Raw genomic sequence first — 72,089 nt, 5'->3', positions numbered from 1 at the left:
TAGCCAATACTTCTTCCTTTAATAGGTTCGGTTTTGGCAGCTTTGAATTCTCGGGTGCTTGTCTCACTTTCCGTTCATCTCCTTGTGCTTTGGGTGTATTTAAGGCTGCCTCCTCTATTGGAGCTATCATATCTAAGTATGGAATCTGCTTTATGGTTGTGGTGAAGTTGAGACCTTTGCTTAGCACTGATTCCTCAGAGGGAGTTAGCTGACATTTACTTTGGTTGACAATAGCTCTTATTGGTGAATGGTGGACCTGGTGTTTTACGTCCTTAGATTTTAGATTTTCCAATTTCTTTATTTGGCGAGACTTAACCTCCTTAAATTATTTCTTATAGGATATGTCTAGGTATTATTGGATGCGGATTTTGTCATCAATCTAAGATATACTCTCCAGAAATGGGGTAAGATTGTTTGAGTTCGGTCTGTAATTGATGTTTTTTCAACCGACTGTGTAGATTCTGTCTCAGACGAGTTCAAGCCCTACTCATTTTGCAATCTTTTGCAATTCCCGAGTTCGACATTCTCGGGTTCAACAAGATACACCTGAAAAAGGTCGGAGGTTATATCAACCGAAACGTTGTGAAAATTACAGTCAAGATGAGAACAATAGTCCGATAAATAATAATAAAAAAGGAGATATGTTTTTAAATGTTAGACATTTTGTCAAATATTGTATGTTGTTATTAATGCACGCAGGTAATGGCAGTCAGGCTTGTTTTTCTTGCCTATTTTTTTATATTGAACCAGTTGCCTGAGAGACAGACAGACATACAGAGGGGGTAGTCAAATAGTTGAAATAAGTAGACAGAGTGAGGAGATATGTTTTAAAATAACGATGTTACACACTGTGTCAAATATTCTATCTTGTTATTAATGCACCCGGGTAACGCCGGATTGTCCAGCTAATTGTCTATAAAATCCCAATACACTGTCTTGTTTACTTTAGAAAGAATATTTATATAAAAAGAAAAGTGTCTGCTTTAAATTCAAATCGCAATGTTTTAAAAAAATTCTTTGAAAAGTCGAAAACATTCAAGCATGTTGACATCTTTTTGAATCTACTCTGACAACCGTGTAAAATGGCGACTGAATTTCATGCCAACCGAAACGTTGATCGATCGTGGAAACATTTCCTTTTTTGTACGAACTTTGCGTCTTCCGTTGTTTAAGAACGAAAAATGAAATAAAAGAATAAATCCCGCCCCCCGCACACAAAATTGAATATATATATATATATATATATATATATATATATATATATATATATATACTACTACTACTACTACTACTTTCCGGTCTTTGTGTTCTGCACACTGAATTAGTAAAAGGAATAAAGTTAAAGTCAGAACTTTTGTCTAAAAACAAATGAATCAAAAATAAAAGCGAGGGTGAAAAAAAAATTGATATTTTCCGTTTTTCTACTTTTCTAACCTTATTTAATCATTTTTAATTATTTTCTTATTTATTAAATAAATTGATGTTTTTAGTTTCGTATAATCAATTGTATTCTTGATTTGCTTGACTCGTTTGGTGATCAAATGAAATGAAGTTGATTAAAATTTATTTCAGGAGATACAACACAAGTTGAAATAGCAAAAGAAGAAGAAGACAGCGAAGAAGAAGAAGAAGAAGAAGAAGAAGAAGACGACCGAGAAGAAGAAGAAGAAGAAGAAGACGAAGAAGACGACGACGACCGAGAAGAAGAAGAAGAAGAAGAAGAAGAAGAAGAAGAACTGAACATTTGGGAGTGCTTGAGTATAAGATATGCCTGAGCGATTAGATTGGGTTGACCTTCTTCTAAAGGGTTGAGGGTACCGGATTGACAGTTCCTGGCTGCTGTTCCCGACTGGTAGTACAGGAGCCCTAACTCTTTGGTAGCGCTTAGAGCGGCTGCTCCATCAACAGTTGAATAATATCGGGTTGTTTGCAGTGCCATGACGCGCATGGAAAGGGACCCTGCACTCATCCCCGGTGGGCTTTCCTGAGGCCACAATCCTAATTGGAGAAAGGTCAGCTGATGGTCTACTTGTGATGCATGTCTGAAGCTCCGCATAACCTCTTGTTTAGCTCCCCCTTACCGAAACTCTTAAAAAAAAATATGACGACAGTACAATCTAAAAATAAGCTTAAATCAGGATTAGGGACAAACAAATTCAACTTGCCTCATCCCTTGAGGCTCTCATTCACAAATATCCGTGGGCTTAGAACTAACTTAGCTGATGTTGAAGCATTTCTCTTAACAAATACCCCGGATATCTTAGCACTAAGTGAGACTAACCTACACTCCTCCATTCCCTCTAACCACTTTAACATGCCTGGATATCTCCCACTCTGCCGTAAGGACTCTGACAGACATATGCACGGACTTGGAGTTTACATTTGTAATACCCTTCCCTTGACTAGAGAAACAAACCTAGAAACAGATGATCAAGCCTTTATGTGCTTTAGACTAAACGTGCAACACAGTATTAGCTACTATTATTTTCTCTACCGCTCTCCCTCGACTCAGGACTGCTCCATAATAAACAAAGTGTCTGACAGCATAGACACGGCACTGTCCCTCGACACTAGCGCACAAATACATGTGTTTGGTGACTTTAATGTCCACCACAAAAACTGGCTTGGATTCTCTACTCACACAGATGCAGCGGGCAGCACAACCCATAGCTTCGCTATATCTCACTCCCTATCACAAATTGTTACGTTTCCAACCCGTTTCCCTGACCAGGAAGAACAACACGCATCACTTCTAGATCTGTTTTTGACCACAGTTCCCGATGACTGCATAACGAAGGCCCACAGCCCACTCGGGAACGCTGATCATGCAGTGATAATGGTTGAAATCGCCCTAAACTTTAGACCCAAAACTGAAGAGCCAGTGCTCAAAACAACGAGATATTATAATAAGGCTGACTGGGAAGCCATCAGGGAACTAATTAGAGATGCTCCATGGAAAAATATTTTCTCTCTCCCTGCTGAACAATGTGCAAACGAGATCACTGACTGGTTCAAAACTGCAATCGAAGCGCATGTTCCCATGCGGAAATTTTATAGTAAGCCCCACTCTCCCCAATGGTTTACGTCGACTTGTGCAACTGCCATTACTCAAAAGCAGCATGCATACCGTAGGTTTAACCGACATAAGTCCAGTTCAAACAGACTGAAGTATATAGAAGCTAGAAATAACGTTAAGAAAGAAATAGCGACAGCTAAGAGAGAATTTACGGAAACCACTAAAAAGCGCATCGAAGCACAAAAACTAGGAACTCGAGACTTCTGGAAAATCTACAACAGTGTAGTAAATAATGGGCAATCAACAATTCCCCCACTAACCAACAATCACGAGGTTGTCTCCTCAGCAACCGACAAGGCTAACATGCTTGCCAGTCGGTTTGCCTCAAACTCCACACTGGACCCTTCCAACCACCCCCTACCTGACTTTCCTATGCGGACAGACGCCACACTAGACGATCTGAAAACCACCCCTGCTCAGGTGCATGCTATTATGAAAAACCTTGACACCTCAAAAGCATGTGGACCCGATCTTATCCCAGCTGTGCTATTAAAAAAGTGCTCAGCCGAAGTAGCTCCAGTTCTCTCCAATCTCTACAACAAATGTCTTAATGAATCTTGCTTTCCGGGCTGTTGGAAAACTGCTTCTGTTGTACCAGTATTCAAGAATTCTGGCGAAAGGACAGACCCATAGATTATCGCCCCATTAGCCTCCTCCCACTTTTTGCCAAAATATTTGAGACCATAATTAACCATGCTCTAGTCCATCATCTTACAGATGCTAAACTACTGACTGACAAACAATATGGATTTAGACAAGCCCGTTCCACAGCATACATCCTCACTGTGATCTCTGAACGTATATACCATTCACTGGACAAAGCGGGGGAAGGCAGAGCGGTAGCTCTAGATATATCTAAGGCTTTTGACAGGGTATGGCATCAGGGTATCCTCAGTAAAATCAGATCATACGGTATCACTGGTAGAATACTTAACATAATTAAATCCTTCTTAGATAAGAGAAAAATCCAGGTAGTCCTCGACGGTGGCACATCTAAACAATATGATATAAATGCAGGAGTGCCCCAGGGTTCTATCCTTGGACCTCTATTGTTCCTGATATTCATAAATGACCTCCCCGACAACATTGCCTCTGAGATGGGTATATATGCTGATGACACTACACTCTATGGCAGAAACGACAGGAAGACGAATGAACACATTTCTAAAGAAATGGCAGAAACACTAGAGGAAGACCTTCAATCTGTAGTGGAATGGGGACAAAAGTGGTTGGTCGCGTTCAATGCTGCCAAGACTAAACTAGTTTCATTCAATAATTACAAGAAACCCTCTCTACCACCCATAGCAATGGCCAACGACTCTTTATCTGAGAGTCCATCTTTCAAACTCCTTGGCCTAACGTTCACAGGAAACATGAGTTGGAACAATTACATTGAAGGCATTGCCAGGGCTGCTGCAAGAAAGGTAGGCTCTCTCTACCGTGCTAGAAAACTACTAACACCCGAAAGTATCCTGTATCAATAATTTCCTCCAATCTGTATCTGTGCCTAACCCTAAATGTAGATTCCATGAACAAAGCTTCTTTCTTAGAAATGCCTGCCTGTGGAACTCTCTTCCGTTTTCTTGCTTTCCAGCTGACTACATTTTGATCGTTTTCAAGTCCAACGTAAACAAGTTCTTGATGAACCGTTCCACTTAAGTTAAAATATTTACCAAATTTCGACTACTACCGATTACTATATTGTCCGATTGATTATTGTACACTCTTAACCCTTATCCTCGAGTGGTCTCTGGGCCTTGATAGATGGTGATGCTTATGTAAAAAAAAATCCGATGGTATTCAATATGAGTAGTTGTACGCGTTGTGCATTACTAGTATACCTGCTGATTCTACGGTATTACGATACTGTCTCCTGAGATTGTTATCTCGCATCGTAAAAGACTTGTGGACAATTCTAGTATGCATTTTAGGAGTTTTTAACTGAATAGTATTTAAAATTTCACTCTCACCAACCACATCATGTATAAAAAAAGAATCAATTGTTGTCTGCAACACCAAAAAACAATATGTAGTAACAGAAACACATATCAAGAGATCTATCTAATCGTTTGAATTACAATCGTTTTAAAATAAGTGTATCTTCTTTTCAGAGCTTTGAATACAAGATGGAAAGAAAAGTAAATCCGCACAATTTTTTTTATTTCAATTCAAGCTAGACCGAAAAGCCGCTGAAACAGCTCGCGACATCAAGCGTTTGGCTAAGGCACAACTACTGAACGCACATCGCAGTGGTGGATTCAGAAATTTTGTGGCGGCGACAAGATTCTTGAAGATGAGGATGAAAGTGATCGGTCATCAGATGTGGACAATGATCAATTAAGAGCTTTAATTGATGATTATAAATACCAATGCATGCGCTACTGCTCGAGAACATGATTCTGAATTAGACGTAACGTATACGACGATTTCCAACCACTTGAGAGTGATTGAAAAGACAAAAAAAACTTGATAAATGGATGCCTCACAAATTGAACGATAACCAAAAGAAACGCCGTTATGAAGTGTCGTCTTCCCCTTTTTTATGCAAACCGGCGACGGTCAGCTAAGTAGTTAGAAGCCGACTAAGCTCCACGACACTTTCCGAAGCCCAAGTTGCACCAAAAAAAGAGAGAATTTACTGAAACCACGAAAAAACGAATCAAAGCACAGAAATTAGGAACCCGTAACTTCTGGAAAATCTACAACAGTGTAGTAAATAATGGGCAATCAACAATCCCCCTACTATTCAACAATCACGAGGTTGTTTGCTCAGCAACCGAGAAGGCTAACATGCTTGCCAGTCGGTTTGCCTCCAACTCCACACTGGACCCTGCGAATCACCCCCTCCCTGACTTTCCTTTGCGGACAGACGCCACACTAAACGATCTGAAAATCACCCCTTCTCAGGTGTATGCTATTATAAAAAATCTTGACATTTCAAAAGCCTGTGGACCTGATCTCATCCTGTCTGTGCTATTAAAAAAGTGCTCCGCCAAAGTAGCTCCAGTTCTCTCCAAACTTTACAACAGATGCCTTAATGAATCTCGCTTTCCTGGCTGCTGGAAAACTGCTTCTGTAGTACTAGTTTTCAAGAATTCTGGCAAAACAACTGACCCAGTTAATTATCGCCACATTAGCCTCTTCCCACTTTTCGCCAAAATATTTGAGTCCAGAATTAACCAAGCTTTAGTCCAACATCTTATAGACGCTAAACTTCTGACCGACCAACAATATGGATTTAGGCAAGCCGGTTCAACAGCAGACATCTTTACTGTAATCTGACTACAACTTGGATGTCTTCAAGTCCAACATAAACAAATTCTTGATGAACCGCCCACTTAAGTAATGACACTTTATCAAATCTCTAATACTAACCAAATACTACAACACTACCTCATTGATTACTGTACACACAATAACCATTATCCCCCAGTGGATAAGTGATGACCTCATGTAAAAAAAAAATCTCTGAGCGTATATACCATTCACTTGACAAAGTGGAGGGTAGAGCGGTAACTCTAGATATATCTAAGACTTTTGACAGGATATGGCATGAAGGTCTTCTAATGAAAATCAGATCATACAGTATCACTGGAAGAATACTAAACATAATTATATCCTTCTTAGATAAGAGAAAAATCCAGGTTGTCTTCGACGGTCGTACATCTAAACAATATGATGAAAAAGGCGGGAGTGCCTCAGGGGTCTATCCTTGGACCTCTATTATTCCTGACATTCATAAATGACCTCCCTGATAAAATTGTCTATGAGATGTCTGTAGTGGAATGGGGACAAAAATGGATGGTCACATTCAATGCTGCCAAGATTAAACTTGTTTCCTTCAATAACTACAAGAAACCTTCTCTACCACCTATAGCAATGGCTAAAGACTCTTTATCTGAAAGTACATCTTTTAAACGTTCACAGGAAATATGAGTTGGAATAATTACATTTAGAGCATTGCCACGACGGCTGCAAAAAAGGAAAGTTCTTTCTACCGTGCTAGAAAGCTACTAACGCCCGAAAGTAACCTATACCTCTATAAGGCCACCATTCGCCCATGTATGGAGTATTGTTGTCATATTTGGGCTGGTGCATCTGCTACTGGTTTCTCACTCCTAGACAAGGTTCAAAAGAGAGTCGCCAACCTAATAGGTCCTGAACTGTCATCTAAGCTTCAGCCTCTGTCCCATCGACGAAATGTAGCATCCCTCTGCTTGTTCTACAAGTATTTTAACGGTGAATGCTCTGACGAAATGCAAGCACTTGTATCCCCTCGACGTAAATATCCCCGACAAACCCGACAAGCAGTAAAATCACACCCCTCACAGTTGAGATCCCTAGATGTAAGAGAGCCTTCTACTCCAATAGTTTCTTCCCCAGAACCGCTAGACTTTGGAATTCCCTTCCGGGTTCCTAATTCCCCAACTGTACTGACATGCAAAAGTTCAAGTGTAACGTGAACTGACATCTTGCTGTCCAACTCCCCACATAGTACCCCTGTAGCTTATGTCCCTGATAGTAGCCCCCTACATCAAAGTAGCAAAGTACCTTGTTTGGGGTGAAAATATAATTTAAAAGATGTTTTTATTTTATTCGAGACGGCGTAATAACAGGTATGTCGGAATAAATCATGATAACTAGCAAGATCTTATATCAACAGAACAAAATATAAGGATTCAAAAATTCATACTAGAATTGTCGTGGCATACTGGATGAAGTAGTTGGTAAAATTCAGTTATAAAGTTTCACTATTCTGTAGGTTGAAGGGTCAACCTTTAGTGCTGACGGCACTAAAGATACAAGTGCAAATTATTTAGGATTTCTATTCCGGTCACATGGATGAAATAAAGAGTTTCGTTCGAAATTTCCTATAGATTCCCAAGTTTTGCGGAAATATTTCAGAGTTCGACCGAGACGTTTTTAATAAGACCCAAGAACAGTAGTCCGAATAATCTAAATCATACGAAAAATGAATACTCATCTCAAAAATATTATTTGATCTTTCGTACAGAATCAGTAGTAAAACTACATTCATTGCCGAAAAAATGTGAATAAACGTTTTTTTTTATTTAAATAAAAAAGCCAAAAGATAGAGAATATAAAAAACTACAAAACAGAAACGTTTATTTAAAAATGACTAAAAATCTAGAAATCATAAGATTTTACTGAAATCAGCGTTTGTAATTCTTTATTAAATCGGTTTTTTAATTTATTTATTGTTTTGACATTTTTAATCGATAGTGAAATCGATTGCAAAGTTTAAGAGTCAATTGATGAAGAAGAAAATGGTGAATAGGGAATGTGTTGTGAATGATGACGTGAAATTATGTTTGGAGTGATAAGTGCACGCGGCAAAAAGAAAACGAAATGAAAAAAGCAAAAAAAAACATCGGAAGCTGCTTTCCCCCAAAATGATGTAAAGCATCGCGGTTTGCAGCATTTATTCTCAGTGGTCGATTTCATTGACTAGCAGCCATCTTGTCAGCTTTATCTTTTTTTTTTTTTTTTTTTTTTTTTTTTGGCACGAAACTAGCTTGATTTCCGTTCCGGTAAAGAAGAATCACTCTTTTATACGCGACAATTCAGTGAGAAAAAAAATTGTAAAAGCGGACAATTCCATCACTGAACAACGAACCAATTTGAAAAGACCATTTGACACCGTCTCCTCTTCGAACACAATTCGACAACTTTTATGAATCCAACCAATTGAACGAATTTGCAATGCTGATACGGACATTGATTGTCCGGTTTGATTTGTTCGTTAGGCCAAGTTTGACACTAGCCAAAACAGAGGAAACACACGCGCGCTCGCACGCACGCACGCGCGCACACACACAAAAACGAGCAAAAAAGCTGATAAATAAGTAAAAATCTTAATATTTATTTGCGTCTTATTCTTAGCTTTTTATTTTAAAATTTAAAACTTAGTAGATGCTCCGAAAGAACTGTTTCCATTTTAATAATAAATATAAATGTGTATACACCTACTAGTTGCACTTTAAGATTGAAGTTCAATAGATGGTATTTATTTTAAATTTAGAGCAACAGGAAGTTTGATTACAGTAATTATGTTATCATTCGTTTGTAAAAAGATTCACTTTGAATGAAATATTCAGATTAAACAGGATCTTATGTTTCTAATTGAACCTACACTCACAAATCCTTATGTAATAATGAATTTTTGATATTCTTTGTGTTATATTGGTATCATTCGTGATCATAATAAGTTTGACAACATCCTGATTATGTGTGTGTGTGTGTGTGTGTGTGTGTGTGTGTGTGTGTGTGTGTGTGTGATCTTTACATCGCCGAAGAAGACGACTATCTCATATGCCCTTCGAAATCACGGTATGGGACAACCAAATATTCTGGATATATCGGATTACTCCATTACCTCTTATTTTTCCCTTCGATCACTACTCGTCCGACCTGAAACCATTGAACTCATTCTGATATTGGAATGTCCAGGTTGTATTATATCCTTTTTCTATGACTTTAGAGCACCATTTAAATAACTTTTAAATAACATTTTTAATATATGTGCTGAAAAGCAAAATATGTTTATTCATAGCTGAACATTTTGCTGATTGCATTTCATTTCCTCTGATGATATGAGCCATTATTGAAAATCCATGGATTAGGGTAATAAATATAACTTTTCTCCATATATTTCTTGTTTCGAATAATAAATTCTTAATTTAATTATATTTGTATATGTTTTAATCTACAGAATGTAACTTGAATCATTAAACTTATATATTGCTCTATTTTTATATACTGAGCTTTACCTTTGTGGCTAGGATCGTCCTGAATGTATTACCTCATAGTAATATCTGACAGGACAATTCATTTGATTTCTTATCTGTGACTTATCGTATATATATATATATATATATATATATATATATATATATATATATATATATATATATATGCATATATATATGCATATATATTAATATATATAAGTAAAGATTAAGATTCAGAATTTAAAAAAATAAAATATATATATATATATTTGATTCATATATATAATATATATATAAATAGATATATGTACGTATATATATATGCACGTACATATATCTATTTATATATACATTATATTTATATGTATATATGTATATATATATATATATATATATATAGATAGATAGATAGATAGATAGATAGATAGATAGATAGATATAAATCGAAGAGGGTGTAAATATCACAAAAACAATTGCAACTATTCTTCCGATTTTTTTCGGATTTATGTAATCATGCCGATATTGTTTTTAATTTATTTTAAAGTAAATGAGTTCTTATTCTTCCGATGAGTCAGCGTGGAATAAATTAAAAACTTATATTTAAATGATTGTTGCTGCCTTACGAAACAGGTTCTGTCAAGAATTGAATATGTTAACATATTTAAGGAAATAACAGTAAGATAGATAACATCTTGGAATGTGGAATGTAGACAATTTATCATTTATTTGTATATGCTCTGAGTTACATCGAGCTTCATCCATTAACGAATTAGAATAAATAAAGAGTAAACTATAATTGAATAAGCATATGTCCCCATAAATGTGTGTAAATATATATATATATATATATATATATATATATATATATATATATATAAAGAGAGAGAGAGGAGGGGAGAGAGACAGACAGAGACAGAGCGAGATGAGGAGAGAGAAAAAGAGAGTAAAAGAGATGTCTCCTGAAGTGTTTTCAGTCATAGCGGGTAATTTAGGAAGTAGGTTGTCATGATTACAAAAAGTTGGAATCAGTTTAGCCACACCGGATTGCAAGGATTATGGTTGTATAAGAAATTTTGTTCCTGATCATGTTTGTTATTTGCCAAAACCTGTCTTTTTTCGGTCGACCTAATTAAGTAAATTTTGCAGTGGTTGTGGTCATTATTAAAGGTGTTTTCGGTTTGGGGTATCCTTGTCGTTAAAAGCAATTGAAATACTAGTTCCTTTGGACGTATTCTGATTATACGATGTTTGTTTTGTATATGTTGATATGTTTAAAGAGTAGAAACCGCTCAATACCAGCGACAAATTACTCGCCCATTTCAGATGCGATGCAGGATACATTATTTTTTAAAATAGATTTAAGATGGATTTCAGACATAAAATCACGTCCAGTCCAATGATGATAGTTCCTATTTACAATGCCTCTTCACGAGACAGAGTTAGACAACAGGGTCGTTTTTTTAATGTGGAGAAAAGAAACAAAAATAAAATTGTCTCAGTCGTGAAGGATTTCTCCTCCACTGACAGAGAACAAGAAATTGAAGTGCAGCATCTGAAGAGCAGATACTACATTTTGATCTTGACCCGAAGGCCAGTTAGATTATATGTCGTACATCTGTTCATGACCTTGTTTGTTATTTGCATAAACTTTTAGGAAACAAACTTCTGTTCGGTCGATTAAGTTATGTGGACTTTGGTTGTGTTCGGTATTAAAGGTGGTTTTGATTTGGAATATCCGTTTAGTTGAACCCAATTGAATTATTGGTTTCTATGGGCAATAGCGGCAACGTATTGTGATGTATATACGATAGTTGGCTGTTCAGTCTATGGTGATATGTTTAAAGGGTATAGTTTTTGGTGGAAAGAAAGATTGGAAGTCTTGCTGAGCTTTGTTTTGATGCTGAGGCAAAGAATAAAGAGTCCGTTGAAAATGGATTTAAGAGAGATTTCGGATATGAAATTTGTTTAATCAATTATTGAAAACAAAAATTCAATAGTGTAAAATACTAAAACCGACTTTAATTAAGAAATAAATGAAGTTTGTTCCAATATGTCGTTGAATATCGATAAAGTCTGTGATAGGAAAGAACATTACGGAATTTGTTTTGATGTTGAGGCAAAGATAAGGCCGTCCATTAAATCAGATGCGATACAGAACATATTATTTTGGAAAATTAATTTAACAGAAATTTCGGATATGAAGGATCTTAAGTAGTCCTAATTCACTCTTCATTAAGTTTTGATAAATTTTGTCATACAAAGGGATATCGAATTATTTATGAACTTGTTAATAGTTTTAAGCATCAGTTTAGTCACTCTAAACTTAACTGATTGGAAATAGGATTCTCTAACGTTTTCAGTATCCTTTCTGCAGTGGTTACAGGCAGTATTAAAAATGGTATTCGTTTAAGGGTATCAAGTTAAGGTATTTCATTGAAAGCAATTAAAACGATGGTTTCTGTGGGAAATAGCAACTGTATATTTAGTGGTATATAATGGCTTGCTGTTCAGTATATGTGTTTTGGAGAATATAAACCTCTCAATACTATCGACAAACTACTCAGGTATGTCAGATACGTTGCAGGATATATTATTTTTGAAAAGAGGATTCAGAGGAATTTCAGATATGAAAGATTTGAACATGTCCTAATATGCCGTTGAATATTGACAAAGTTTTTGGTGGAAAGGAACATTATGGAACTTGCTGAGCTTTGTTTTGATGATGAGACAAGGATGCGATATAGAACATATAATTTTTGAAAATTGAATACATAGGAATTAAGAAAAATATAAAGGTATCTCAACCAAAGAGTATAGATATACTCTGTGATGGAAAGGGACATCATCGATCATACTTTGCTTTGATGTTAATATAAAAACTGAATGTTCGAAATATGTGGAGACAGAAGAGTGGATGAACATTGTGAAGAAGAAATTGTCGGGAAAAGATATAAAAAAAGACTTACAAAATGTCCATCAGCATCGGATACGCAATAAAATGAGATAGATCCTAAGCAATAGGTATAATAAAAATTTAGACAAGCCCGTTCCACAGCAGACATCCTCACTGTAATCTCTGAACGTACATACCATTCACTTGACAAAGCAGGGGAGGGTAGAGCAGTAGCTCTAAATATATCTAAGGCTTTTGACAGGGTATGGCATGAGAGTCTCCTCAGGAACATCAGATCATACGGTATCACTGGTAGAATATTTAACATAATTAAATCCTTCTTAGATAAGAGAAAATTCTAGGTTGTCCTCGACGGTCGTACATCTAAACAACATGATATAAATGCGAGAGTGCCTTAGGGGTCTATCCTTGGACCTCTGTTATTCCTAATATTCATAAATAACCTCCCTGACAAAAATTGCCTCTGAGATGCGTATATATGTTGATGACACAACACTCTATAACAGGCACGGCAGGAAAACAAATGAAAACATGTCTAAAGAAATGCTAAAAACATTAGAGGATGACCTCCAATCTGTAATGGAATGGGGATAAAAATGGATGGTCACATTAAATGCTGGTTTCCTTCAATAATTACAAGAAACCTTCTCTGCCACCAATAGCAATGGCCAGTGACTCTTTATCTGAGAGTACATCTTTCAGAATGTTTGGCCTAACGTTCGCAGGAAACATGAGTTGAAACAATTATATTGAAAGCATTGCCAGGGCCGCTGCGCAGAAGGTAGGCTCTCTCTACCGTGCTAGAAAACTACTAGCACGTGAAAGTATCCAGTACCTCTATAAGGCCACCATTCGTCCATGTATGGAGTATTGCTGTCACATTTGGGCTGGTGCATCTGCTACTAGTCTCTCGCTCCTTGACAAGGTTCAAAAGAGAGTCGTCAATCGGATATGCCCTGAACTGGCATCTAAGTTTCAGCCTCTGTCTCATCGACGAAATGTTGCATCCCTCTGCCTGTTCTACAAGTATTAATGGTGAATGCTCTGGCGAACCGCAGACACTTGTGCCCCCACGACGTAGCCCCCCTCGACAAACCCGACAGACAGCTAAATCCCACCCCCACGCAGTAGAGATCCCTAGATGTAAAAGATCTTTCTACTCCAGTAGTTTCTTCCCCAGAACCGCTAGACTCTGGAATTCCAACTGTACTGACATGCAAAAGTTCAAGTGTAACGTGCACCGAAATCTTGCTGCCCAAATCTCAACATAGTGCCCCAGTAGTTGTTGCCCCTGATAGTAGCCCCCTACACCAAAGTGGCAATGTGCCTTGTTTGGGGTAAAAATTTAATTTTAAAAATCCTTCCTCATCATTTCTTTAAAAATGTTAAATAAAAAGGAGTTTACATGGCGTTGAAACAGCAAATCAGTATTTTTACAGTTAGAAAAGTAGTAAGAACGGCAGCACAGTAATCAACTATTTGGGAAAAAATTTCGATTTTATTCCCCATGGCGTTTTTAAGGGTCGAAGATTAGCACTTTATTTTTATTTAATGATTTATGATTTTTATTTTTGTTTTGTTTAGGATTTAAATGTTATGTAATAAACATATTGTATATAATAGCTTATAAATAATTAAAAAAATATATTTCTCGTGTTGAGAAACATTATTATTTCATGAATAGAATAGCTTATGACACTAAATATTTTTCTCGTGTCAAGAAACATTATTATTTCATGAATAGAATAGCTTATGACAATAAATATTTTTCTCGTGTCCAAAAACACTATTATTTCATGAATATAATAACTTATGACAATAAATATTTTTCTCATGTCGAGAAACATTATTATTTCATGAATATAATAGCTATGACAATAAATATTTTTCTTGTGTCGGGAAACATTATTATTTGCATGAATATAATAGCTTATGAAAATAAATATGTTTCTAATGTCGAGAAACATTATTATTTCAGGAATATAATAGCTTATGAAAATAAATATGTTTCTAATGTCGAGAAACATTATTATTTGCATGAATATAATAGATTATGACAATAAATATTTTTTTCATGTCGAAAAACAATCTTATGGCAATTAATATTTTTCTCGTATCGAGAAAGATTATTAGTTAATGAATATAATATCTTATAAAAATAAATATTTTCTTTCCTCGCAAAATATTATATCATGAATATAAAAGCTTACGAAAATAAATATTTTTCTCGTATCGAGAAACATTATTATCTCATGAATATAATAGCTTATAACAATAAATATCTTTGTCGCGTCGAGAAACATTATTATGTAATGAATATAATAGATTATGACAATAAATATTTTTCTCATGTCGAGAAAAAGCTTATGAAAATAAATATTTTTCTCCTGTCGGTAAACATTATTGTTTCATATATATAATAGCTTATGACAATGAATATTTTTCTCGTGTAGAGAAACAAGTTAACGGATTCAGTCATGTCTGCTCTCTGTGATGAGGTCTACACAAAAGAAGATTTTTGTCTTGCAATTATTAGATGGCAGGCTGCTTTTCATGATAGAGAAGTCGTCACAAAAGGGAGATAAAATGCAATGTAAGTGTTGTGGTGACAACCACTTATTTGCATATGCGAATAACATAACACTAAAATGGCAAGCCTAGGTTGGCCTTGGTGTGTCTTACTCAAATGCCACCGGAAGTGACGCCGAAGAGCGTACATGTCCTCCCACCAAGACTCTCTGACTCGACACCGTCATTTGTACATATTGTAAATATACCTTTTCTTTAATACACTTATTATTGCGTTATCTTGTTGTTTGCGTCTTCATTGTATTTCCTTACTAATTATTGTTCAACCTTGCAACCACAACAATTGGCGACGAGATATGAAGCGTCAAATATAACAGTTTGACGAAGAACTATTTAAAAAAAAAAAAAAGTTTTTAAGGAATGCAAAGTGTTGACGAGCAAACGGATTTTACGCTAAAGAGAAGTTTCAACTCAAGTGAAAAAAAAACTCTAACGTCGCAAAAGCGACAATTTACGCCGTTTTCTGGGAATCCGACTTGCAAACGAATGTAAAAGTGAATTTTTGTTTTGTCGCTACACGACAAATCTTACTAAAGGACCAACTTGCAAACGAAAAGCGAACTTTGTTCTGTCGCAAAAACGACAGGTCAGACCCGTATTACGAAAAGCAAGGAAGTAACCTACGAAAAAAGTTCACCAGTGGATTCTAATTACTGTTCTCCGTAAACAAAACTACAACTAAAGGATTTTTTAATTAATGTTTTGGTTGACGTCGGTACTAAAAGGAAATACCACAGCTTAAACTAAAATTCAAGGAAAGGATTTTTTTTTCTTGAAGTTGTCATTGAATAACGGATAATACAGTAAAACGTCACGAAAAAAAAAGGTAATCTCAATTTAAGAGGTATTTTAATTACTAAAATACTAGAGAAAAAAAACTCAAAGAACTAAATGTACTGCATACATTTATTAAATTGTGACTCGATTAAAAAAAAACCAAAAAAACCCAAACTTTTATTTTGTGGAAAGAGTTACTTATTAGTAAGTGCCTAAAAACGGAAAGTCAATTCCATTTTGTGATTCCAGATAAACCTGTTTTTTTTTTTTTTTTGCAGCGTGACTCGCAAAAAGAATATATTATTGCAAGCAGCGATATTATTATTGAAAACAGGAGCTTACAGCAATTTGCTTTTTTGGTGTAACCCAAACCGGTGTATATTGTACATGGTACAATTTTTTTTTAACTACACACTAAAAAAACAAAAAAAACATGGAAGACTTATCAAAAATGTTCATGCAATTTTTACAAGCACAGGCTGAGCGAGATGAACGCAGACAAGATACACAAAACGAGCTTTTGCAAACACAAATACAGGCACAGGCTGACCGCGAGGAAAAGAGAGAGGACAGATTATTTAAATGGCAGCAGGAACAAGAAGAAAAGCAGAAAATGGCACAATTAAAGCAGAAAAAACTGCAATTGGAACAGGAAGAAAGGCATAAGAAACTACAATTGGAATATAAGAAAGACAAGATGAACGTTTTGCTAAAACACTGGAACTACTAAAGAGTAATCGAGAAAATGTCGATAGTGTTAATTTCTCCCATACAACTATTTTTAATAGCATGGACACATTTCATTATGTGCCTGAGGAAGAGAAGAATTTTGAAGCATACTACTCAAGATACGAGGATGTTTTTCAACTAGACTGTAAAAATTGGCCAAATAGTCAGAAAGTGAGACTCTTACTCAGAGAATTGGGTACATCAGAACACAGCAAATTCGTAGATTACATATTACCTAAAAAACTGCGGAATTAGAGTTCATGGAAGCTGTAAAATTACTAAAAGAATTATTTAATCCAAATATATCTCTTTTTCATAAAAGATGGCTGTGCATGAATCTAAGAAAGATGGACAACCAAGATTATTTGACATACGCATCAGTTGTCAATAAAAACTGCGATAATTTTAAGCTTGCAGAACTAACGGTAGAAGATTTTAAATGTCTAATCTTCGCTCAAGGGTTAGTTTCCACGAAAAATGCAGAAATACGCAGACGAGTGTTGTCTAAGCTGGAATCTGAGCAAGATTTAACCCTCCAGAAACTAGCAGAGGACTGTGAAAGGGCCATTACACTAAAAAAAGGATTTAAAAAAATATAGAAGAATCCGGAGTGGCATATGTAAGAAAAGTTAGAAAACCATACGCACCAACCAAGAACTTTACAAAGAAAAGCAATGGAACGGGATATTCCAAAGATAATAACCATAAATATAGTACAAGCCTCTTCCTAGATATAACTGTAAGAGATGTGCAGAAAAGCATTGGGAATCAGATTGCCCTTATAAGAAGAAAAAAATGCTACATTTGTAAGAAGGTGGGACACAAAAGCGATTGCTGCAGATATAAAGATTACACCAGAAAGAGAGTATAGCAAACAAAATCAAATACAAAATTAGACAAAGATCGGCGAAAATACGTAAAAGTGGAAATATTTAAAACATCAATAAAGTTACAACTCGACTCCGGCTCCGATGTTTCTATAATAAACCTGAATACGTGGAAAAAGTTGGGAAAACCGGCCATGATGAAAACTAGTAAAGCAGCCCGGACGGTAACTGGTGGTGGTATAAAATTTGAAGGAGAAGTTGTCCTCCCGATAAAATTGAAAGGGATTTCGAAGAAATTAAAAATATTCGTACTAAAAAATAGTGAAAATCTGTTTGGAATAGATTTAATTGAGAAATTCGGACTATGGGATAAGCCAATCAATACATTCTGTAAAAAATTAGAATGTTCTTCTCCAACAACAGTAAATATAAAAGACGCTTTAAAAGAATTATTTCCTGAGGCATTCACGACTAACTTAGGTCGCTGCAATAAATTCAAGGCCTCGTTTGAACTTAAAGAAAACGCCAGCCCAATTTTTAGAAAAAAGCGAAATGTTCCGTTCGCTGGGTTGGAAAAGATTGATAAAGAATTAAATAGATTGGAACAGACGGGAATTCTATTAAAAATAGAACACAACGAGTGGGCAGCCCCCACCGTATACGTAAAGAAAAAGAATGACGAAGCTAGAGTGTGCGCAGACTTTTCGACCGGGGTCAACTCCCTATTAAAAGATCACCATTACCCCCTACCAAGCCCAGAGGAAATATTCACGAAGTTGAATGGGGGTAATATCTTCTCCAAGATAGACTTGAGCGACGCGTATTTGCAAATACCGGTCGAGGAGAATTGCTCAAAAATACTATGCATCAATACGCATAAGGGATTATACAAATACAACCGATTGCCTTTTGGCACCAAAGTAGCGCCTGACATCTTTCAGCAAGCGATGTACACCATGCTAAGTGGTATTGAGTGCGCATGTGCATACCTGGACGACATTGTTGTCAGGAGCAAATCCCTAGAAGAACATAAGGAACATTTGAAACAAGTATTTACTCGAATACAAGAATTCGGCTTTAAAGTAAAAGAAAGTAAATGTGACTTTTGTATGAGCGAGATTAAGTATCTTGGACACATAATAAACAAACATGGACGACGTCCAGACCCAGACAGATCTGCGGCAATAAAAAAATATGCCAGCACCCGATAATGTAACAACCTTGCAGAGTTTCTTAGGACTCGCAAATTATTACCAATCTTTTATTGAAGGAATGCATAACTTGCGAGCCCCCTTAAATAATCTGCTTAAAAAGGATACACCGTGGAACTGGATGCAAGAATGTCAAACCGCTTTTGACAAAATAAAGAGCGCACTAACATCCGAATTATTCTTAACGCACTTTGACACAAACTTAAAAATAGTCGTCGCTAGTGACGCTAGCTCCTACGGCTTAGGAGCATGCATTCAACATATTATGCCGGATGGGTCTAGAAAACCAATAGCGCACGCTTCGAGAACGCTGATACCAGCCGAAAGGGCATATTCACAAATCGAAAAAGAAGCGTTGAGCATAATCTTTGCCGTGACTAAATTTCACCGATATTTATATGGTAGACAATTCATACTTGAAACCGACCATAAACAGTTAGTCACGATCTATGGATCAAAAAAAGGATTGCCGGTATACACCGCAAATAGATTGCTGCGCTGGGGTACAATACTACTTACTTACGATTTCCAACTACAACATCTAGCATCAAAAAAGATTTGCCATGCGGATGGACTGTCAAGACTGATACCACAGAAACACAATCTGGAAGAATCAGTCATTGCAGCAATTCGGACAAATGTTGAAGTAAAAAATATGGTAGCAAACATCATTAAGGAATACCCGTAACTTTGTCGGACATTAAAAGGGGAGCCGAGAAAGACGAATATATAAAGGACATAAAAGAGAAAATTATAACGGACACAAAGGTGCAGGAAGTTTTCTCCATATGTGACGATGTGTTACTGTACAGCGAGAGAGTGGTAATACCCAAAACATTGCAGAATAGGATGTTAAGAGATTTCCACACAGGACATCCGGGGATAAATCGAATGAAGTCGTTAATGAGAAGCTACGTGTACTAGCGTAACATGGACACTGACATAGCAACAACAATTGATAAATGTAAAGGATGCCAGTTAGCGGCAAAATCTCCACCTATAGTACACAAACCTTGGCCGAAAACCGACCAACCATGGTCGAGAATCCACATGGACTTCGCTGGTCCAGTAGGTGAAAACTATTATTTAATTGTAGTGGATAGTTTCACAAAATGGCCGGAGGTAATGCGTTGCAGGAATCCAACAACGAACAACTCAATAGGGTTCCTACACGAGTTGTTTGCAAGATTCGGTGTACCCGACACACTGGTCACTGACAACGGAACGCAGTTCACATCCGCAGAGTTTAAGGAATTTTGCGACACGTTCCGAGTGAAGCACATCACGACTCCGCCGTATCATCCAAGGTCGAACGGCCTCGCGGAAAGGTTCGTGGACACGCTAAAACGAGCGTTAAAGAAATCCATTGGAACACCAACAGAAAAAGCTTTGCAACAATTCTTGCAAGTATATAGGATTACACCACATCCTAGTACACCATCAAACATATCACCAGCTGATCTAATGTTTGCTAGAAAGGTAAAATCAGCGTTTGACAAACTATTGCCAAGGCAGGCAATTATCCGAAACACTACACACACGAGAAGAAAGAAATATAACTCGGGAGATCGAGTATATTTTAAGTGCTACAGAAATAACACATCTTACTGGGAATGTGGAGTAGTGGATAAACGCATTGGTGATTGTACATACATGATTAAAGGTCCACAGAATATACATAAAAGGCACCTAAATAAGATAAAAAAACGTCATATCCAAGATGATGATGATACGACAACAGTCGAAGAGGAGGACACCATAGATATCATATACGAATCTTTTAATTTGTAACCGCCTCAAAATGCACCTGAACCCCGAAGATCAGGAAGGAAAAGAAAAGTGAATGAACCATTAATGGTAACCCCAAAAAGAAAAAGATATTGAAATCTGTGTGACTTCAAATCTTGGGAGGGGAGTGTTGTGGTGGCAACCACTTATTTGCATATGCGAATAACAACACACTATAAATGGCAAGCCTAGGTTGGCCTTGGCGTGTCTTACTCAAATGCCACCGGAAGTGACGCCGAAGAGCGTACATGTCCTCCCACCAAGACTCTCTGACTCGACACCGTCATTTGTACATATTGTAAATATACATTTTCTTTAATACACTTATTATTGCGTTATATTGTTGTTTGCGTCTTCATTGTATTTCCTTACTAATTATTGTTCAACCTTGCGACCACAACAATTTCATGAATATAATAGCTTATGAAAATAAATATTTTTCTCGTGCCGGGAAAAATTATTATATCATTAATATAATAGCTTATTACAATAAATATTTTTCTTTTGTTGAGAAACATTATTATTTCATGAATATAATAGCTTATGACAACAAATATTTTTCTCGTGTCGAGGAACGTTATCATTTCATTAATATAATAGCTTATAACAATAAATATCTTTCTCCCGTCGAGAAACATAATTATTTCATGAATATAATAGTTTATGACAATAAATATTTTTCTCGTGTCGAGAAAAAATATTATTTCATGAATATAATAGTTTATGACAATAAATATTTTTCTCATCTCGAGAAACAAGCTGATTAAAATAAATATTTGTCTCCTGTCGAGAAACAATATTATTTCATGAATATAATAGCTTATGACAATAAACATTTTTCTCTTGTCGTGAAACAAGCTTATGACAATAAATATTTTTCTCGTGTCGGGAAAAATTATTATTTCATAAATATAATACCTTATGAAAATAAATATTTTTCTTGTGTCGAGAGACATTATTATTTCATGAATATAATAGCTTGTGGCTGAAAATATTTTCTCTTGTAAAGAAACATTATTATTTCATGAATATACTATCTTATAACAATAAATACTTGTCTTGTGTTGAGAAACATTATTATTTCAGGAATATAATAGCTTACACCAATAACTATTTTTCTCATGTGAAGAAATATTATTATTTCATGAGTATAATTGTTTATGAAAATAAATATTGTTCTCATGTCGAGAAACATTATTATTTCATTAATATAATAGCTTATGACAATAAATATTTTTCTTTTTTTGAGAAACATTATTATTTCATGAATATAATAGCTAAGGGAAATAAATATGTTCCCGTGTCGAGAAACATTATTATTTCATCAATTTAGTAGCTCATGAGAATAAATATTTTTCTCATGTCGAGAAACAATCTTATGACAATAAATATTTTTCTCGTGTCGAGGAACATTATTATTTCATTAATATAATAGCTTATGACAATAAATATTTTTCCCGTGGAGAAAAATTATTATTTCATGAATATAATAGCTTATGACTATAAATATTTTTCTCATCTCGAGAAACAAGCTGATGACAATAAGTATATTTCTCGTGTCGAGAAACATTATTATTTGACGAATATAATAGCTTATGACAAAATCTGTTGAGAAATATTATTATTTCATGAGTATAGTAGCTTATGGTAATAAATATATTACTCATATCGAGAAACATTATTATTTCATGAATATAATAGCTAAGGAAAATAAATATTTTTCTCGTATCGAGAAAAACTATTATTTAATGAATATAATAGCTTATGAGGATAAATATTTTTCTCGTGTCGGGAAACATTATTATTTTATGAACATAATATCTTATAACAATAAATATTTTTCTCGTGTTGGAAAACATTATTATTTCATGAATCTAAAAGCTTATGGCAATAAATATTTTTCTCATGTCGAGAAACATTATTATTTCAATAATATAATAGCTTATGACAATAAATATTTTTCTCGTGTCGAGAAACAAGCTTATGACAATTAATATTTTTCTCGTGTCGGGAAATATTATTTTATGAATATAATAGCTTATTACAATAAATATTTTTCGTGTCGAGAAATATTATTTTATGAATATAATAGCTTATTACAATAAATATTTTTCTCCTGTCGAGAAACATTCTAATTTTATGAATATAATAGCTTATTTGTCTCGTGTCGAGAAACATTATTATTTCATGAATATAATAGCTCATGACAATAAATATTTGTGTTACATGATAAGGGCTGTCCCCTGTTCATGTAAGTATAAAAATAGAGAGATTAGTTAAAATGAAAATAAGAGAAAGCAGAAATCGAACCCTGGACATAAGTTTTAAAGAACAATAGGTTTAAATGGAATGTCCAGTAAATTGTTAATTCGGATGAAATAAAAAAGAAATAAACTATTCAATTGTTAAAAGAATGTGGATAATAAAATATGAGTTAAATAAATTAGATATGTAGGTTAAATTCCTTTGTGGAAACAACACAAGGAAAATAGGTTATTGGGAAATCAATGTCGAAAACGTGCAAAGTCGCGCATGTTGAGACACGTGAATTTTACTCACGTGGCCGGGATGCATGGAGTTCTCAATATAGCAGGTGGGAGTTAGTTGGTCGTGGAGAGAGTCAGAGAGAGTCAGAGAGAGTCAGAGAGACAGTCAGGAGAGACAGTCAGGGGAGACAGACAGGCGGACGTCTGAAGCGAGACGTCACTTCAGAAACTAAGATGTGAAACTTTGAGTTCTTAATGAGGAAATCCCGACCGGTCGTATTAAATAAATTCACCATGTGTTTTGGATAAAGCTCATCTTTGTGTTGTGATTTCTACAAAAAGGTAAATTGTATCGTTATTATATGTCTGTGTTATAAAATGTCATTACAACAACATCTCTCTCTCTAAGATACAACATCATATGTAATAAGACAAGAACTCTCACTAAGACACATATCATTACTAATAAGAACTCACGTAACATACGCGCACAAGTAGTATAGTCTAATAATAATAATAATAATAATAATAACTATATAACATTTGTATGGTGTCGGGAAACATTATTATTTCATGAATATAATATCTTATGACTGAATATTTTTCTCGTGTTGAGAAACATGATAATTTATGAATATAATAGCTTAATGAAATAAATATTTTTCTCATGTCGAGAAACATTATTATTTCATGAATATAATAGCTTATGACAATAACTATTTTTCTCGTGTCGAGAAATATTATTATTTCATGAATATAATTACGACAATAAATATTGTTCTTTTGTTCAGAAACATTATTATTTCATGAATAAAATAGCTTAATGAAATAAATATTTTTCTCATGTCGAGGAACATTATTATTTCATCAATTGAATAGCTTATGAGAATAAATATATTTCTCCATTCGAGAAACATTCTTATTTCATGAATATAATAGCTTATGACAATAAATATTTTTCTCGTGTCGGGAAACATTATTATTTCATGATTATAATAGCTTATGACAATAAATATTTTTCTCGTGTCGGGAAACATTATTATTTTATGAATATAATAGCTTATGACAATAAATATTTTTCTCGTGTCGGGAAACATTATTATTTCATGATTATAATAGCTTATGACAATAAATATTTTTCTCGTGTCGGGAAACATTATTATTTTATGAATATAATAGCTTATGAAAATAAATATTTTTCTTGTGTCGAGAGACATTATTATTTCATGAATATAACAGCTTATGACAATATAAATTCTTTTTTCATAAAAAATAATTTGCTTTGTGCTAATACTGATTATTTTTTATTCGCGGATTATCTATAAAGTTTCGATCTAATAACTGTTCCTTCCAGTTTTTGTTATTGTGCCATGTACTGTTAAATATAATTGATAAGTTTCACTATAAAATTTAAAAATAAATGCTTAGATGAGATTCGAACTCGTCTATTGGCATGTTCAATACTACTGCCTTAGTAAAGTGTATTCTGTCTATTTATATTTTGTCTACTTATAAAAATGTTTATTATTGTGTACCAAAAGAAGATTTCCCCAGATCTGAGAGTTTGTAAACAGTATATACATGAAATAATATTTGTAAACAGTATATACATGAATAATATTTGGTAAAAAGTATAAAAATGAAATAATATTTTGAAACAGTATATAACTGAAATAATATTTTTAAACAGTATGTATAAGAAATAATATTTTTAACAGTATATACATGAAATAATATTTTAAAACAGTATATACATGAAATCATATTTTTAAACAGCATATATATATATGAAAAGATATTTCAAAACAGTATATACATGAAATAATATTTAAAGCAGTATATACATGAAATAATATTTTTCAACTGTATATACATGAAATAATATTCTTAAACAATATAGACATGAAATAATATTTGTAAACAGTATATACATGAAATAATATTTTTAAAATGTATATACATGAAATAATGTTTTTAAACAGTATCTACATGAAATAATATTTGTAAACAGTATATACATGAAAAAATATTTTTAGATAGTACATACATGAAATAATAATTATAGACAGTATATGCCTTAAATAATATTTTTAGACAGTATAAGCCTTAAATAATATTTTAAACAGTATCCACATGAAATAATATTTGAAAGCAGTATATGCATGAAATAATATTTTTAAACAGTATATATATATGAAACGATATTTTTAGGCAGTATATACATGAAATAATATTTCAAGCAGTATATAAATGACAAAAACTTTTTAAACAGTATATATATATGAAATAATATTTTTAAACAGTATATACATGAAATAATATTTTTAAACAGTATATATATGTGAAAAGATATTTTTAAACAGTATATACATGAAATAATATTTAAAGCGGTATATCCATGAAATAATATTTGTTAAACAGTATATACATGAAATAATATTTTTAAACTGTATATACATGAAATAATATTTTTAAACAGTATCTACATGAAATAATATTTGTAAACAGTATATGCATGAAATAATATTTTAAACATTATATATATATATATGAAAGGGTATTTTTAAACAGTATATACATGAAATAATATTTGTAAACAGTATATGCATACATAATATTTTTAAACTATATATATATGAAATAATATTTTTAAATAGTGTATACATGAAATAATATTTTTAAGCAGTATAGACATGAAATTATATTTTAAAACAGTATATGAATGAAATAATATTTTTAAATAGTATATACATTAAATAATATTTTAAACTGTTTATACATGAAATAATATTTGTAAACAGTACATGCATGAAATAATATTATTAAACAGTATATACATGAAATAATATTTTTAAACAGTATATACATGAAATAATATTTTTAAACAGTATATAACTGAAATAATATTTTTAAACAGTATATCCATCAGATAATATTTGTTAAACAGTAAATACATGAAATAATACTTGTAAACAGTATATACATGAAATAATACTTTTTAAACAGTATTGACATGAAATAATATTTGTAAACAGTACATAGATGAAATAATATTTGTAAACAGTATATACATGAAATAATATTTTTAAACAGTATAGACATGAAATAATATTTGTAAACAGTACATACATGAAATAATATTTGTAAACAGTACATACATGAAATAATATTTGTAAACAGTATATACATGAAATAATATTTTTAAACAGTATATACATGAAATAATATTTGTAAACAGTACATAGATGAAATAATATTTGTAAACAGTAAAGACATGAAATAATATTTTTAAACAGTATATACATGAAATAATATTTGTAAACAGTAAATACATGAAATAATATTTTTAAACAGTATATACATGCAATAATATTTTTAAACAGTATATACATGAAATAATATTTGTAAACAGTATATACATTAAATAATATTTGTAAACACTATATACATTAAATAATATTTGTAAACAGTACATAGATGAAATAGTATTTGTAAACAGTAAAGACATGAAATAATATTTTTAAACAGTATATACATGACATAATATCTTTAAACAGTATATACCTAACATAATATTTGTAGACAGTATACAAATAAAATAATATTTGTAAACAGTAAATACATGAAATAATATTTTGAAACAGTATATAAGTGAAATAATATTTGTAAACAGTACATGCATGAAATAATATTTGTTAAACAGTATAGACATGAAATAATATTTTTAAACAGTATATACATGAAATAATATTTGTATACAGTATATACATGAAATCATATTTTAAACAGTATATTCATGAAATAATATGTTTAAACAGTATATACATGAAATTATATTTTTAAACAGTATATACATGAAATAATATTTGTAAACAGTTTATATATAAAATAATATTTAAAGCAGTATATACATGAAATAATATTTGTAAACAGCATAAACATGAAATAATATTTGTAAACAGTACATACATGAAATAATATTTGTAAACAGTACATACATGAAATAATATTTTTAAACAGTATATACATGAAATCATATTTGTAAACAGTATATATATGAAAGGATATTTTTAAACAGTATATACATTAAATAAATTTAAAGCAGTATATACATGAAATAATATTTTTAAACTGTATATACATTAAATGATTTTTTTAAACAGTATATACATGAAATAATATTTTAAAACAGTATATACAACAAACATTACTTGTTAAACAGTATAGACATGAAATAATATTTGTAAACAGTACATACATGAAATAATATTTTTAAACAGTACATACATGAAATAATATTTGTAAACAGTATATACATGAAATAATATTTGTAAACAGTATATGCATGAAATAATATTTTAAATAGTATATATATATGAAAGGGTATTTTTAAACAGTATATACATGAATAATATTTGTAAACAGTATATGCAAAAATAATATTTTTAAACTATATATACATGAAATAATATTTTTAAATAGTGTATACATGAAATAATATTTTTAAGCAGTATAGACATGAAATTATATTTTTAAACAGTATATGAATGAAATAATATTTTTAAATAGTATATACATTAAATAATATTTTAAACTGTTTATACATGAAATAATATTTGTAAACAGTAAATGCATGAAATAATATTATTAAACAGTATATGAATGAAATAATATTTTTAAGCAGTATATAAATGAAATAATATTTTTAAACAGTATATAACTGAAATTATATTTTTAAACAGTATATACATGAAATAATATTTGTAAACCGTATATACATGAAATAATATTTGTGAAACAGTACATACATGAAATAATACTTGTTAAACAGTATATACATGTAATGATATTTTTTAACAGTATATAGATGAAATAATACTTTTTAAACAGTATATACATGAGATAATATTTGTCTAACAGTAAATACGTGAACTAATACTTGTAAACAGTATATACATGAAATAATTCTTTTTAAACAGTATTGACATGAAATAATATTTGTAAACAGTAAATACATGAAATAATATTTGTAAACAGTATATACATGAAATAATATTTTTAAACAGTATATACATGAAATAATATATTTAAACCGTATATACCTAACATAATGTTTGTAGACAGTATACAAATGAAATAATATGTTTAAACAGTATATACATGAAATCCTATTTTTAAACAGTACATGCATGAAAAAATATTTGTTAAACAGTATATACATCAAATCATATTTTTAAACAGTACATACATGAAATAATATTTTTAAACAGTATATACCTTAAATAATATTTGTAGACAGTATATACATGTAATCATATTTTAAACAGTATATTCATGAAATAATATTTTTAAACAGTATATACATGAAATTATATTCTTAAACAGTATATACATGAAATAATATTTGTAAACAGTTTATATATGAAATAATATTTAAAGTAGTATATACATGAAATAATATTTTTAAACAGCATAGACATGAAATAATATTTGTAAACAGGACATACATGAAATGATATTTTTAAACAGTACATACATGAAATAATATTTGTAAACAGTATACACATGAAATTATATTTGTAAACAGTACATACATGAAATAATATTTTTTAAACAGTATATACATGAAATAATATTTGTAAACAGTACATACATGAAATAATATTTTTAAACAGTATATACATGAAATCACATTTTTAAACAGTATATATATGAAAGGATATTTTTAAACAGTATATACATTAAATAATATTTAAAGCAGTATATACATGAAATAATATTTTTAAACTGTATATACATGAAATGATATTTTTAAACAGTATATACATGAAATAATATTTTAAAACAGTATATACAACAAATAATACTTGTTAAACAGTATAGACATGAAATAATATTTGTAAACAGTACATACATGAAATAATATTTTTAAACAGTACATACATGAAATAATATTTGTAAACAGTATATACATGAAATAATATTTGTAAACAGTATATGCATGAAATAATATTTTAAATAGTATATATATATGAAAGGGTATTTTTAAACAGTATATACATGTAATAATATTTTTAAACAGTATATGCAAAAATAATATTTTTAAACTATATATACATGAAATAATATTTTTAAATAGTGTATACATGAAATAATATTTTTAAGCAGTATAGACATGAAATTATATTTTTAAACAGTATATGAATGAAATAATATTTTTAAATAGTATATACATAAAATAATATTTTAAACTGTTTATACATGAAATAATATTTGTAAACCGTAAATGCATGAAATAATATTATTAAACAGTATATGAATGAAATATTATTTTCAAGCAGTATATAAATGAAATAATATTTTTAAACAGTATATAACTGAAATTATATTTTTAAACAGTATATACATTAAATAATTTTAGTTAAACTGTAAATACATGAAATAATACTTGTAAAGAGTATATACATGAAAAAAGATTTTTAAACAGTATAGACATGAAATAATATTTGTAAACAGTACATACGTGAAAAAACATTTGTAAACAGTACATACAGGAAATAATATTTGTAAACAGTATATACATGAAATGATATTTTTAAACAGTATATACATGAAATAATATTTGTAAACCGTATATACATGAAATAATATTTGTGAAACAGTACATACATGAAATAATACTTGTTAAACAGTATATACATGTAATGATATTTTTAAACAGTATATAGATGAAATAATACTTTTTAAACAGTATATACATGAGATAATATTTGTCTAACAGTAAATACATGAAATAATACTTGTAAACAGTATATACATGAAATAATACTTTTTAAACAGTATTGACATGAAATAATATTTGTAAACAGTACATACATGAAATAATATTAGTAAACAGTATATACATGAAATAATATTTTTAACAGTATATACATGAAATAATATATTTAAACCGTATATACCTAACATAATGTTTGTAGACAGTATACAAATAAAATAATATTTTTAAACAGTATATACATGAAATAATATTTGTAAACAGTACATGCATGAAAAATATTTGTTAAACAGTATATACATCAAATCATATTTTTAAACAGTACGTACATAAAATAATATTTTTAAACAGTATATACCTTAAATAATATTTGTAGACAGTATATACATGTAATCATATTTAAAACAGTATATTCATGAAATAATATTTTTAAACAGTATATACATGGAATTATATTTTTAAACAGTATATACATGAAATAATATTTGTAAACAGTTTATATATGAAATAATATTTAAAGTAGTATATACATTAAATAATATTTTTAAACAGCATAGACATGAAATAATATTTTTAAACAGTACATACATGAAATGATATTTTTAAACAGTACATACATGAAATTATATCTGTAAACAGTACATGCATGAAATTATATTTGTAAACAGTACATACATGAAATGATATTTTAAAACAGTATATAATGAAATAATATTTGTAAACAGTACATACATGAAAAAATATTTTAAACAGTATATACATGAAATCATATTTTTAAACAGTATATATATGAAAGGATATTTTTAAACAGTATATACATTAAATAATATTTAAAGCAGTATATACATGAAATAATATTTTTAAACTCTATATACATGAAATAATATTTTTAAACAGTATATACATGAAATAATATTTTAAAACAGTATATACAACAAATAATACTTGTTAAACAGTATAGACATGAAATAATATTTTTAAACAGTACATACATGAAATAATATTTGTAAACAGTATATACATGAAATAATATTTGTAAACAGTATATGCATGAAATAATATTTTAAATAGTATATATATATGAAAGGGTATTTGTAAACAGTATATACATGAAATAATATTTGTAAACAGTATATGCAAAAATAATATTTTTAAACAGTATATACATGAAATAATATTTTTAAATAGTGTATACATGAAATATAATTATTAAGCAGTATAGACATGAAATTATATTTTTAAACAGTATATGAATGAAATAATATTTTTAAATAGTATATACATTAAATAATATTTTAAACTGTTTATACATGAAATGATATTTGTAAACAGTAAATGCATGAAATAATATTATTAAACAGTATATGAATGAAATAATATTTTTAAGCAGTATATAAATTAAATAATATTTTTAAACAGTATATAACTGAAATTATATTTTTAAACAGTATATACATTAAATAATATTAGTTAAACTGTAAATACATGAAATAATACTTGTAAAGAGTATATACATGAAATAAGATTTTTAAACAGAATAGACATGAAATAATATTTGTAAACAGTATATACATGAAATGATATTTTTAAACAGTATATAGATGAAATAATACTTTTTAAACAGTATATACATGAGATAAAATTTGTCTAACAGTAAATACAGGAAATAATACTTGTAAACAGTATATACATGAAATAATACTTTTTAAACAGTATTGACATGAAATAATATTTGTAAACAGTAAATACATGAAATAATATTAGTAAACAGTATATACATGAAATAATATTTTTAACAGTATATACATGAAATAATATATTTAAACCGTATATACCTAACATAATGTTTGTAGACAGTATACAAATAAAATAATATTTTTTAAACAGTATATACATGAAATAATATTTTTAAACAGTATATACATGAAATAATATTTGTAAACAGTACATGCATGAAAAATATTTGTTAAACAGTATATACATCAAATCATATTTTAAAACAGTACGTACATGAAACAATATTTTTAAACAGTATATACCTTAAATAATATTTGTAGACAGTATATACATGTAAACATATTTAAAACAGTATATTCATGAAATAATATCTTTAAACAGTATATACATGGAATTATATTTTTAAACAGTATATACATGAAATAATATTTGTAAACAGTTTATATATGAAATAATATTTAAAGTAGTATATACATGAAATAATATTTTTAAACAGCATAGACATGAAATAATATTTGTAAACAGGACATACATGAAATGATATTTTTAAACAGTACATACATGAAATAATATTTGTAAACAGTATATACATGAAATAATATTTGTAAACAGTATATGCATGAAATAATATTTTAAATAGTATATATATATGAAAGGGTATTTTTAAACAGTATATACATGAAATAATATTTGTAAACAGTATATGAAAAAATAATATTTTTAAACTATATATACATGAAATAATATTTTTAAATAGTGTATACATGAAATAATATTTTTAAGCAGTATAGACATGAAATTATATTTTTAAACAGTATATAAATGAAATAATATTTTTAAATAGTATATACATTAAATAATATTTTTAACTGTTTATACATGAAATAATATTTGTAAACAGTAAATGCATGAAATAATATTATTAAACAGTATATGAATGAAATAATATTTTTAAGCATTACATAAATGAAATAATATTTTTAAACAGTATATAACTGAAATTATATTTTTAAACAGTATATACATTAAATAATATTTGTTAAACTGTAAATACATAAATAATACTTGTAAACAGTATATACATGAAATAAGATTTTTAAACAGTATAGACATGAAATAATATTTGTAAACAGTACATACGTGAAAAAACATTTGTAAACAGTACATACAGGAAATAATATTTGTAAACAGTATATACATGAAATGATATTTTTAAACAGTATATACATGAAATAATATTTGTAAACCGTATATACATGAAATAATATTTGTGAAACAGTACATACATGAAATAATACTTGTTAAACAGTATATACATGTAATGATATTTTTAAACAGTATATAGATGAAATAATACTTTTTAAACAGTATATACATGAGATAATATTTGTCTAACAGTAAATACATGAAATAATACTTTTTAAAAAGTATTGACATGAAATAATATTTGTAAACAGTAAATACATGAAAAAATATTTGTAAACAGTATATACATTAAATAATATTTGTAAACAGTATATACATGAAATATTATTTTTAAACAGTATATATATTAAATAATATTTGTAAACAGTATATACATGATATAATATTTTTAAACAGTATATACATGAAATAATATATTTAAACCGTATATACCTAACATAATATTTGTAGACAGTATACAAATAAAACAATATTTGTAAACAGTATATACATGAAATCCTCTTTTTAAACAGTACATACATGAAATAATATTTTTAAACAGTATATACATGAAATAATATTTGTAGACAGTATATACATGTAATAATATTTTAAACAGTATATTCATTAAATAATATTTTTAAACAGTATATACATGGAATTATATTTTTAAACAGTATATACATGAAATAATATTTGTAAACAGTTTATATATGAAATAATATTTAAAGCAATATATACATGAAATAATATTTTTAAACAGCATAGACATGAAATAATATTTGTAAACAGGACATACATGAAATGATATTTTAAAACAGTACATACATGAAATAATACTTTTTAAACAGTATATACATGAAATTATATTTCTAAACAGTACATGCATGAAATAATATTATTTAAACAGTATATACATGAAATCATATTTTTAAACAGTATATATATGAAAGGATATTTTTAAACAGTATATACATTAAATAATATTTAAAGCAGTATATACATGAAATAATATTTGTAAAGAGTACATACATGAAGTAATATTTTAAAACAGTATATACATGAAATAATATTTATAAACTGTTTATATAGGAAATAATATTTAAAGCCGTATATACATGAATTAATATTGTTTAACAGCATAGACATGAAATAATATTTGTAAACAGTATAGACATGAAATAATATTTGTAAACAGTACATGCACGGAATAATATTTTTAAACAGTATATACATGAAATAAGACTTGTAAACAGTGTATATATGAAATAATATTTTTAAACAGTGTATACATGAAATAATATTTTTAAACAGTATATACATGAATGTTTAAACAGTGTATACATGAAATAATACTTGTTAAACAGAATGTATATTATATAATATTTGTAAACAGTATGTATATTATATAATATTTGTAAACAGTATAGACATGAAATAATATTTGTAAACAGTATAGACATAAAATAATACTTGTTAAACAGTATAGACATGAAATAATATTTTTAAACAGTACCTACATGAAATAATATTTGTAAACAGTATATACATGAAAGAATATTTGTAAACAGTATATGCATGAAATAATATTTTAAATACTATATATATATATGAAAGGGTATTTTTAAACAGTATATACATGAAATAATATGTGTAAACAGTATATGCAAAAATAATATTTTTAAACTATATATACATGAAATAATATTTTTAAATAGTGTATACATGAAATAATATTTTTAAGCAGTATAGACATGAAATTATATTTTTAAACAGTATATGAATAAAATAATATTTTTAAATAGTATATACATTAAATAATATTTTAAACTGTTTATACATGAAATAATATTTGTAAACAGTACATGCATGAAATAATATTATTAAACAGTATATGAATGAAATAATATTTTTAAGCAGTATATAAATGAAATAATACTTTTAAACAGTATATAACTGAAATAATATTTTTAAACAGTATATACACTAAATAATATTTGTTAAACTGTAAATACATGAAATAATACTTGTAAACAGTATATACATGAAATAAGATTTTTAAACAGTATAGACATGAAATAATATTTTTAAACAGTACATACGTGAAATAATATTTGTAAACAGTACATACATGAAATAATGTTTGTAAACAGTATATACATGAAATGATATTTTTAAACAGTATATACATGAAATAATATTTGTAAACCGTATATACATGAAATAATATTTGTGAAACAGTACATACATGAAATAATACTTGTTAAACAGTATATACATGTAATGATATTTTTAAACAGTATATAGATGAAATAACATTTTTTAAACAGTATATACATGAGATAATATTTGTCTAACAGTAAATACATGAAATAATACTTGTAAACAGTATATACATGAAATAATACTTTTTAAACAGTATTGACATGAAATAATATTTGTAAACAGTAAATACATGAAATAATATTTTTAAACAGTATATACATTAAATAAAATTTGTAAACAGTATATACATGAAATAATATTTTTAAACAGTATATACATGAAATAATATATTTAAACTGTATATACCTAACATAATATTTGTAGACAGTATACAAATAAAATAATATTTTTAAACAGAATATACATGAAATAATATTTGTAAACAGTACATGCATGAAATAATATTTGTTTAACAGTATATACATGAAATAATATTTTTAAACAGTATAGACATGAAATAATATTTTTAAACAGTATATACCTTAAATAATATTTGTTGACAGTATATACATGTAATCATATTTTTAACAGTATATTCATGAAATAATATTTTTAAACAGTATATACATGAAATTATATTTTTAAACAGTATATACATGAAATAATATTTGTAGACAGTTTATATATGAAATAATATTTAAAGCAGTATATACATGAAATAATATTTTTAAACAGCATAGACATGAAATAATATTTGTAAACAGGACATACATTAAATGATATTTTTAAACAGTACATACATGAAATAATATTTGTAAACAGTATATACATGAAATTATATTTGTAAACAGTACATGCATGAAATAATATTTTTAAACAGTATATACATGAAATAATATTTGTAAACAGTATATACATGAAATAATATTTTTAAACAGTATATACATGAAATCATATTTTTAAACAGTATATATATGAAAGGATATTTTTAAACAGTATATACATTAAATAATATTTTAAAACAGTATATATAGGAAATAATACTTGTTAAAGCGTATAGACATGAAATAATATTTGTAAACAGTACATACATGAAATAATATTTTTAAACAGTACATACATGAAATAATATTTGTAATTAGTACATACATGAAATGATATTTTAAACAGTATAGACATGAAATAATATTTGTAAACAGTACATGCATGGAATAATATTTTTAAACTATATATACATGAAATAATATTTTTAAATAGTGTATACATGAAATAATATTTTTAAGCAGTATAGACATGAAATTATATTTTTAAACAGTATATGAATAAAACAATATTTTTAAATAGTATATACATTAAATAATATTTTAAACTGTTTATACATGAAATAATATTTGTAAACAGTAAATGCATGAAATAATATTATTAAACAGTATATGAATGAAATAATATTTTTAAGCAGTATATAAATGAAATAATACTTTTAAACAGTATATAACTGAAATAATATTTTTAAACAGTATATACACTAAATAATATTTGTTAAACTGTAAATACATGAAATAATACTTCTAAACAGTATATACATGAAATAAGATTTTTAAACAGTATAGACATGAAATAATATTTTTAAACAGTACATACGTGAAATAATATTTGTAAACAGTACATACATGAAATAATGTTTGTTAACAGTATATACATGAAATGATATTTGCAAACAGTATATACATGAAATAATATTTGTAAACAGTATATACATGAAATAATATTTTTAAACAGTATATACATGAAATAATATTTTTAACAGTATATACATGAAATAATATTTTAAAACAATATATACATGAAATCATATTTTTAAACAGTATAGACATGAAATAATATTTTTAAACAGTAAAGCCATGAAATAATATTTGTAAACAGTATATACATGAAATAATATTTGTAAACAGTAAATACATGAAATAATATTTTTAAACAGTATATACATTAAATAATATTTGTAAACCGTATATACATGAAATAATATTTTTAAACAGTATATACATGAAATAATATATTTAAACTGTATATACCTAACATAATATTTGTAGACAGTATACAAATAAAATAATATTTTTAAACAGTATATACATGAAATAATATTTTTAAACAGTATATACATGAAATAATATTTGTAAACAGTACATGCATGAAATAATATTTGTTTAACAGTATATACATGAAATAATATTTTTAAACAGTATAGACATGAAATAATATTTTTAAACAGTATATACCTTAAATAATATTTGTAGACAGTATATACATGTAATCATATTTTTAACAGTATATTCATGAAATAATATTTTTAAACAGTATATACATGAAATTATATTTTTAAACAGTATATACATGCAATAATATTTGTAGACAGTTTATATATGAAATAATATTTAAAGCAGTATATACATGAAATAATATTTTTAAACAGCATAGACATGAAATAATATTTGTAAACAGGACATACATTAAATGATATGTTTAAACAGTACATACATGAAATAATATTTGTAAACAGTATATACATGAAATTATATTTGTAAACAGTACATGCATGAAATAATATTTTTTAAACAGTATATACATGAAATAATATTTGTAAACAGTATATACATGAAATAATATTTTTAAACAGTATATACATGAAATCATATTTTTAAACAGTATATATATGAAAGGATATTTTTAAACAGTATATACATTAAATAATATTTTAAAACAGTATATATAGGAAATAATACTTGTTAAAGCGTATAGACATGAAATAATATTTGTAAACAGTACATACATGAAATAATATTTGTAATTAGTACATACATGAAATAATATTTTTAAACAGTACATACATGAAATAATATTTGTAAACAGTACATACATGAAATAATATTTGTAATTAGTACATACATGAAATGATATTTTAAACAGTATAGACATGAAATAATATTTGTAAACAGTACATGCATGGAATAATATTTTTAAACAGTATATACATGAAATAATATTTGTAAACAGTTTATATAGGAAATAATATTTAAAGCAGTATATACATGAATTCATATTGTTACACAGCATAGACATGAAATAATATTTGTAAACAGTATAGACATGAAATAATACTTGTTAAACAGTATATACATGAAATAATATTTGTAAACAGTATATACTTGAAATAATATTTGTAAACAGTATATACATGAAATAATATTTGTAAACAGTATATACATGAAATAATATTTGTAAACAGTATATACATGAAATAATATTTTTAATTAGTACATACATTAAATGATATTTTTATACAGTATAGATATGAAATGATATTTGTAAACAGTATAGACATGAAATAATACTTGTTAAACAGTATATACATGAAATAATATTTTTAAACAGTATATACATGAAATAATATTTAAACAGTATAGACATGAAATAATATTTGCAAACAGTATATACATGAAATAATATTTGTAAACAGTATATACATGAAATAATATTTTGAAACAGTATATACATGAAATAATATTTGTAAACAGTATATATAAGAAATAATATTTTTAACAGTATATACATGAAATAATATTTTAAAACAATATATACATGAAATCATATTTTTAAACAGTATAGACATGAAATAATATTTTTAAACAGTAAAGACATGAAATAATATTTGTAAACAGTATATACATGAAATAATATTTGTAAACAGTATATACATGAAATAATATTTGTGAAACAGTATATACATGAAATAATATTTTTAAACAGTATATACATTAAATAATATTTGTAAACAGTATATACATGAAATAATATTTGTAAACAGTATAGACATTAAATGATATTTTTAAACAGTGTATACATGAAATAATATTTTTAAGCAGTATAGACATGAAATAATATTTGTTAAACAGTGAAGACATGAAATAATATTTTTACACAGTATAGACTTGAAATAATTTTTTTTTTGTGATTCAATTTTCACCCCAAACAAGTCACAGTGCCACTTTGAAGCAGGGGGCTACTAATCGGGACTTAATTAGTGGGGTCTTTATGAAGTGAGAAGAGTAGAAAGATGTTTGTTAACATTACACTTGAACTTCTGCATATCATTGCATTTGGGAAAGCAGAACCCCGCAAGGGAGTTCCAAAGACCCGCAGTTCTGGGGAAGAAACTATTGGAGTAAAAGGCTTTCTTGCACCTAGGGATCTCTACTGTAAAGGGATGAGACTTAGTAGCTTGTCGGGTTTGTCGGGGGTAGTTAAGGCGGGGAGGTACAAGTGTTTGCAGTTTGTCAGAGCATTCACCATTAAAGTATTTGTAGAACAGGCAGAGGGATGCAACTTCTCGTCGATGGGACAGAGGCTGAAGCCTAGATGCCAGTTCAGGGCCTATCAGGTTGGCGACTCTCTTTTGAACCCTGTCCAGGAGCGAGAGACAAGCAGCAGATGCACCAGCCCAGACGTGCCAACAGTACTCCATACATGAGCGAATGGTTGCCTTATAGAGGTATAGGATACTGTCAGGCGTAAGTAGTTTTCTAGCACGGTAGAGGGAGCCACCCTTCCTTGCAGCGGCCTTGGCAATGCTCTCAATGTATCTATTCCAGTTCATATTCCCTGTAAACGTTAGGCCGAGGAGTTTAAAAGAAGTACTTTCAGGCAATGTGTTCTTGGCCATTGCTATTGGTGGTAGAGAAGGTTTCTTGTAGTTATTGAAGGAAACAAGCTTAGTCTTAGCAGCATTGAATGTGACCAACCATTTTTGTCCCCATTCCACTACGGATTGGAGGTCGTCCTCTAGTGTTTCTGCCATTTCCTTGGATATGTGTTCATTTGTATTCCCCTCATATCTGTTATAGAGAGTGGTGTCATCGGCAAATATTCCCATTTCCGAAATAATTTTATCAGGGAGGTCATTTATGAATATCAGGAATAATAGAGGTCCAAGGATAGACCCCTGAGGTACTCCAGCATTTATGTCATATTGTTTGGATGTACGACCGTCGAGGACAACTTGGATTTTTCTATTACTTAAGAAGGATTTAATTACATTATGAATTCTTCCAGTGATTCCATATGATCTAATTTTCCTTAGAAGACCATCGTGCCATACCCTGTCAAAAGCCTTAGATATATCAAGGGCCACCGCTCTACCCTCCCCTGTTTGATCCAATGGACGGTATATACGTTCAGAAACTACAGTTAAGAAAGATATCTGCTGTTGAACGGGCTTTCCTGAATCCATATTGTTTGTCAGTCAGGAGTTTAGCAGCTGTTAGAGGCTGGACTAGGGCTTGATTAACTAAGGACTCAAATATTTTGGCGAAAAGCGGGAGGAGGCTAATGGGGCGATAATTTAGTGGGTCAGTTCTTTCACCAGAATTCTTTAAGACTGGTACCACAGAGGCGGTTTTCCAGCAGTCGGGAAAACAAGATTCGTTAAGGTATTTATTGTAAAGTTTGGACAGAACTGGAGCAACCTCGGCAGAGCATTTTTTTAATAGCACAGCCGGGATGAGATCTGGTCCACATGCTTTTGAGGTGTCTAGGTTTTTTATAATAGCATGTACCTGAGAAGGGGTGATTTTCAAATCATCTAGCTTGGCGTCTGTTCGCAAAGGAAAATCAGGGAGGGAGTGGTGTGCCGAGTTCAGTGTGGAGTTTGAGGCAAATCGACTGGCAAGCAGATTAACCTTGTCAGTTGCTGTGCAAGCAACCTCATGATTGTTTGTTAGTGGGGGAATAGTTGACTGTATATTATTAACTACGCTGTTGTAGATTTTCCAAAAATTCCGGGTTCCTAATTTCTGTGCTTCGATGCGCTCTGATGGTTTCAGAGTAATCTGTCTTAGCTGTGTCTATCACTCTCTTACAATTATTTCTAGCTTCTAAAAACTTCTGTTTATTTGAGCTGGACTTATGTCGGTTGAATCTGCGGAACGCATGCTGCCTTTGACATATGGCAACTGCACAAGCAGAAGTAAACCATTGGGGAGAGTGGGGCTTGCTATAGAATTTCCGTGCAGGAACATGTGCTTCAATAGCAGTTTTGAACCATTCAGTGGTCTCATTTGCACACTGTTCCGCTGGAAGAGTAAAGATATTTTGCCATGGGGCATCTCTGATGAGCTCCCTGATGGCTTCCCAATCAGCCTTTTTGTAATACCTCATCGTTTTGAGTAGTGGGTTTTTCAGTTTTAGGGCGAGAATTTAGGCTGATTTCTACCATTATCACAGCGTGATCAGCATTCCCGAGTGGGCTGTGGGCATTTGTTGTACAGTCATTGGGAACCGTTGTCAGAAAGAGATCTAGAAGTGAGGCATGTTGATCGTGCTGGTCTGGGAAACGTGTCGGAAATGTAACCAACTGAGATAGGGAATGGGATATAGAGAAGCTATGTGTTGCGCTACCAGCTACGTCTGTGTGATTAGAGAATCCTAGCCAGTTACTGTGGTGGACATTGAAGTCACCAAATACATGTATTTTTGCACTAGTATCGAGGGAGAGTGCTATATCTATGCTGTCTGAGACTTTGTTTATTAGGGTACAGTCTTGGTTTGAGGGAGAGCGGTAGTGAAAATACAAGTAGCTAATATTGTGCTGCATATTTAGTCTGAAGCACATAAAGGCCTGGTCCTCTGATTCTAGTTTTATTTCTCTAGTCAGGGGGAGGGTGTTACGAATATAGACTCCAAGTCCATGCATATGTCTGTCCGAATCCTTACGGTAGAGTGGGAGATAACCAGGCATGTTAAAGTGGTTAGAGGGAATGGAGGAGTGAAGGTTAGTTTCACTTAATGCTAAGATATCCGGGGTGTTTACAAGGAGAAATGACTCAACATCATCTAAGTTAGTTCTAAGCCCGCGGATATTAGTAAATGCAAGCCTCAAGGGTGGAGGCAGGTTGGTTTTCTTTGAGTTTAGTCCTGGTTTAAACGTAACTTTTGCTTGAGCTGTCATTTCATTTTATTTTATTTAAAAGTTTCAGTTAGGGTGGATGAGTGAGGGGGTGCTGGAAAAGTAGTTGTGCAGAATACCAGACATGCAATACAAGTAAACCATCAGCTGTCCTCACCCACAGGATTGTGGCCTCAGGAAAGCCCACCGGGGATGAGTGCAGGGTCCCTTTCCATGCGCGACATGGCACTACAAACATTCCGATATTTTACAACTGTTGATGGAGCAGCCGCTCTAAGCGCTACCAAAGAGTTAGGGCAGCTGTACTATCAGTCGGAAACAGCAGCCAGGAACTGTCAATCCGGTACCCTCAATCCATTAGGCAAAGCCAGCCCAGTCCAACTGCACCGACATATATGGCACTGAAGCACCCCACTGTGTCCAGTTTAGGGGGATGGGATGTGGCGGGAGTGGGGAAAAGCGGCGTTCATTGCCCTAGTCAGGAAACAAGGTCAACCACTGGGTGATTCAGACGAGTCCCTGTGATAGTACCTTTACGCCTGGCCAATAGGCAAAGAAGGAGTATGAAAAACCGGGCGATAGACAGGGTCTATCTCCTCCTTAAGCAGTTTAGGTTTGCCAACCGGTGATTTGTTTGAGTCACCAGCTCTAGGAAGGTTGTCGTCCAGGACTGAAGAGGCCTCCCTCCCCTAGGTTTAGTTTCAGAGTTTTCCTTCTCCTAGACGGATGACCTGGGAAGACCTACGGGTCCATCAGCTTCGAGGGGGTTCGCCCCGCGCCTGGGTCCTAATCCAGGTATTTCTGCAACCCCGCATGGGTAGTTAATATTTATTGGTTATTTAGGTTAATATCTCCTGAAAAAATCGGGCATTTAGGTTAGCTTCTACAGAAAATGTCCACTCCTCAAACGTGGTTAAAAAAGGGCATTATTATGCTTTCCATTTTCATTTTTACTGGGAGAGGGTATAGGTAAAAATTCATGCAGTGGAAACAGCTAAATTTGCTACAGTATTGGATCAAGAGAGACGAGTTAATGTATGGTTAGATATAGTTTTGTAAGTTTAGGAATGTATGGTTAGATATGGTTTAGTAAGTTTAGGAATATATGGTTAGATATGGTTTAGTAGGTTTAGGATGAGGATAAAGTGTTAGAATATGATTTACTTGCTTTTAGAAATTATGATTTGGTGCCCAAACCGGATATTTAGTAAGACTGAAAGATAAGCTATGCTTAGTATAGATACAAGAGAACATTTGATATGGAGTACAGTTATACCTGATAGATATAGGTTATTGCATATTCTGTAAGTATAGTTAAATATAGATAAATGGATAAGTAGTATTGTATACGAATGCATGGAATTTTAGACAATTTCAGTAATTTGAGTAAGTTGCCTTTAGACTACAACGAAGGAGAATGACTTCGCCTTTCTCTTAATATCCAAAAGTTTTTATTTCAATGAGTACCGGTTTAGTTTGTGTCATAATTATTGCAATACTATCTCTTAACAAAGATATATTAATGGTTGCTGTTCATTATATATTACTTTAAGTCTATGTATAGGACTATGGCTTATAAGTATTTACTTAGAAGCTTGGTTATGGGTAAGGAGTTATAATCAGGAGCATGCCTAGGAAATTTTAGGTGTTAATGGGTATCGATTTACGAGTCTGTTAGGGTCAATGGCGGAGAGCAAGGACTCCTCTAAGTTACGTGAGGCGGATTAGGTTTAGTGGCAACTTAGGAAATAGAGCAGTTTGATTTGTTAGTGATCAGGAGAAAGAGAATGTAAGTAAAAAATAAAAAGGTTTGTAAACAGTGTAGACATGAAATAATATTTGTAAAGAGTATAGACATGAAATAATATGTTTAAACAGTATTGACATGAAATAATATTTGTAAACAGTATAGACATGAAATAATATTTGTAAACAGTATAGACATGAAATAATATTTGTGAACAGTATTGACATGAAATAATATTTGTAAACAGTATAGACATGAAATAATATTTGTAAACAGTATTGACATGAAATAATATTTGTAAACAGTATTGACATGAAATAACATTTTTAAACAGTATTGACATGAAATAATATTTGTGAACAGTATAGGCATGAAATGATATTTTTAAACAGTATTGACATGAAATAATATTTGTGAACAGTATAGACATGAAATAATATTTGTAAACAGTATAGACATGAAATAATATTTGTAAACAGTATAGACATGAAATAATATTTGTAAACAGTATTGACATGAAATAATATTTGTGAACAGTATAGACATGAAATAATATTATTAAACGGTACAGACATGAAATAACATTTTTAAACAGTATTGACATGAAATAATATTTGTAAACAGTATCTACATGAAATAATATTTGTAAACAGTATAGACATGAAATAATATTTGTAAACAGTATTGACATGAAATAATATTTGTAAACAGTATAGACATGAAATAATATTTGTAAACAGTATTGACATGAAATAATATTTGTAAACAGTATTGACATGAAATAATATTTGTGAACAGTATAGACATGAAATAATATTTGTGAACAGTATAGACATGAAATAACATTTTTAAACAGTATTGACATGAAATAATATTTGTGAACAGTATAGACATGAAATAATATTTTTAAACAGTATAGACATGAAATAATATTTGTAAACAGTATTGACATGAAATAATATTTGTGAACAGTATAGACATGAAATAATATTTTAAAACAGTATAGACATGAAATAACATTTTTAAACAGTATTGACATGAAATAATATTTGTGAACAGTATAGACATTAAATAATATTTTTAAACAGTATAGACATGAAATCATATTTTTAAACAGTATAGATATGAAATAATATTTGTGAACAGTATTGACATGAAATAATATTTTTAAACAGTATAGACATGAAATAATATTTGTAAACAATATAGACATGAAATAATATTTGTAAACAGTATAGACATGAAATAATATTTGTAAACAGTATTGACATGAAATAATATTTGTAAACAGTATAGACATGAAATAACATTTTTAAACAGTATTGACATGAAATAATATTTTTAAACAGTATAGACATGAAATCATATTTGTGAACAGTATAGACATGAAATAATATTGTTAAACAGTATAGACATGAAATAATATTTTTAAACAGTATAGACATGAAATCATATTTTTAAACAGTATAGACATGAAATAATATTTGTAAACAGTATATACATGAAATAATATTTTTAAACAGTATAGACATGAAATAATATTTGTGAACAGTATAGACATGAATAATATTTTTAAACAGTATATACATGAAATAATATTTTTAAACAGTATATATATGAAATAATATGATAAAGTTCTTACGTTGATATATCTTCTTTTTCTGGCGCCTCAACACATTTGGATATACAAAGACAATTGATGACAATTATTGGCTTAATTACGAAAGCATTGTTATCCTCTTGCAAATCGTTGCTTCGAATATGGGCTGATAATAATTTGTATTCATTAATTTCAATAAAATAATTGCAGAAAAATAGAATAGAATTCAAGTTACAGAAATGAATGTAAAAACCTCATAAAACTCAATTTCTTACATGCTCATAATGTCGATTTTAAAAGTAGGAACACACGTGATCAGACTGAAATTAGATTTGACAATTATTTAATAGAAATCTATTCAGCTTCATATAACACGGCTACAAATAGAATTTTAATAAGTTTCTAGACTTTTTTTGTACAATCATTTTAAATAGTTGTAGAACATTGAAAACTTAGTATTTTATTGCTATACATGTTATGGGATGACTTACCAATTTTTATAATTTCAGGTTTAAATGAACAGCTACAGCAGGAAATGGAATACACTCTGCTAAAGCCTGATTGTCACAGCTGGTGAATTTCAAAAATGTAATCTAGACGTGAGGACACTTTAGAAGAATGATACACAGCAGAAACGTATCAAATGCTCCAGACTGGTTTTGGATCATCTTGCATGAATCAAGCATCAGCTTTTGAGTGGAATAAGAGATTCAAGAAATGCAGGGAGTTTGTGAGGCATGATAAGAGGTGTGAGAGGAGCAAGGAAGTCAGAACATCGGAGTTGATTGACTAAATAAAGAATTTTATGGATAGAAACCGTCCTGTGTCTATAGAGAAAATAAGTGCGCATTTGATATCAGTGTGGGAACTGTACACACTATTATTTGTGAGGATCTGAAGGTGCAGAAGATTTGCGCCAGTCCACAACTCCGTCCTTGCCAAAGACTATTTGACCAAGATGAGCATCAAGACAGTTCCTCACCCTCCCTATACTCCAGACCTTGCTCACTGTGACTTGGTTATTGTCTAAGCTCAAGGAAAACCTTAGAGGCTGTCGTTATGAAACAATTGGGGAGATGAAAGAGGCTGTGACACTCACACAAGAGGACTTTCATGGGGTCCTCCAGAAGTTTTAAGCTGGAAACATGCATTTTAAAGAAAAACAGATATTACAGTTTCATCATTGACAGAAAGATCAAATACTCGGGTCATAGAGAATACTGTGCTACCTTGATAATAACTATATGGTCGAGAAAATGGATCTTTATGTTTGCAGTGGTTGGAGAAGGGTTAGTTTTGCAATATTGTGGAATATAGTTATATAATTTGTGAAAATGATTTATCAGGTTCACAAGAAAGTTCTTGCAGTTTTTAACTTTTCAATTCAGAACCAACATAAATTTATTGATTGAAATAAGCATCACCAGAATCAACACATGTTTGCCAACACAAAGCAAATATATTTACGCTATTAACGTAAAAATCTAGCATTCTGGTGGCAATGAAGTGTCTGAAAGCGTTTTTGATATCACTTAGGTTTTTTAAGCATTTCTTATGTAGAAAGTTGTCAAGATGCTTGGAAAAGTAGTAGTCTGTAGGTGAGATGATTGGAGAGTATGGCGGACGAGGCAGCGATCATAGGCCAATTCGTTCAATTCGGTTTAGCAACGTGCAGTCGGGCATTGTCTTGGAGGAGAATTGGGACTTTTCTGTTCACTAATGCTGGATGTTGTTGTCGAAGTTTCTGTACATTTAATACATTTATTGACAGTTCTTCTTCGCTGTAAGAGTTACGCCTGTAGTGTAGGAGATCGACCGCAGGCCACAAAACAGTTCACATGACCTTCTTTTGATACAACTCTGGCTTCGGGAAGATTCGTGGAGCTTCGTCAGCGACTAACTACTGAGCTGAGCGTCGCTAGTTGTCGTAAAGAACCCATTTTTCATCGCAAGTGACAACCTGATCGAGAAACGAATCTTTCTTGCTGCGTAAAAAAGAGAAGACACTTCTTAACAACGTTTCTTTTGGTTGTCGTTCAATTTGTAAGGAACCAATTTATGAAGTTTTTTTTGTCTTTCAAGTGGTTGGAAATTGTTGTATACGTTACGTTAAATTCAGAAGCAAGTTCTTGGACAGTTGTGCGTGGATTGGCTTTGACTAAGGCTCTTAATTGACCGTTGTTGTCAACATCCGATGACCGACCACTACACTCATCATCTTAAAAACTCTCATCGTCGCCACAAAATTTCTTAAACCACCATTATGCTGTACGTTCAGTCGTGGTTCCTGGGCAAAACACTTTGTTGATATCGCGAACTGTTTCAGCAGCTTTTCGCGCTAGCTTGAATTGAAATTAGAACGTTGTGCCGATTTCCTTTGTTCATCAACTTGTTCAACGTTCTTAAAAGAAGACTTAATTGTTTTAAAACGTTTGTAATTTAAATGATTAGAGAGAGCGAAAGAAGCTCTTTAAAATTATATACAAACAAAATGTTATTCGTAAAAACATCATTTGAAATCAAAATTAACATTTCTGCAAGTCCTTTCTTCTCAGTGTAACATATTTTTGTTATTGACGTTAGATTTCAATAATTAGTTGATAAATATGTGTGACTTAAATACGAGGCCTACGCACACACACACATAAACACATAAACACACACACACACACAATAAACACTTAAACACACATACACACACACACATAAACACATAAACACACACACACATAAACACTTAAACACACACACACACACACATACATAAACACATAGATTACGAGTGTGACTTGATTCCTAATATAAAATCAGCGGAATTTCTTGAAAAAAATTTTCTTTTATTGTTCTTTTTATTTGATTAAAGAATCAGATTACTCTGTTTTTAAGAACAGAAAAAAGCTATTTTTTTAATAAATTAAATTACCCTTCATGCAAGTTTAACGATGCTTCATTGTTTTAAGTCTGAAATAGAAATCAAGTACGTGTAAAAATAAACTCGAGCTGACGAAGAAATCTGTATTTGTTTTTTATTTGAATACCGAAGGCGACGTAAAAATATCTGGTTATATTTGTTGATTATTTTAGAACAAACATTCGGAAGTCGAGAGCGAAAATATAAGCAACATTACTGCACCGCAAGTTTTTCCATAATTTTACAATAACTTTAATAAAATATCTCATTTGAATAAAAAAAAGTATCGTAGAATAAACTAATTACATTTGCAATTTCATATATAACCAAATGCATCGATTTAATTGGACAATCAGAGTAAAGGATTATCCAATGAAAATAAACTGTAGGTCTATATTTCTGAAATTAGTTAAGATAAAATACGTAATCGATTAAATCGATTGGAACTCTGGTTTATTTCTTTTATTATATTTTTGCAAAGAACGCAAACTGAATATGTTCGTATGTAGTTTACTATGAGGTAAAACATATTGATTTATCATTGAATGAAGTGTCATTGAAGCGGAGGGAAATTTTATTGAATGAAATTATTAAATAAAAGTGTCGCCTATATACCAATGTCGTTGTATTTCATTACAGATGTGTTGTTTTTATTCTTATAATCCTTAGAAATATAAATTTTCTAAAACACCTGACGCACCCTATATATATATATATATATATATATATATATATATATATATATATATATATATATATATATATATATATACATGTAAGTTCATGTTTACGTTTGATTTGGACGTCGATTTTATTTGTTAAATAATGTGTGAATTTGTCCACATCATCATCATTATTTTCTACTGCAGAAGTGTCAGTCACAAACTTTTTATTAAAAAAACGTCCAAGCGTCTTTAATACATGTCAGAAGTGTGAGTCTTATAGACAAACTTTTTATTTAAAAAAAAAAAAAGAACAAGAAAAAAAGGGCCAAAAACAGTCCATCCGCTTTAATCGCTGCTCGTTTGGATTTTTCGTCTAATTGCGACGTCTATTCATTTGTAAAGTTGGACAAGTACTTCAACGAGTGACTGTCTTTTCTAAAACTTGTGGTGCTGATGCACTTAATGGTACACGCTATTTTTTTTAAATCGTATTTCTAAGTTTAATTAAAGTTTTATGATATGTTTTTATTCAATTTTATTCAATGGCTTTTTGGATGGTAGTGTTGTTGTTTCAGCACGGATCGGTGTGTGAACTAGTACCAAAATTGTTTGTATTGGATTGTTTGTTTTTTTTTTTTTGTTTTTTTTTTTTCATTTCAAACTCATTTAATCGTGCCCATCACCACTATCGTCGTCCTGATCTTTGAGTATTTATGACTTTTGGAATGTTCCTTCATATGTATTTTACATGTATATGCATGTGTACGTATGTATATGCATGTGTATGTATATGCGTATATGTCTTCTTTTACGTGTGTATGTTTGCATGTGTGAGCACATGCATATGTATGTTGGCGTACATCTGTATGTATGCATGTGTTTATTTCCATGTGTATGTGGAGTGGAGAGGGCTCCCGTAAGCCGTAGTGAAGGCAACCCCACTAGGAGAAGCAAATCTGTGATTTAAAAAAACATAAAGCGGGAGACCAGTACCTGCATTAAGCTGGTCTGCAGTTTGTCTTGTTACTGGCTATCTTGCTCTTGCTTGTTGCTGGATGTCAACATTTTGAACCGAGAGAGATTTAGCTGTCGTACAAAGCTAAGACTCTATAACATCATCTTTGTATAGGTACTCCCTCAGGCATTTTTCTATAATAAAAATAATCCTGTGGCGATGAAAAAGCTGTGATGCGTGTAGCCCTGAAATGCTGGAAGCATGTAATAATCGATCTGCCATCATATATATAATGCTCACTCTGTAACGTAGAGAAATACTACATTCTCCGGGTCATTCATGACCCAAAAATAAAATGTTTAAATGTGAGGAGTGAAGCTTTGAAAACTTGCGTACATAGAAGGAAGGGGTTCCTAATAAATTGGATCAATGAAAAGAACAACACTTAGATGTTGTTTATATATATATATATATATATATATATATATATATATGTGTGTGTGTGTGTGTGTGTGTGTGTGTGTGTGTGTGTGTGTGTGTGTGTGTGTGTAATAAGGAAAAAAAATTGTAAATACAAAAATGATTAGTCGGTAAACTTGGATTTTAATCGCAATTATATTATAGATTTTAAATTAATGTATTTTATAAAAAAAAATTTTAATTATATTTTATAAATGTAATTTATAATCTATTTCGAATTTAAAACTATAGAAAAATATAATAATGTTAATAAACTAGGGAAATCACTTAGGATAGATAAATACTTACTTCCTCAAACCTTGAAAGATTTGGATTTAAAAAAAAAAATTTTTAACGTATTTCGAAATTTTTAAACGTGATTCGATATAATTAAACGGATTTTTAAGTTTTTAACCGATACCAATACAGATTTTAAAGTTTTTATACATAAGGAAAGAGATTTTAAAATTAATTTGGGTTCAAATTAAAATCGATTTATATAAAGAAAACATTTTTTCGAAATTAGATCTTAAATTTAAATAATTCAAAGTTTAAAATTAGGTATTACATCATCCGATAAAAAAGGGGGGATTTAACAAAACGAGATTTAAACGTGAATTCGCGAGGTATGTATACTTCACGCTTCCGGTTATAAGATAGACGAATATTGGCTGAAGAGAGCTTGATAAGGATACCTTAAACGGGCCTTATTATTGGGCTTGAAACCGACGATACCAATGATCTGTCTCAACTAACAAATTTCTGTACACAAAATATAAATACGCTCTTACAATTTGGATTTTCCTTTTAATTGAGCACTCTGTTGGAATTCTTTTTCAAAAAAAAAATAATCATATATATATATATATATATATATATATATATATATATACTAGCAAAGATACCCGTGCTTCGCACGGAGCTTTGTTGCGCATTCGGGTACCAACATCTGTGGGCACCTTTCCAGTAAGTTGATGTTGTAAGAGCAACGATTGCATAAGGTGATTAACATTTTAACTACCTCTTGTAGTGACTGAAATTCAATCAGGAACTTCACAAAACATTTTCATCAAAAAGGAAGGTTACTTGATGTTACATAGTAAATTTTTCATTGAAGTAATGTTCAACTCTTGCTTAAATTTTATCTTGCACATTCAATACTAAAAACTTACCACAATCAGATCATGTCAGTTTTTCCTCATATCCATTTCTCGAACTTTTCACTGAAGAGCCTCAGGGTAAACTACATTTCTGCTGCTTTGATTTGGAGTCAGAATGTAGAGTTTTTCTGAACTTCCTGTCCGGCTGATGGAGACGTAGAACATACCGTGACTGAAGCAGTCTGATGTCAAGTCTACGCCAATGGTGTTAAATGTCTGACCTTGACTTTTGTTTATGCTCATTGCAAAACACACCTTCACAGGAAATTGGAGTCTCCGGAATTTAAATGGAAGTTCTGAGTCCGATGGAACTAAGGGGATCCTTAGCAGTAGAACGGTTTCGCCTTTGTAGGGACCACAGGAAATGGTGGCCTCAAGTACATTGGTGTGCAATCTGGTGATAACACATCTGGTTCCGTTTGTAGTTTTTGGCGGTTCCAAGGATCGAAGAATCATGATTGGCGATCCAATTTTGAGATTTAAAATGTGTGGAGGCATTCCAGATATCTCCAAAGAGTTTAAAAACTCCACAGGGTAGTGAACAGCTCTATATTCATTAGTAGCCGAATCAACTGACTTGTATTGCTTTGTGTCTCCTGGAAATTCATCCATTATTGAATTGTTCAAATGATTCACATTGCTGTTTAATGGCGAAATAATAGCCCTCTCAGCAAGCCAATCCGGTGATTTTCCATTGTTTTGCAGGTCTGGGTACACTTTGTCTTTCAGTTGCTTCTGATTACCGACACATTTACCAAGCGCAGTTGGAATCTTAATTGTGTCAGGTGAAGAAGTGATAGGAAAGTGACCATTACCGATTTGGAGAAGCAATTTGTAGAAGTCTGCTGCAGCTGTGTTATCAGAGATATAGGCTCTCATATTAGTAGTCAGTCTCTTCACTATAACGTGCCTCCAGAGATAGGATTGTTTCAAACTTGCATTGACAATGTTAGCCCTTGTGCCATTTTTAACCACTGGGAGGATTTGAGGGAAATCACCGCAAAATAAGGTTGGAATGCCACCCATGGGATTCTTGTTTCCTGTGATGTCTTGCAGTGTTCGGTCAATTGCTTCATAAGCACTCTTGTGCGTCATTGGGGCTTCGTCTACAATGATTGCAGGGGTGTCTCTAATTACATTTGCCAAGGCTGAGTTACCAGCAATTTTGCAAACTGGCTGATCCATTCGATGAGTATGCAAGGGTACTTTAAAAGTGCTGTGAAGAGTGCGGCCACCTTGTAGTAGAGTAGCAGCAATGCCACTGGATGCTGTTGCAAGCACAATCTTTCTCATGGATCTAATCTTTGTAAGGATCAAATTGATTACAAAAGTCTTGCCCGTACCACCTAGAGCATCAAGAAACATCATGTTTTTGTTCATTTCACCTTGTGCTTCCAACATTGCCATGATTGAATTGTAAACTTCTCTTTGAGAATCGGTCAGTTTTTCTTGCATATTTTCTGCTTGTAGGGAAAGTTCTTCAAGATTATAAGTAACTTCACGTTGATACTCTCTCGCGAGTCTTTCATCTCTCCCTTGCGTTGGTGCAGGTAATCCATAGCTTGCCAATGGTTGACCGCACATAAGGAGAACTTTTTCTTCAATTAGACAAAGAGTTTTATTGTAGATGTCCTCATTAAAATCTGCTTCTGGATTGTTAACTTCTTGCCTGTATCTGTGAAGAATGTCTTCAGATATTACATCACGAAAAGCCATCCAGATCTCAAGAGGATTGCTTGGCTCACAGACTGTTAAAATGATCACAAATAGGCTTCGCAAATTTGAAGGTGATTGAGTGGCACTTGCCTCTCCTACTGCTTGATGCAAGTGATGGTCATTTTCTAGAAGGCCTCGAGCAAGGCACGCTGCTCTGTATGTTTCAAACACCTGACCATTGTATGCTCGCAAACTTTGAAATGAAGTTGGACCAGCAACCTCATTGAGCAACAGGCGTAAGAAATAACACTCCCCTGCTTTTGGACTAATCGTGTAGATTCTCCCAATGCATGGTGCCTTCCATACATCATCATTTTCAGTACCTTCAACTTGTACCCCACGCATTCTTCTCATCCATTTCTTTGTCGATTTGTTCCAAGTGTAACACTCAGGGACTTCTACGTATTTGAGACCCCTTGCAAAGTCATCCTCATGGCAGAGTTGAAAAAATGCTGTCAAAGTTGTGACAGGCGGTGGACCTTGGGCTCGTTCCAGAGCAGTATCAGCTGAGAACATGACACGCTGCCCATTTTCAAGATGAACAGAAAGTTGTACAATTGGGGGGAAATGTTCATGGATGGGATGTTCCAATATCCTCCAGGCCGCCTCTGAACTGCCGACATACCTTGCATTCTGGAACTGCTGGATCTCATCCACAATGTGACTTTGTACTTGGCCTTGTTGGTTAGCTGCTCCATCAGTTCTTTGTAGTTCAAACACTGCTTGATCACATCCTTTATTCACGTATTTGAGGACATATTTGATGCTTTGGATCGAGCTGCAAATTTCTACGTTAATGTGAGCGTTGAACTGCTGAAGGAGGACCTTGTTGTACGGAACAATCCACTGGTTTGTTATTTCTTGATTAACATACCGACCATTTCTCTTCATCCTTATTGTACCAGTCTGGCCTCCATCTTCTGGTTTTCTTCGCCTGTACTTGGGGTAAGAGTCTTGGCCTTGCTCGGTACACTGAAGAAATTCTTTTGGGTATTTTTTGGAACATTTGTTGTCAATCATACATGGACAATTTGGATTAAATGGTCCACAAGGTCCATGCACCATATGTGCCATCACTTTAGCATGAAGATTAGGATCTTCCTCTTTGTCAGGGATCTCTGCAGATATGCAGAGATCCATTTTTTCTGGTAGAAGTTTGTTCTCTGGGGCCTGCCAGGTGAGGATGTGTGCATGCGGCAGTCCTCTTTTTTGATATTCAATACTGTACAGGAAAGCCCTCAACCTGCCAAATCCTCCCTTTTTAATAAATTCAAGTAACTTTTTTAGCTTCTGCCTGAAAACCCTGGCAACAATATCTGGACGATCCTGAGGGTCTTGCCCTTGAAGACAATTTTCTGTAATTTCTGTCCACTTTGGATTTGTTGTGAACGTGATGAAGAGGTCGGCTCAGCCCATTCGCCGAACATATGCCATGGCATCACTTTGACGCTCAAACATGTATCGAGGGCCTCCTGTATAAGTTGCCGGAAGTACAACTCGACCAAACTGTTCTGGATTCCCATCCTCCCTAAGAATTGAATCTCTCAAGTTGCTATAATTGTCAGCTCTCAGGGTCTGTTGCTCACGCCTCAGGAACTGTAAACGTTCTGTTTCAATCTTGCAGTACACATCCACCAGCCATTGTTGAAATAGCCTTCGGTACCAGAGAAAATAGTTTCCAGGCCGAGTCATTAAATGGTACGAATAAAATTGCTGTTGGGTAACTTTTCGCCCATTGGATGCCTTCATGTAGATGTTGTAAGATGGAGAACCATAGGGGTACATTAACGGGTACATTAAAGTATCGTAGAGGGGATGTAGTTCGGAGATCCGTTTTAATGTATCATTTCTAAAACGCAAGACAATATCCCGGTTAGCTGTTGGTTCATTCTCCATTAATATTCCAATCTCATACGTTGTTGTTGGAGCATTGAATCGCCGTGGATGCTCTTCTTGCGGCCTTCGGTCTTCCCTTATGACAACTTTATGTTCTACCAAGTGTTCTTCTTCAATCCTCTCCTTTGTTGTTTTCAGCTGACAAATGAAGCTGTTGTTCTCATGTAAAAATTCAGTCAGACTTCGGAGAATGTCTTAATTGAGTCTACTGTCACGCCCCCGATTATGTAGTTCCTCTTCCAGACTATCCAAGAAGTAGACTTGAATAAACTTTGCTGTTTCATCTTCAGGTGGTAAAAGACTCCCAATCTTGTGGCAAACCTAGCCTCGAATTCTAAAAGAAGGATTCCACCCATGTACTGCCGCAATTTTGTGATCAAATGATGTCATTGCAAAACAATTGTTATAACTGCGTAGATTTTGCAGAAAATCTTTAGAGATGGGACCATTGCCGGAGAGCAAATCTTGAAGCAACTGAGGCAGTGGTGGAAAGCTATCAAGCACAACTTTGCCAGAAGAACAACAACAACCAGGGGTTTCTCCTTTAAATTTTACAGCTGAGCAATGTTGACATACTTTGTCCATTTTTCCTATATCAGCTGTAGTGAGAGAGTCATTTTTGTTGTAGAGCAATCCTTTTCTATTGCAGTGTTCTATTTCATGGTGTCTCAAAGCAGTCATTCGTTGTCTAGCTGCCTCGTTCTCTGTCAATTGCTGGGGCAAAGTTATACTCTCTCTCCATGCAGCCTCTCGTTGTTGCCCTTGGTATAGGCGAAATCTTCGTTGGGTTTCCGATTCATTCTGATGTCGTTGATCCACTCTCAACTGACCTTGTGTACGTCTACTTACCTCATATAATTCATTCGATCGTAATATTGCTTCTCTTTCCAGTGCATATCTTTGCCTTTCTTGAATTTCATCTTGTGATGAATTTAACCGCCTTACAGCATGTCTAGTTCTGTCAGCTTCACGTTGGGTTTCTCTTTCCAAATCTGACAGTCTTGCTCTCCTTTCTCTTTGACGTATCCTGTTAAGTTCTAGACGTCTTTCTCTATCTGAATTGTTTTCATTGGAGCGAATTGCAGCAACTCTTAGTCTATTAGCTTCCAATCTTTCCATTCTTTCTTCCTCACTTTCGTTTCTACTTCGTTTGGGTGGCATAATTTCGGTTTTAAACGGAATTGTTTAACGATATTAATGATTGTAAATTAATTAAGCGTAAAGGAAATGTATACTAACTGAAATGGACGAACTATAAATAATATTTCTGAATAGTACAATTATAAACAATTATATTGTAGCAAAAATGAATAAAAGCGACCTACTTGTGACTCATTACTTCCGGGTGTAAACGTCACAGTCTAAAAGTAATAATTAAAAAAAAAATGTAAATGTAAAATAAATGTAATACCAACTTAGGTTAACTAATATATGTAAACAGAACAATTAAAACAGTTCTATTAAAACAAATAATTACTAAGATCTAGGTAATTGTTAGTCTCATTGTCATGGTTTTACAGAAAAAAATGTGTAAAAAAAAATCTGCTTTTGTGAGTACGTGTATTTCTTTTAAATTACATAACCTTTTTATTTTATTATTTATATCTCTTTTAAATTTATATATTTTGTTAGTAAACTGGAAGAAATTCAGTTGAATAAAACCTTGTTCGTGTTCTTTACGTTAAACTCATATTTTTATAAAAGGTTCATCCGGTTTAAAGAAAGCACTAAGTTTAAATAAGACTGGAAATAACTAATTCAATATATAAATAGAAAAATGAAATAAATATAAGCTTTAAGTCTTAAGATAGTAATAATCAAAATGTAATAAATTATTTGTAGTTCAAATCTATGATAAGACAGGCTTTCGAAATAGGCTCGACCAGAAAGATTAAATTGGAACGAAATTATAATCTCCGTGCCATTTTCAAAACAACCCCACAAAAGTAACGGTTTCCTGCAGTTGGTTAAATGGCAACGTTGGTTGTAAGAAAAATGTAAAAGGAAATGCGCTTATCTGTTTATTTTGAACTGTTTTATTTAATTAAAAAAAAATTGGCTATAACTGGAAGAGAGCGTTATGTTTTTGGGGTTGTTTAAAAAATAGAATGGAAATAAAGTTAGTTCCGTTTTAATTGTCTTTAATTGCGGCAAGCGCTAACAAAATCGAAAAATCACTGTTCACATTCGAAATGTTAACTTTTATAGGTTTACAGGTTTGCTGACAAGGCTGGGGGTGTTTATTTAGAAAGCCATACTTAACATGGGGAGGTTGGGATGTGTAATACAATTATTTTACTAAATTGATTTTTTTCATTTAAAAATAAAATTATTTCTTTTTTAATAAAGTTTTATTTTAACATATTTGTTTTTGTTTATTTATATAAAATTACGATAGTTGAATTGTATTCTTTCAATTATATTGGCAAGTAAAATATAAAAGATTAAAACGGAACGAAATTGAAATTTCCATTACATTTTCAATACAATCCCAAAACATAAAGCTTTCCTCACCAAAACATTGTTTTAGCAGTAGAAGAAATTGATAATTATGCACTGTAAGAACCAAGCTGTAATATGGGCATTAAAGTAAAATTTTATCCAACTTTTGTACTGGGAAAATAATAATATCTACGAAAGTATTCAGTTGCGAAGTGTTTGAATATCAGATTCGTTGTCGGCGATTCCGAAACCTTGTAAAAAAAATATGGGGGGGGGCGTAATTCTTGTAATATGATGTTTTAAATATTTTTTTAGGTTAAATTAAGGTTTCACGATAGTTTGTAAATAAGCAGATCATCTAAATAAACAATATGAAAACTATTTGAAATTTTAAACTATTTTCAAGAGTAAACAATTTTTATTTAGTTTAAACATTAGTTTTTTAGCTAAAATTGAAGTTTCACGATATAATTTTTTTTAATTGTTAGTTGGAAGCACAAAATAAGTTACAAAACATCTTTGCATTTTCATATTGTTATTTTTTTTAAAAAGGTAAATTTAATAATAAAAATAAGTGGAAAAAAATCCAATAAAAAGAAAAATATCTATTACAGACAACATGTAATGACGTAAATCTCCGATTGCACAAACAGTAAACCTTTCAGATAATATACGTAAAGTGAAATAAATCGAATATAAAATTTAAATGAAAATATATTAAATAATTAAATGTTAAATAGATTTTGTAAATAGTACAGTTGAAATGATTAGAATATTTCCAATATGTAATAAGGTCGAGGTAATTAGTTAAAGAGATTTAATATAATGTGATATGCAAATGAGCATAAGTCATTCGATATGGGGGTGGTTTGTAGAATAGTATATAAAGAAATTAGGCATAGATTCTTATGTCTCCTATAACAGAAACATCCTAAAATGGGTTCTAATGTTTCTCTACCAGGAGAGATCTACCCTCTTACCTCCTTTATATTTCGTTGATGATGGAGAGCTGTACACACAGACAGAAACACACGAACCCTATTACTTTATAAAAATATAGATATAGAGAGAGAGAGAGAGAGAGAGGGGGGGGAATATATAGAACAAGAGAGAGAGAAAGAAAGAAATGGTGAACGATAAGAAGCAAATAACAAAGTAAAATGTGAAAAAAAAACAAACAAAAAACAAAGGAAATAAAGAGAAGTTAATTTTATGCGTTTCGCCGAAGATGCCCACCGGTGGAGCCTGAAAATATAGGAGTGCGAAATAGTGAGAGGAAAGTGAAGGAGTCCATAGCAAAAGCGATATCTTTACATTTAATTTGTTGAAGAGACGACCGGAACTGAGAATATATCACGTCAGAGAGAAACAACTATATATAATATATAATATATAATAATCTAACTTTGTTACTAGGTTAGTGCAAAAATAATGTCGTTCTTGACGTATTTATATCTGATAAGAAACGATATTATTTGTGTCCTATACCACTATCTGCCGGTCACTGAGGTGTGACCGACAGACGTGTTATAGTAAATGTCTTAAAGCGGTCTCATGAAGATATGAAGATGGGCCAGTCATTAGGGGCTGTGTAGTAAGAAGAAAATCATACCTGAGATGTTGGATCTGGGTGTGGCTCCTTTCTTTTCTCAAGATGATCTCTTCACCCTGGTGGCATTCTGGTGGGAATCTTCATCTCTTTGTCCTCGGGGCCGCCTTTCGACTTCAGACATTTATGAAGGCATTCATGGCAGACACAAGAAAAAACGTCACGCGACACAATTGTAATATACATAAGGTATAACTAACTATTTTATTTTACATTAGAGATACAATATATATTACAAAAAAAACAATTAAAAAGTGGACAATAGGCTTTTCAAAGCTAACTAACCTACCCTAACTAGTGTCGAGGGAGGGGGTGCCCCCTCATTTACGGAGAGACAGACTATGCGTCCTCACATCATGGTGGTCGTTCAGGAAAAAGACAGAAAGATAGCAAGGGAATTATGGGAAGGGATTTCCTTGTATCTCTACGCTCATGGACAATTTACCACCCGTCCATGCTGCAGAGTGTGTTAGAAACAGTGGCACAAGGAAATAGTGCCACAGCACCAACCTAATATGTTTTGGAATTATGATTCTAAAAATAACAAGAACCGATAAATTTAAAAAATTTAATAAATTAATATTTATTGAATGTTTAAATTCTGGCGTTTCTAAATAATTCGTATTCATATTATTTGGATGATTCGGACCAATGTTCTAATCGTGAATATTATTGTCAAAACGTTTCGGCCGATGTAACCTCCGACCTTCTTTATCGACCAAAATGTTTTGAAAATAACGGTTAAGATGAGAAAAGTAATCCGAATAAAAAAAATACGCATTATCATCCTCATCTAAAAAATCAGGAACAATTTTTAGTTCAATTTATTAAGAAAATTTAAAGATACAACATAATTACTGTAGACCGAGTACAGCATCTTTAAGTACAGCATCTTTGAGTACAGCATCTTTAAGTACAACATCTTTAAGTACAACATCTTTGAGTACAACATCTTTGAGTACAGCATCTTTAAGTACAACATCTTTAAGTACGGCATCTTTAAGTACAACATCTTTAAGTACAACATTTTTAAGTACAACATCTTTAAGTACAACATCTTTAAGTACAACATCTTTAAGTACAACATCTTTGAGTACAACATCTTTAAGTACAACATCTTTAAGTACAGCATCTTTGAGTACGGCATCTTTAAGTACAACATCTTTGAGTACAACATCTTTAAGTACAACATTTTTAAGTACAACATCTTTAAGTACAACATCTTTAAGTACAACATCTTTAAGTACAACATCTTTAAGTACGGCATCTTTAAGTACAACATCTTTAAGTACAACATCTTTAAGTACAACATCTTTAAGTACAGCATCTTTGAGTACAACATCTTTGAGTACAGCATCTTTAAGTACAACATCTTTGAGTACGGCATCTTTAAGTACGGCATCTTTAAGTACAACATCTTTAAGTACAGCATCTTTAAGTACAACATCTTTGAGTACGGCATCTTTAAGTACGGCATCTTTAAGTACAACATCTTTGAGTACGGCATCTTTAAGTACGGCATCTTTAAGTACAACATCTTTGAGTACGGCATCTTTAAGTACGGCATCTTTAAGTACAACATCTTTGAGTACAGCATCTTTAAGTAAAACATCTTTAAGTACAACATCTTTGAGTACAACATCTTTAAGTACAGCATCTTTAAGTACAACATCTTTGAGTACGGCATCTTTAAGTACGGCATCTTTAAGTACAACATTTTTAAGTACAACATCTTTAAGTACAACATCTTTAAGTACAACATCTTTAAGTACAGCATCTTTAAGTACAACATCTTTGAGTACAGCATCTTTAAGTACAGCATCTTTAAGTACAACATCTTTGAGTACGGCATCTTTAAGTACGGCATCTTTAAGTACAACATTTTTAAGTACAACATCTTTAAGTACAACATCTTTAAGTACAACATCTTTAAGTACAGCATCTTTAAGTACAACATCTTTGAGTACAACATCTTTGAGTACAGCATCTTTAAGTACAACATCTTTGAGTACAGCATCTTTAAGTACAACATCTTTGAGTACAGCATCTTTAAGTACAACATCTTTAAGTACAACATCTTGGAGTACAGCATCTTTAAGTACGGCACCTTTGAGTACAGCATCTTTAAGTACAACATCTTTGAGTACAGCATCTTTAAGTACAACATCTTTGAGTACAGCATCTTTAAGTACGGCATCTTTAAGTACAACATCTTTGAGTACAGCATCTTTAAGTACGGCATCTTTAAGTACAACATCTTTAAGTACGGCATCTTTAAGTACAACATCTTTAAGTACGGCATCTTTAAGTACAACATCTTTAAGTACAACATCTTTGAGTACAGCATCTTTAAGTACGGCATCTTTAAGTACAACATCTTTGAGTACAGCATCTTTAAGTACAACATCTTTGAGTACAGCATCTTTAAGTACAACATCTTTAAGTACAACATCTTTGAGTACAGCATCTTTAAGTACGGCATCTTTAAGTACAACATCTTTGAGTACGGCATCTTTAAGTACGGCATCTTTAAGTACAACATCTTTGAGTACGGCATCTTTAAGTACGGCATCTTTAAGTACAACATCTTTAAGTACAACATCTTTGAGTACAGCATCTTTAAGTACAACATCTTTGAGTACAGCATCTTTAAGTACAACATCTTTAAGTACAACATCTTTAAGTACAACATCTTTAAGTACAGCATCTTTGAGTACAACATCTTTGAGTACAGCATCTTTAAGTACAACATCTTTGAGTACGGCATCTTTAAGTACGGCATCTTTAAGTACAACATCTTTAAGTACAACATCTTTAAGTACAGCATCTTTGAGTACAACATCTTTGAGTACAGCATCTTTAAGTACAACATCTTTGAGTACGGCATCTTTAAGTACAACATCTTTAAGTACAACATCTTTAAGTACAACATCTTTAAGTACAGCATCTTTGAGTACAACATCTTTGAGTACAGCATCTTTAAGTACAACATCTTTGAGTACGGCATCTTTAATACGGCATCTTTGAGTACAGCATCTTTAAGTACAACATCTTTGAGTACAGCATCTTTAAGTACAACATCTTTGAGTACAACATCTTTAAGTACAACATCTTTAAGTACAACATCTTTAAGTACAACATCTTTAAGTACAACATCTTTAAGTACAGCATCTTTGAGTACAACATCTTTGAGTACAGCATCTTTAAGTACAACATCTTTGAGTACGGCATCTTTAAGTACGGCATCTTTAAGTACAACATCTTTAAGTACAACATCTTTAAGTACAGCATCTTTGAGTACAACATCTTTGAGTACAGCATCTTTAAGTACAACATCTTTGAGTACGGCATCTTTAAGTACAACATCTTTAAGTACAACATCTTTAAGTACAACATCTTTAAGTACAGCATCTTTGAGTACAACATCTTTGAGTACAGCATCTTTAAGTACAACATCTTTGAGTACGGCATCTTTAAGTACGGCATCTTTGAGTACAGCATCTTTAAGTACAACATCTTTGAGTACAGCATCTTTAAGTACAACATCTTTGAGTACAGCATCTTTAAGTACAACATCTTTGAGTACGGCATCTTTAAGTACGGCATCTTTGAGTACAGCATCTTTAAGTACAACATCTTTAAGTACAACATCTTTAAGTACAACATCTTTAAGTACAACATCTTTAAGTACAGCATCTTTGAGTACAACATCTTTGAGTACAGCATCTTTAAGTACAACATCTTTGAGTACGGCATCTTTAAGTACAACATCTTTGAGTACAACATCTTTGAGTACAGCATCTTTAAGTACAACATCTTTGAGTACAACATCTTTAAGTACAACATCTTTAAGTACAACATCTTTGAGTACGGCATCTTTAAGTACGGCATCTTTGAGTACAACATCTTTAAGTACAACATCTTTAAGTACAACATCTTTGAGTACGGCATCTTTAAGTACGGCATCTTTGAGTACAACATCTTTAAGTACAACATCTTTGAGTACAGCATCTTTAAGTACGGCATCTTTAAGTACAACATCTTTAAGTACAACATCTTTAAGTACAACATCTTTAAGTACAACATCTTTAAGTACAGCATCTTTGAGTACAACATCTTTGAGTACAGCATCTTTAAGTACAACATCTTGGAGTACGGCATCTTTAAGTACGGCATCTTTAAGTACAACATCTTTAAGTACAACATCTTTGAGTACAGCATCTTTAAGTACAACATCTTTGAGTACAGCATCTTTAAGTACAACATCTTTAAGTACAACATCTTTGAGTACAACATCTTTAAGTACAACATCTTTGAGTACAGCATCTTTAAGTACAACATCTTTGAGTACAACATCTTTGAGTACAACATCTTTAAGTACAACATCTTCAAGTACAACATCTTTGAGTACGGCATCTTTAAGTACAACATCTTTGAGTACAACATCTTTGAGTACAACATCTTTAAGTACAACATCTTTGAGTACAACATCTTTGAGTACAACATCTTTAAGTACAACATCTTTAAGTACAACATCTTTAAGTACAACATCTTTGAGTACAGCATCTTTAAGTACAACATCTTTGAGTACGGCATCTTTAAGTACGGCATCTTTAAGTACAACATCTTTAAGTACAACATCTTTGAGTACAGCATCTTTAAGTACAACATCTTTGAGTTCAGCATCTTTAAGTACAACATCTTTAAGTACAACATCTTTGAGTACAACATCTTTAAGTACAACATCTTTGAGTACAGCATCTTTAAGTACAACATCTTTGAGTACAACATCTTTGAGTACAACATCTTTAAGTACAACATCTTTGAGTACAACATCTTTGAGTACAACATCTTTAAGTACAACATCTTTAAGTACAACATCTTTAAGTACAACATCTTTAAGTACAACATCTTTGAGTACAGCATCTTTAAGTACAACATCTTTGAGTACAACATCTTTGAGTACAACATCTTTAAGTACAACATCTTTAAGTACAACATCTTTGAGTACAGCATCTTTAAGTACAACATCTTTGAGTACAACATCTTTGAGTACAACATCTTTAAGTACAACATCTTTGAGTACAGCATCTTTAAGTACAACATCTTTGAGTACAACATCTTTGAGTACAACATCTTTAAGTACAACATCTTTAAGTACGGCATCTTTAAGTACAACATCTTTAAGTACAACATCTTTGAGTACAACATCTTTGAGTACAGCATCTTTAAGTACAACATCTTTGAGTACGGCATCTTTAAGTACGGCATCTTTAAGTACAACATCTTTAAGTACAACATCTTTGAGTACAGCATCTTTAAGTACAACATCTTTGAGTACAGCATCTTTGAGTACAACATCTTTAAGTACAACATCTTTAAGTACAACATCTTTAAGTACAACATCTTTAAGTACAACATCTTTGAGTACAACATCTTTAAGTACAACATCTTTAAGTACGGCATCTTTAAGTACAACATCTTTAAGTACAACATCTTTAAGTACGGCATCTTTAAGTACAGCATCTTTAAGTACAACATCTTTGAGTACAGCATCTTTGAGTACAACATCTTTAAGTACAGCATCTTTAAGTACAACATCTTTAAGTACAACATCTTTAAGTACAACATCTTTAAGTACAACATCTTTAAGTACAGCATCTTTAAGTACAGCATCTTTAAGTACAACATCTTTAAGTACAACATCTTTAAGTACGGCATCTTTAAGTACAGCATCTTTAAGTACAACATCTTTGAGTACAGCATCTTTGAGTACAACATCTTTAAGTACAACATCTTTAAGTACAACATCTTTAAGTACAACATCTTTAAGTACAGCATCTTTAAGTACAACATCTTTGAGTACAGCATCTTTGAGTACAACATCTTTAAGTACAACATCTTTAAGTACGGCATCTTTAAGTACAACATCTTTAAGTACAACATCTTTGAGTACAGCATCTTTAAGTACAACATCTTTAAGTACAACATCTTTGAGTACAACATCTTTAAGTACTACATCTTTAAGTACGGCATCTTTAAGTACAACATCTTTAAGTACAGCATCTTTAAATACAACATCTTTGAGTACAACATCTTTAAATACAGCATCTTTAAGTACAACATCTTTAAGTACAGCATCTTTAAATACAACATCTTTAAATACAGCATCTTTAAGTACAACATCTTTGAGTACAGCATCTTTAAGTACAACATCTTTGAGTACAGCATCTTTAAGTACAACATCTTTAAGTACAACATCTTTAAGTACAACATCTTTAAGTACAACATCTTTAAGTACGGCATCTTTAAGTACAACATCTTTAAGTACAGCATCTTTAAGTACAACATCTTTAAATACAACATCTTTAAGTACAACATCTTTAAGTACAACATCTTTAAGTACAACATCTTTAAGTACAACATCTTTAAATACAACATCTTTAAGTACAGCATCTTTAAATACAGCATCTTTAAGTACAACATCTTTAAATACAACATCTTTAAGTACAGCATCTTTAAGTACAACATCTTTAAGTACAGCATCTTTAAATACAACATCTTTAAATACAGCATCTTTAAGTACAGCATCTTTAAATACAGCATCTTTAAATACAGCATCTTTAAGTACAACATCTTTAAATACAGCATCTTTAAGTACAACATCTTTGAGTACAACATCTTTAAGTACAACATCTTTGAGTACAACATCTTTGAGTACAACATCTTTGAGTACAACATCTTTAAGTACAACATCTTTAAGTACAACATCTTTAAGTACAACATCTTTAAGTACAACATCTTTGAGTACAACATCTTTAAGTACGGCATCTTTAAGTACAACATCTTTAAGTACAACATCTTTAAGTACAACATCTTTAAGTACAACATCTTTAAGTACAACATCTTTAAGTACAACATCTTTGAGTACAACATCTTTAAGTACGGCATCTTTAAGTACAACATCTTTAAGTACAACATCTTTAAATACAGCATCTTTAAGTACAACATCTTTAAATACAGCATCTTTAAGTACAACATCTTTGAGTACAACATCTTTAAGTACAACATCTTTAAGTACAACATCTTTAAGTACAACATCTTTGAGTACAACATCTTTAAGTACAACATCTTTAAGTACAACATCTTTAAGTACAACATCTTTAAGTACAACATCTTTAAGTACAACATCTTTGAGTACAACATCTTTGAGTACAGCATCTTTAAGTACAACATCTTTAAGTACAACATCTTTAAGTACAACATCTTTAAGTACAACATCTTTGAGTACAACATCTTTGAGTACAACATCTTTAAGTACAACATCTTTAAGTACAACATCTTTGAGTACAACATCTTTAAGTACAACATCTTTATGTACAACATCTTTAAGTACAACATCTTTAAGTACAACATCTTTAAGTACAACATCTTTAAGTACAACATCTTTAAGTACAACATCTTTAAGTACAACATCTTTAAGTACAACATCTTTAAGTACAACATCTTTAAGTACAACATCTTTGAGTACAACATCTTTAAGTACGGCATCTTTAAGTACAACATCTTTAAGTACAACATCTTTAAGTACAACATCTGTAAGTACAACATCTTTAAGTACAACATCTTTAAGTACAACATCTTTAAGTACAACATCTTTAAGTACAACATCTTTAAGTACAACATCTTTAAGTACAACATCTTTAAGTACGGCATCTTTAAGTACAACATCTTTGAGTACAACATCTTTAAGTACAACATCTTTAAGTACAACATCTTTGAGTACAGCATCTTTAAGTACAACATCTTTAAGTACAACATCTTTGAGTACAACATCTTTAAGTACAACATCTTTAAGTACAACATCTTTAAGTACAACATCTTTAAGTACAACATCTTTAAGTACAACATCTTTAAGTACAACATCTTTGAGTACAACATCTTTAAGTACAACATCTTTAAGTACAACATCTTTAAGTACAACATCTTTGAGTACAACATCTTTAAGTACAGCATCTTTAAGTACAACATCTTTAAGTACAACATCTTTAAGTACAACATCTTTAAGTACAACATCTTTAAGTACAACATCTTTAAGTACAACATCTTTAAGTACAGCATCTTTAAATACAGCATCTTTAAGTACAACATCTTTAAATACAACATCTTTAAGTACAACATCTTTAAGTACAACATCTTTAAGTACAACATCTTTAAGTACAACATCTTTAAGTACAACATCTTTGAGTACAACATCTTTAAGTACGGCATCTTTAAGTACAACATCTTTAAGTACAACATCTTTAAGTACAACATCTTTAAGTACAACATCTTTAAGTACAACATCTTTGAGTACAACATCTTTAAGTACAACATCTTTAAGTACAACATCTTTGAGTACAGCATCTTTAAGTACAACATCTTTGAGTACAACATCTTTAAGTACAACATCTTTAAGTACAACATCTTTAAGTACAACATCTTTGAGTACAACATCTTTAAGTACAACATCTTTAAGTACAACATCTTTAAGTACAACATCTTTGAGTACAACATCTTTGAGTACAACATCTTTAAGTACAACATCTTTAAGTACAACATCTTTGAGTACAACATCTTTAAGTACAACATCTTTGAGTACAACATCTTTAAGTACAACATCTTTGAGTACAACATCTTTAAGTACAGCATCTTTAAAAAAAACACACAGCAAAAACAAGAATGTAAGGTAAGATTATGAATGCAAAGTCGGTTTTAAAAATTTTAGTATTAGTTGCCCAATCGGGCAATACACTTAAACATGATATTTTAATTCGTGCAGATTACGTATGTTTATTATAGAACCAATCCTTCATTGAATATTATATATTATGAGGAATAATTGGCCCGGCGGAAAATTCGAAAAAGTAAATAAAATAAAAACAATAAAAATAATAATAATAAAAAAATAATAATAATAATAATAATAATAATAATAATAATAACGTTCATCAAATTCCGTATATGTTCGTTTACAATATCACGTCAGCTGATATTTGGGCTTGATGATGAATCCCATGGAAAAGTCACTTCTGATTAATGTTTAATTTTAAAATATGAAATATCGTAAATTAATAAGAAAAAAATTAGAATAAAATGATGAAGTATACCAGGCTTTTAACATGGGATCATTCGATATGCAGTCGAATGCTTCACCACTGAGCTACATCCCCAGATGTCAATAAATCTGGGTTTTTTTTTAATGAAATGTTTTGTTAAGATTTTATTATCTCCCTTTCGGGTGTAACGTAAAATATCTCTCTGTAAATTTTTTTTAATTATCTATAAGAAAGAAAGACTATTTTTAGAATTGGATGTTTTCGATTTTCAATACTTATCGGATCTGGCAGACATGTTTATATTATAGTGTATTTTCTTGCGCAAAGAAACAAACAGCTACGAAAATACACTATGATATAAACAGACAGAAAAATAAAACAAATACCTCCCTATTAAACAGACATCTTTTCATTCCCACCCACACTTAAAATACAAAAATCTACGACACTCTTAATAGACTTGGTTTTCACTTGATACAAACAACTTCCACAACAATAAAACACACATTAAATCCCACCCCCACACAGCTAAATCCCACCCCTACACAGTAGAGATCCCTAGATGAAAAATATCTTTCTACTCCAGTAGTTTCTTCCCCAGAACCGCTAGACTCTGGAATTCCATTCCAGGTTCCTGCTTCCCTAACTGTACTGACATGCAGAAGTTCAAGTACAACGTGAACCGACATCTTGCTGCCCAAATCCCAACATAGTACCCCAGTAGTTGCTGTCCCTGATAGTAGCCCCTACACCAAAGTGGCAATGCGCCTTGTTTGGGGTGAAAATGTAATTAAAAACAAAACAAAAAAACTACCAAGCACTCTCCCAAAACCCTCACATCCGACGCCGGTATATATTCCATCCCATGTAATGATTGCCAACAAGCATACAGAGGTAAGACACAGCGTAAATTGAAACTAAGACTTTACGAACACAGAAGAGATATAAGGAATGGTAACGCCCTAAAAGCAATCTTTTGCCATTGTGCAGAACACGATCATTCATTTAATTTAGATTGTGCGAAAATTATAAAATACGTGATAGAGCCAAAAAAGACTTTTAGAGCCAGCACTAATATTAAACACTAATACTATTACGCAAAGAAAGGGCTTCTACCATTTAGCCCCTAGTATAGGGAAAATAATAATCAAATAACAAAATATAAAAACAGATCCTGGTTAACCGTTTTTCCTTAATCCTTGAATAATTTAAACAAAATGAATAAAAAAAGTGTACATATTTATTTAACGTATTTTTAAAAGTGTATATATATAGACATTGAACAACCCAACCTTCCCATACATACAGAGTTTCCCTCCCGATATGGGTAGGATTGTAACACTGTTTTCTTTTCATTTACGTATGGTCTATGATCGTTTTCTTCTTCTGTATTTTTCCTTTTAATATCCTGAAGATGTCCCCTGCAATAGGGACAAAACGTTGATCATTTCATAAATTCATTCGGTTTTTCTTTTTTCAAAACAACATAACGTCAACAATCGCTGGTATTTTTATTTTATTTTATGCACACACAGACACACACAGACACACACACATACATACATATATATATATATATATATATATATATATATATATATATAAGTGATCTTGTCTCTGTGCGAAACAGTCTCTACCAAATTATTCTGTCAAAGGTGATTCGGATCTGTGAAACAAATTTGACCGTGGTTTTAATTGGTAAAAATACATGCTAATGATTTAAAAATTAAAAATTTAAATTGGCAGGCGTAAGTCGGCTTAAAGTGCATTTATTCGCATGTGCAAGTATACATTTATACATTAAACTGTGTTAATTTTTTATGTGCATATCGTTAGCTCAGATGATAATAAATAACTCCGGTAAATGTTTTGGTTTTAATTTTAGCTGATGACACACAAGGCCTAACGATACTACATAAAGATTACTATATAGAGATAGCTAGACAAATGTGTGTGTGCATGTATATAAGAATGGGTATGTGAACCACATTGCATCTCATTTCTCATTCTGATCAGATTTTCCTTTTATGATGTCTGCTTTTTATTTTCTTGATTCATAGATTTCATAAGATATGGAAGTCTGTTTTGGATTCGAAACAAGGAAGAATTATTGGTGTGGCATTTCCTGTCTCTTTGCACAGCGGTTCATAGATTGATTTCCCTAATGGTATCGAACAGGAAATGATTGAACATCCAAATCATTTATCACCCCACTCTAATTCCGAGTTTGACATTTGATAAGCTATGCATGTACATTATAACACTCGTCTATGCCCGACTTTGAAGAGATATTTGCAAGTCGGTCAGATTTGAATGTATGCAATGTATAATATACTGGATATACTTGGAAGTATTCAAAGACAGACCAAAGAATACATGGCTTGGAAGACTGAAGATTATAAAATGACGATGTGCACGGCCAGATAGGCGTGTAAGAATATGTATTTTGATAGGGGGTTGCTGTTTCTAATACGAATGAAGATAGAATATGTATTAAATTACAAAACTGTGGCCAGAGAGAGAGCTGTACAACAATAGCTGTCACAACCCAACAATCAGTTATCTGCTGTTGTCCTGTTTAATATTATGCCTAGAGAATACTTCCATGCAAATTATAAAATATATCACGAACTTTATTTCCGAACTTGCTTGACCGTGTCCTTTATAAAACTATCTTTAATGTGCTGTTCTTTGCTTGATCTGTGTTGGCTAATAGAAATTCTTATGTGCAGGGCGTTTGCTCAGTTGGTAGAGTGCTTGCCTCGCATTTCGGGTTTCGAATCCTGAGTTCGTATGTGTCTAACTGATGAGCCCAAATAAAGGCGAAACTCGAGTCTTGGACGTCCGGTTCGTTGACTGTCATGGCTCTTGTGGGATGCGACGTTGTTTGGTTGTGGAATTTATTATATATAATCTCTCACATTCTGAAAATCCTATCATAAGTTGCTCGCTTGGTTAGCATTGCTGGATGGCATCGTCCATTCGAGTTAAAACCCCTACTTGTGAGACATCGGTTTGGGGTTATTAGCTGGTTGGATGACCGCGTCCCTTGGCGAGACGAATTAGGTTCATTTCACAGTCGGATTTTGGCGCGGTTTGCTTGATCTGTGTTGGTTAATAGAAATTCTTGTGCGCGGAGCGTTTGTTCAGTTAGTAGAGTGCTTACCTCGCAGGGACGAAGCTCGGGTTTCGAATCCTGAGATCAGATGTGTCTAACTGATGAGCCCAAATGAGGGCCAAACTCGAGTCTTGGACTTCCGGTTCGTTGACTGTCATGTGGGCTGCGACGTTATTTGGCTGTGGAATTTATTATATACAATCTCTCACATTCTGAAAATATATATATATATATATATATATATATATATATATATGTGTGTGTGTGTGTGCGTGCGTGTGTGTATGTGTGTGGTTGTGTAAAGAAAACGGTGCGTTCCCTTGGTAACATAGCGTGTATAGGAGTGTGTGAGAAAATCAGCAGCAGCCGAAGGATAGCTGACGAGCGAAAATATTAGCAGCAGCAGCTGTTAAAGCACTATGCCAATTGGCAAGTTTGCATGCGCTAACCTCACGGGAAGAAGAAGAGTAAAAGAAAAAAGGGTAGAACATGGTCGAGAAGAAAAGCAAAGTTCGTGCTAGGGAAGATGTGTGGACGAGGAAACGCTGGCTAAAACCTGTGTCAGATGACGGGGACAGAGACTTTTAAAAAGCACATATATATGGCATAGCCTTATAAAATAAATGTGTGCACGAAAAGACTTTAGAAATCAAAATAAATGTTCCACGGAAAAATGCGGTCGCAAAAGAGGAACGTGA

This window comes from Euprymna scolopes, chromosome 11, assembly GCF_053919585.1.
Source record: "Euprymna scolopes isolate OS-2025 chromosome 11, ASM5391958v1, whole genome shotgun sequence".
NCBI classification, from domain to species: Eukaryota; Metazoa; Mollusca; class Cephalopoda; order Sepiida; family Sepiolidae; genus Euprymna; species Euprymna scolopes.
Note: the sequence above shows the minus strand (reverse complement) of the source record.